At 49.2% G+C, this 72,089-nt stretch overlaps 1 protein-coding gene across 5 annotated transcripts; it reads right to left on the reverse strand.

Annotated features, from left to right (window-relative positions):
• Positions 1 to 3,644: 3,644 nt before the first annotated feature.
• srrm2 (serine/arginine repetitive matrix 2) lies at positions 3,645 to 47,394 on the reverse strand. 5 transcript variants are annotated; one of them, XM_067979791.1, is made up of 16 exons: positions 47,210 to 47,393; positions 36,701 to 36,964; positions 35,293 to 35,394; positions 30,663 to 30,824; positions 27,062 to 27,139; positions 25,607 to 25,669; positions 23,951 to 23,986; positions 21,507 to 21,557; positions 20,077 to 20,178; positions 18,604 to 18,802; positions 13,206 to 14,110; positions 12,108 to 12,881; positions 10,668 to 10,928; positions 6,671 to 6,784; positions 4,548 to 4,646; positions 3,645 to 4,135 (listed from the first exon to the last, which is right to left on the reverse strand). In XM_067979791.1, exons 2-16 carry the CDS (start codon positions 36,937 to 36,939, stop codon positions 4,126 to 4,128), a joined length of 3,195 nt encoding a protein of 1,064 aa, XP_067835892.1. In that variant the 5' UTR covers positions 36,940 to 36,964; positions 47,210 to 47,393; the 3' UTR covers positions 3,645 to 4,125. The 5 variants fall into 5 exon arrangements, with proteins under 5 accessions (XP_067835892.1, XP_067835891.1, XP_067835890.1 ...); XM_067979790.1 differs by having other exon boundaries at positions 13,044 to 14,110; XM_067979789.1 differs by having other exon boundaries at positions 12,108 to 14,107; positions 47,210 to 47,394.
• Positions 47,395 to 72,089: the final 24,695 nt, after the last annotated feature.

Raw genomic sequence — 72,089 nt, forward strand, 5'->3', positions numbered from 1 at the left:
TCTGGAATGCACTGCCCGAGGGGGTGGTGGAGGCAGATTCAATCATGGCCTCCAAAAGGGAACTGGATAGGTACTTGAAAGGAAAAAATTTGCAGGGCTACGGGGATAGGGCGGGGGGAGTGGGACTGGCTGGATTGCTCTTGGATAGAACCAGTGCGACTCGACGGGCCAAATGGCCTCCTTCAGTGCTGTAAACTTTCTCTGATTCCAACAATAAATCCAACAAGGTTACCATTTTAATTTTGAAGTTTCTGAAAACAGCTAACAAGGAGAGAGATAAACCAGTCCCACGGTTTACTGGCGTCAATACTGGACAGCGTGAGAATCGTCCTCATTCATAGCAACAGGAGGCCATTCAGCCCCTCGAGCGGGTTCCGCCCTTCAATCAGATCATGGCTGATCTGCACATAGCAACAGGCCATTCAGGCCCAAGAGCCTGTTCCACCATTTAACAAGATCATGACTGATCTGTGTCTTAACTCCATCGACCCACCTTGTTTCATAACCCTGAATACCCTCGCCCAACGTAAATCCATCCCATGACCACCCCCCCCAAAATGGCTCCAATCACCGCTGCTGTGTGCAGCGTGTCCATCTGCTCCGACCCCTTGACTGTCTCACAGCCAAGATGGCGGCATGGTGAAGGGCTGGACGAGGCCCAGGGAAGCGGTACATCGAACGACTTCGCAGAGGACCAGCCGTGGATCAAGGCTGTCCATTTCTACCCCCGACCCCTGTCTTGTAAGACCACACCGGGATTTACCTCAGGACCAGGAACGGTGTGAGTTAACACCAATGGACCCCAAACCCTTGAGTGGAGCTGCCAACTGCGTCCTTGGTTCTCGAGATGCCAACGGCCCCTCAGTTACCCCACCCGATGGGCCATTCCTCGGGTGCGAGCATTAAGGATATTCAACTGTCAAGGCATCGCCTCACAAGCGAACACCTCAGGTAATCTCACCCCCAGCTCTCAAGAACTGCAGCCAAAAAAAAGCCGACTGTAGATTGCCCAAAACCAGGACAGTCACCTCCCGCCCGCCACAGCAGTGACTTTTCAAATTTATTGATCCGAAAGGACATTCAGTCAACAAAAGCAACAAAGTGAGCTGAAGCATTGTTCCAACAACAGGGAACAGGCTCCTGAAAGTAACATCTTAAAAGGACAAAAGTAACTAACGATCGAACACACTGGGACTACAATAACTGCAGCGATGGGAACACTGCTTTGGAATATTCAGGTGGGTGCAGAACCGCACGACTTCATTCTCAGGTAACTCCTCCCTGCCGCTGCCCACGTCCCAGCAGGGAGTCTCCCGGAGGGCCAGCAGCCCAGGTTTAATTGGAGAGTCCAGCCTCACGCCAACAATTCAGCCCACTGCCCCTCGCCGCTGGGTTAAGGGAGAGTCCAAGGTGCCGTTCAGTTAGGAGCTCAACACTTGAATAATCCCCTTTGAGCATCTCTCTCTCTCTCCTGCTGGTACTGGTCCCGAGTTCAGCACAGGCCAGGTCAGGGGTGGAATTAGATACAGAGTAAAGCTCCCTCTACACTGTCCCGTCAAACACTCCCGGGGCAGGTACAGGGTTAGATACAGAGTAAAGCTCACTCGACACTGTCCCATCAAACACTCCCAGGGCAGGTACAGGGTTAGATACAGAGTAAAGCTCCCTCTACACTGTCCCATCAAATACTCCCAGGGCAGGTACAGGGTTAGATACAGAGTAAAGCTCCCTCTACACTGTCCCATCAAATACTCCCAGGGCAGGTACAGGGTTAGATACAGAGTAAAGCTCCCTCTACACTGTCCCATCAAACACTCCCAGGGCAGGTACAGGGTTAGATACAGAGTAAAGCTCCCTCCACACTGTCCCGTCAAACACTCCCAGGGCAGGTACAGGGTTAGATACAGAGTAAAGCTCCCTCTGCACTGTCCCATCAAACACTCCCAGGGCAGGTACAGGGTTAGATACAGAGTAAAGCTCCCTCTACACTGTCCCATCAAACACTCCCAGGGCAGGTACAGGGTTAGATACAGAGTAAAGCTCCCTCCACACTGTCCCATCAAACACTCCCAGGACAGGTACAGGGTTCGATACAGAGTAAAGCTCCCTCCACACTGTCCCGTCAAACACTCCCAGGGCAGGTACAGGGTTAGATGCAGAGTAAAGCTCCCTCTGCACTGTCACATGTCTCAGTCTCCTCTCTCAGGGACACCAGTCAGTGTACAGATATCTCCCTGAGAGAGAGGGACTGAGAGACACCAGTCAGTGTACAGATACCTCCCTGAGAGAGGGGACTGAGAGACACCAGTCAGTGTACAATTATCTCCCTGAGAGAGAGGGGACTGAGAGGCACCAGTCAGTGCACAGATATCTCCGAGAGAGAGGGACTGAGAGACACCAGTCAGTGTACAGATATCTCCCTGAGAGAGAGGGGACTGAGAGACACCAGTCAGTGTACAGATATCTCCCTGAGAGAGAGGGGACTGAGAGATACCAGTCAGTGCACAGATATCTCCCTGAGAGAGAGGGACTGAGAGACACCAGTCAGTGTACAGATATCTCCCTGAGAGAGAGGGGACTGAGAGTCACCAGTCAGTGTACAGATATCTCCCTGAGAGAGAGAGACTGAGAGACACCAGTCAGTGCACAGATATCTCTCTGAGAGAGAGAGACTGAGAGACACCAGTCAGTGTACAGATATCTCCCTGAGAGAGAGGGACTGATAGACACCAGTCAGTGTACAGATATCTCCCTGAGAGAGAGGGACTGATAGACACCAGTCAGTGTACAGATATCTCCCTGAGAGAGAGGGGACTGAGAGACACCAGTCAGTGTACAGATATCTCCCTGAGAGAGAGGAGACTGAGAGACACCAGTCAGTGTACAGATATCTCCCTGAGAGAGAGGGACTGAGAGACACCAGTCAGTGTAAAGATATCTCCCTGAGAGAGAGGGGACTGAGAGACACCAGTCAGTGTACAGATATCTCCCTGAGAGAGAGGGGACTGAGAGACACCAGTCAGTGTACAGATATCTCCCTGAGAGTGAGGGGACTGAGAGACACCAGTCAGTGTACAGATATCTCCCTGAGAGAGAGGGACTGAGAGACACCAGTCAGTGTACAGATATCTCCCTGAGAGAGAGGGACTGAGAGACACCAGTCAGTGTACAGATATCTCCCCGAGAGAGAGGGGATTGAGAGACACCAGTCAGTGTACAGATATCTCCCTGAGAGAGAGGGACTGAGAGACACCAGTCAGTGTACAGATATCTCCCTGAGAGAGAGAGGACTGAGAGACACCAGTCAGTGTACAGATATCTCCCTGAGAGAGAGGGGACTGAGAGACACCAGTCAGTGTACAGATATCTCCCTGAGAGAGAGGGGACTGAGAGACACCAGTCAGTGTACAGATATCTCCCTGAGAGAGAGGGGACTGAGAGACACCAGTCAGTGTACAGATATCTCCCTGAGAGAGAGGGGACTGAGAGACACCAGTCAGTGTACAGATATCTCTGGGACGCCCTGTGCGGGAGTAGAAAGGAGAGTGAGAGGGGAGTTCGAGTGGGGTCACATCCCGCACATTCGAATGTCTCAAACGATCAGCCCCCTTTAACACTGCAACAGACACTCGTTTCATAACTGATTCTTCAACCCTTAATTTTATTATTTGTCTGTGTGTGTGTGTGTGTGTGTGTGTGTGTGTGTGTAAGGAAGGGAGTGTTACAGAAGAAAGGAAACAAACTAACACGGGCATTGTTCGTTTTTAAAATATCCGCCAAAGGATACGCCCATCGCAAAATGGTTCGCGTTAAACGTGGGCAGGCTTGGGGGCTGGTGGGCCCCACTCCCTGCGCGTTGCTGCTTTAATTTTAAACCCTCCCCTCCCCCTTTAACAGAACATTGTTGTTGTGGTTGTTGTCGTATTACAGATTTCCCGGGTGGAGTCCGTCATTTTTAAAAAAAAAAGGAAACAGGAGAGAAATAAAAAAAAAAGGAACGAAAAAATACAGGATATTACTCTTCACAGTCTCAAAATACTGGTGCAGGAAGGAGTTTGCCTCAAGGAGGAAGTCGTCATCCGTTACCAGGGGAAACCAGATCTGGCTGCGGAAAGGTCACCGGGCCTATGGAGACCTGCAGGAGGGGGAAAGGAGGAGGAGTTAGTAGATAAAACGCACCAACCAGAGAGAGAAAGTGAGGGGCCGGGCGGGGGCGAGCGAGCTTGCGGGCAGGGGCCGGGCGGGGGCGAGCGAGCTTGCGGGCAGGGGCCGGGCGGGGGCGAGCGAGCTTGCGGGCAGGGGCCGGGCGGGGGCGAGCGAGCAGGGGCCGGGCGGGGGCGAGCGAGCAGGGGCCGGGCGGGGGCGAGCGAGCAGGGGCCGGGCGGGGGCGAGCGAGCGAGCGGGCAGGGGCCGGGCGGGGGCGAGCGAGCGGGCAGGGGCGAGCGAGCGAGCGGGCAGGGCGAGCGGGCAGGGGCGAGCGAGCTTGCGGGCAGGGGCCGGGCGGGGGCTCAATTCCGTCCTGTGCTTCGTCACGTTTCACTCCGTACCTTCGGAATCTCCTGCGCTCTCGGGGACTCGGTGAGTCGTGGCGTCTCTTCCTCACTGGTGATTCGCTGTCGGAGCGTCTCCTTCGGCGTTCCCAGTCTCTACACAATCAAGACAAGGTGGAAGGGGGAGATCAGGCAGCTTTCAGTGTTCAAACTCAAACAGATGCCCCACTCTCCCCATCAATATCCAAACAGTCCAATCCCACTCCCTTTTGTGACTGGGCGATTGGGAAGGGGTCGGGTCCATTGGGATTGTGTACGGTGGGAGTGAATGGGAAGGGGTCGGGTCCATTGGGATTGTGTACAGAGGGAGTGAATGGGAAGGGGTCGGGTCCATTGGGATTGTGTACAGTGGGAGTGAATGGGAAGGGGTCGGGTCCATTGGGATTGTGTGCAGTGGGAGTGAATGGGAAGGGGTCGGGTCCATTGGGATTGTGTACAGTGGGAGTGAATGGGAAGGGGTCGGGTCCATTGGGATTGTGTACAGTCGGAGTGAATGGGAAGGGGTCGGGTCCATTGGGATTGTGTACAGTGGGAGTGAATGGGAAGGGGTCGGGTCCATTGGGATTGTGTACAGTGGGAGTGAATGGGAAGGGGTCGGATCCATTGGGATTGTGTACAGTGGGAGTGAATGGGAAGGGGTCGGGTCCATTGGGATTGTGTACAGTGGGAGTGAATGGGAAGGGGTCGGGTCCATTGGGATTGTGTACAGTGGGAGTGAATGGGAAGGGGTCGGGTCCATTGGGATTGTGTACAGTGGGAGTGAATGGGAAGGGGTCGGGTCCATTGGGATTGTGGATGGTGGGAGTGAATGGGAAGGGGTCGGGTCCATTGGGATTGTGTGCAGTGGGAGTGAATGGGAAGGGGTCGGGTCCATTGGGATTGTGTACAGTGGGAGTGAATGGGAAGGGGTCGGGTCCATTGGGATTGTGTACAGTGGGAGTGAATGGGAAGGGGTCGGGTCCATTGGGATTGTGGATGGTGGGAGTGAATGGGAAGGGGTCGGGTCCATTGGGATTGTGTGCAGTGGGAGTGAATGGGAAGGGGTCGGGTCCATTGGGATTGTGTACGGTGGGAGTGAATGGGAAGGGGTCGGGTCCATTGGGATTGTGGATGGTGGGAGTGAATGGGAAGGGGTCGGGTCCATTGGGATTGTGTGCAGTGGGAGTGAATGGGAAGGGGTCGGGTCCATTGGGATTGTGTACAGTGGGAGTGAATGGGAAGGGGTCGGGTCCATTGGGATTGTGTACAGTGGGAGTGAATGGGAAGGGGTCGGGTCCATTGGGATTGTGTACAGTGGGAGTGAATGGGAAGGGGTCGGGTCCATTGGGATTGTGTACAGTGGGAGTGAACTGGAAGGGGTCGGGTCCATTGGGATTGTGTACAGTGGGAGTGAATGGGAAGGGGTCGGGTCCATTGGGATTGTGTGCAGTGGGAGTGAATGGGAAGGGGTCGGGTCCATTGGGATTGTGTACAGTGGGTGTGAATGGGAAGGGGTCGGGTCCATTGGGATTGTGTACAGTGGGAGTGAATGGGAAGGGGTCGGGTCCATTGGGATTGTGTACAGTGGGAGTGAATGGGAAGGGGTCGGGTCCATTGGGATTGTGTACAGTGAGAGTGAATGGGAAGGGGTCGGGTCCATTGGGATTGTGTACAGTGGGAGTGAATGGGAAGGGGTCGGGTCCATTGGGATTGTGTACAGTGGGAGTGAATGGGAAGGGGTCGGGTCCATTGGGATTGTGTACAGTGGGAGTGAATGGGAAGGGGTCGGGTCCATTGGGATTGTGTACAATGGGAGTGAATGGGAAGGGGTCGGGTCCATTGGGATTGTGTACAGTGGGAGTGAATGGGAAGGGGTCGGGTCCATTGGGATTGTGTACAGTGGGAGTGAATGGGAAGGGGTCGGGTCCATTGGGATTGTGTACAGTGGGAGTGAATGGGAAGGGGTCGGGTCCATTGGGATTGTGTACAGTGGGAGTGAACTGGAAGGGGTCGGGAATTGAAACACATCGTCGGCCCAGTAGCCACAGGGAGACCGGTCGGTCTGGCCCCCGTCTCTCTTCCCTGCACCACCCCCCCACCATTATGGCCGCGGGTGTGTCCTGGGAATGTCATCTTCTCACCGCCTGCCGTAAGATTCCCTGGACTGACGAGGTCTTCTCCGTTCCACTGGCGAGTAACTCAACGACCGAGAATCCCGCAAGGAATCTATCGGCTTCCGGGGACTCCTGGACCTGCTTTCAGGGACCAATGGGAGAGAGGAAGCAATGTGTGAGATGGAGCAGTATCGTCCTCGGGTAATCACGTAACTCACATCTCTCCATCCCCTCTCACACTCCTGTATCTGGGGAGGTCCCTCTAAACCCCCTCTCACACTCCTGTATCTGGGGAGGTCCCTCTAACCCCCTCTCACACTCCTGTATCTGGGGAGGTCCCTCTAAACCCCCTCTCACACTCCTGTATCTGGGGAGGTCCCTCAAAACCCCCTCTCACACTCCTGTATCTGGGGAGGTCCCTCGAACCCCTCTCTCTCACACTCCTGTATCTGGGGAGGTCCCTCTAACCCCCTCTCTCACACTCCTGTATCTGGGGAGGTCCCTCTAACCCCCCTCTCTCACACTCCTGTATCTGGGGAGGTCCCTCAAACCCCCTCTCTCACACTCCTGTAACTGGAGAGGTCCCTCTAAACCCCCTCTCACACTCCTGTATCTGGGGAGGTCCCTCTAACCCCCCTCTCTCACACTCCTGTATCTGGGGAGGTCCCTCTAACCCCCCTCTCTCACACTCCTGTATCTGGGGAGGTCCCTCTAAACCCCCTCTCACACTCCTGTATCTGGGGAGGTCCCTCTAACCCCTCTCTCACACTCCTGTATCTGGGGAGGTCTCTCTAACCCTCTCTCTCACACTCCTGTATCTGGGGAGGTCCCTGTAACCCCTCTCTCACACTCCTGTATCTGGGGAGGTCTCTCTAACCCCCCTCTCTCACACTCCTGTATCTGGGGAGGTCCCTCTAACCCCCTCTCACACTCCTGTATCTGGGGAGGTCCCTCTAACCCCTCTCTCACACTCCTGTATCTGGGGAGCTCCCTCTAACCCCCTCTCTCATACTCCTGTATCTGGGGAGGTCCCTCGAATCCCTCTCTCACACTCCTGTATCTGGGGAGGTCCCTCTAACCCCCCTCTCTCACACTCCTGTATCTGGGGAGGTCCCTCTAAACCCCCTCTCACACTCCTGTATCTGGGGAGGTCCCTCTAACCCCTCTCTCACACTCCTGTATCTGGGGAGGTCTCTCTAACCCCCCTCTCTCACACTCCTGTATCTGGGGAGGTCCCTCTAACCCCCTCTCACACTCCTGTATCTGGGGAGGTCCCTCTAACCCCTCTCTCACACTCCTGTATCTGGGGAGGTCCCTCTAACCCCCTCTCTCATACTCCTGTATCTGGGGAGGTCCCTCGAATCCCTCTCTCACACTCCTGTATCTGGGGAGGTCCCTCTAACCCCTCTCTCACACTCCTGTATCTGGGGAGGTCCCTCCAACCCCTCTCTCACACTCCTGTATCTGGGGAGGTCCCTCCAACCCCCCTCTCTCACACTCCTGCATCTGCGGAGGTCCCTCTAACCCCTCTCTCACACCCCTGTATCTGGGGAGGTCCCTCTAATCCCTCTTTCACTTTCCTGTATCTGTGGAGGTCCCTCTAACCCCTCTCTCACACTCCTGTATCTGGGGAGGTCCCTCTAACCCCCTCTCTCACACTCCTGTATCTGGGGAGGTCCCTCGAGCCCCCTCTCTCACACTCCTGTATCTGGGGAGGTCCCTCGAGCCCCCTCTCTCACACTCCTGTATCTGGGGAGGTCCCTCGAGCCCCCTCTCTCACACTCCTGTATCTGGGGAGGTCCCTCCAAACCCCTCTCTCACTCCTGTATCCCCCGCAGACCCCGGTCAGCGTCCGGCCCTCCCCCGCAGACCCCGGTCAGCGTCCGGCCCTCCCCCGCAGACCCCGGTCAGCGTCCGGCCCTCCCCCGCAGACCCCGGTCAGCGACCGGCCCTCCCCCGCAGACCCCGGTCAGCGTCCGGCCCTCCCCCGCAGACCCCGGTCAGCGTCCGGCCCTCCCCCGCAGACCCCGGTCAGCGTCCGGCCCTCCCCCGCAGACCCCGGTCAGCGTCCGGCCCTCCCCCGCAGACCCCGGTCAGCGTCCGGCCCTCCCCCGCAGACCCCGGTCAGCGTCCGGCCCTCCCCCGCAGACCCCGGTCAGCGTCCGGCCCTCCCCCGCAGACCCCGGTCAGCGTCCGGCCCTCCCCCGCAGACCCCGGTCAGCGTCCGGCCCTCCCCCGCAGACCCCGGTCAGCGTCCGGCCCTCCCCCGCAGACCCCGGTCAGCGTCCGGCCCTCCCCCGCAGACCCCGGTCAGCGTCCGGCCCTCCCCCGCAGACCCCGGTCAGCGTCCGGCCCTCCCCCGCAGACCCCGGTCAGCGTCCGGCCCTCCCCCGCAGACCCCGGTCAGCGTCCGGCCCTCCCCCGCAGACCCCGGTCAGCGTCCGGCCCTCCCCCGCAGACCCCGGTCAGCGTCCGGCCCTCCCCCGCAGACCCCGGTCAGCGTCCGGCCCTCCCCCGCAGACCCCGGTCAGCGTCCGGCCCTCCCCCGCAGACCCCGGTCAGCGTCCGGCCCTCCCCCGCAGACCCCGGTCAGCGTCCGGCCCTCCCCCGCAGACCCCGGTCAGCGTCCAGCTGTCCCCCGCAGACCCCGGTCAGCGTCCGGCCCTCCCCCGCAGACCCCGGTCAGCGTCCAGCCCTCCCCCGCAGACCCCGGTCAGCGTCCGGCTCTCCCCCGCAGACCCCGGTCAGCGTCCGGCCCTCCCCCGCAGACCCCGGTCAGCGTCCGGCCCTCCCCCGCAGACCCCGGTCAGCGTCCGGCCCTCCCCCGCAGACCCCGGTCAGCGTCCGGCCCTCCCCCGCAGACCCCGGTCAGCGTCCGGCCCTCCCCCGCAGACCCCGGTCAGCGTCCGGCTCTCCCCCGCAGACCCCGGTCAGCGTCCGGCTCTCCCCCGCAGACCCCGGTCAGCGTCCAGCTCTCCCCCGCAGACCCCGGTCAGCGTCCAGCTCTCCCCCGCAGACCCCGGTCAGCGTCCAGCTCTCCCCCGCAGACCCCGGTCAGCGTCCAGCTCTCCCCCGCAGACCCCGGTCAGCGTCCAGCTCTCCCCCGCAGACCCCGGTCAGCGTCCAGCTCTCCCCCGCAGACCCCGGTCAGCGTCCAGCTCTCCCCCGCAGACCCCGGTCAGCGTCCAGCTCTCCCCCGCAGACCCCGGTCAGCGTCCAGCTCTCCCCCGCAGACCCCGGTCAGCGTCCAGCTCTCCCCCGCAGACCCCGGTCAGCGTCCAGCTCTCCCCCCCAGACCCCGGTCAGCGTCCAGCTCTCTCCCACAGACCCCGGTCAGCGTCCAGCTCTCTCCCACCGACCCCGGTCAGCGTCCAGCTCTCTCCCACAGACCCCGGTCAGCGTCCAGCTCTCCCCCACAGACCCCGGTCAGCGTCCAGCTCTCCCACAGACCCCGGTCAGCGTCCAGCTCTCTCCCACAGACCCCGGTCAGCGTCCAGCTCTCCCCCACAGACCCCGGTCAGCGTCCAACTCTCCCCCACCGACCCTGGTCAGCGTCCAGCTCTCCCCCACCGACCCCGGTCAGCGTCCAGCTCTCCCCCACCGACCCCGGTCAGCGTCCAGCTCTCCCCCACCGACCCCGGTCAGCGTCCAGCTCTCTCCCAGAGACCCCGGTCAGCGTCCAGCTCTCCCCCACCGACCCCGGTCAGCGTCCAGCTCTCCCCCACAGACCCCGGTCAGCGTCCAGCTCTCCCCCACAGACCCCGGTCAGCGTCCAGCTCTCCCCCACAGACCCCGGTCAGCGTCCAGCCCTCTCCCACAGACCCCGGTCAGCGTCCAGCTCTCTCCCAGAGACCCCGGTCAGCGTCCAGCTCTCCCCCAGAGACCCCGGTCAGCGTCCAGCTCTCCCAGAGACCCCGGTCAGCGTCCAGCTCTCCCCCACAGACCCCGGTCAGCGTCCAGCTCTCTCCCAGACTCCCGTCGGGCACAGACAGCCCCCTTTCCTCACCCTGTCGACCTCACTCACCGCCTGTGAGCCGGAGGGGAGCGCCTCTTGTTATTGGACCTGGGCCGCTGTGCCGAGCGGGAGCGGGACCTGGAGGAGGAGGAGCTCGAGCTGTCGGAGGAGGTGCTGGAGGTCTGACGGCGACGGCCGCGGTTCCGGGGGGGGCTGCGGGCCCGGCTGGAGCTCTGGGGGGCTGGGGCCCCTCTCCTCGGGGGCGATCGGGAGCGAGGCTGGCCCCTGTCGGACGACGAGCTCTGCACCCTTCGTTTTGGAGTGGGGCTGCTGCAAACGCAAGAGAAGGACAGACTGGGTTAAATCATAGAATCATACAAGTTTACAACATGGAAACAGGCCGTTCGGCCCAACATGTCCATGTCGCCCAGTTTATACCACTAAGCTAATCCTAATTGCCTGCACTTGGCCCATATCCCTCTATACCCATCTTACCCATGTAACTGTCCAAATGCTTTTTAAAAGACAAAATTGTACCCGCCTCTACTACTGCCTCTGGCAGCTCGTTCCAGACACTCACCACCCTTTGAGTGAAAAAATTGCCCCTCTGGACCCTTTTGTATCTCTCCCCTCTCACCTTAAATCTATGCCCCCTCGTTATAGACTCCCCTACCTTTGGGAAAAGATTTTGACGATCTACCTTATCTATGCCCCTCATTATTTTATAGACTTCTATAAGATCACCCCTTAACCTCCTACTCTCCAGGGAAAGAAGTCCCAGTCTGTCTAACCTCTCCCTATAAGTCAAACCATCAAGTCCCGGTAGCATCCGAGTAAATCTTTTCTGCACTCTTTCTAGTTTAATAATATCCTTTCTATAATAGGGTGACCAGAACTGTACACAGTATTCCAAGTGTGGCCTTACTAATGTCTTGTACAACTTCAACAAGACATCCCAACTCCTGTATTCAATGTTCTGACCAATGAAACCAAGCATGCTGAATGCCTTCTTCACCACCCTATCCACCTGTGACTCCACTTTCAAGGAGCTATGAACCTGTACTCCTAGATCTCTTTGTTCTATAACTCTCCCCAACGCCCTACCATTAACGGAGTAGGTCCTGGCCCGATTCGATCTACCAAAATGCATCACCTCACATTTATCTAAATTAAACTCCATCTGCCATTCATCGGCCCACTGGCCCAATTTATCAAGATCCCGTTGCAATCCTAGATAACCTTCTTCACTCTCCACAATGCCACCAATCTTGGTGTCATCTGCAAACTTACTAACCATGCCTCCTAGATTCTCATCCAAATCATTAATATAAATAACAAATAACAGCGGACCCAGCACCGATCCCTGAGGCACATCGAACCTGTGTTAACCAAACGTCGGGGGTAAGGGAGCAGCAACACCCTGAACCCACCCTGACCCAGGGTGTAAAGGTGACTCCCTCCCTTCCCTCCCCTCCCCCTCCCCCTCACTGACCGCTGCATTGTCCTCACCGGTTCCTGCGGCCGTTCCGTTCCCTCGGGGGTGACTTGCTGCTCTCGGAGCCAGACGAGCTGGAGCTGGACGGGGAGCCCCCGCGTCCCTTCCGGTCCGGGGGAGCGGGGCCAGAGCTGCCCTTGCCCCTCTCCGCGCTCTGCTGCCCGGCCTTGGGCCTCGGGTCCTGGGGCGGCGAGGGCGAGCGGCCCTTCTCCTCTTCCTCTTCCTCCTCCTCCCCCGCCGCCTCCTTCTCCTCTTCCTCCGAGGGCTTCCCTCCAGGCGGGGGCTGGGAGGGGGACTTGGAGCGCGAGCCCCTGCCCTTCCCGTCGCCGGCCGGAGGGGGAGAAGGGGGAGAGCGCGACCCCCGGCTCCGGGAGGCGGGCGACCCCTGACCCCGGCCCTCAGGCGACTTGGCCACGAGGCCAGGAGGTGGGCTCCCTTCGGACGAGGTCCCCTCCTGCTGCCCTGGGGGCGGCCTCTCCTGTTGCGGCCCCCCTTCTCGGGCCGGCTCCTCAGGCGATGGGCTCCTGGGTCCAGGGGAGGTCTTGTCCCTCCTCGGCGAAGCCTGGTTGCCTTTGAGAAATGGCCGCTCCTGCCTCAGCGCTGGCCCGTCCTCTGCCTGCGACGACGCCCCCCTCCCTGGGGGAGAGGGGCTTCTCCTTGGAGGTGTCTTGCTCTGCCGGGGAGGAGACCACCCTCGCCGTGGCGATGACCTTCCTGTTGCTGGCAGCGACCGGTTACGATCTGGCGATGACCTCTCTGGGGATGATTTGTTCTGCCTTGGCGACGACCTCTCGCGCCTTGGCGACGACCTCTCGCGCCTTGGCGACACACTCCTCCTTGGAGATGGTTTATTCTGCCTTGGCGACGACCTCTCGCGCCTTGGCGACGACCTCTCGCGCCTTGGCGACACACTCCTCCTTGGAGATGGTTTATTCTGCCTTGGCGACGACCTCTCGCGCCTTGGCGACACACTCCTCCTTGGAGATGGTTTATTCAGTCTTGGCGACGACCTCTCGCGCCTTGGCGATGACCTCTCTCGCCTTGGCGACATGCTCCTCCTTGGAGATTGCTTATTCTGCCTTGACGATGACCTCTCGCGCCTTGGCGATGACCTCTCTCGCCTTGGCGACACGCTCCTCCTTGGAGATTGCTTATTCTGCCTTGACGATGACCTCTCGCGCCTTGGCGATGACCTCTCTCGCCTTGGCGACACGCTCCTCCTTGGAGATGGTTTATTCCGCCTTGGTGATGACCTCGCCCTCCTTGGCGACGACCTCCCTCGCCTTGGCGACGACCTCCCTCGCCTTGGCGACGCGCTCCTCCTGGGAGAGGCTTTTGTCTGTCTTGGCGACGACCTCCTCCGCCTTGGCGATGACCTCCTCCGCCTCGGCGGTGACCTCTCGTGCCTCGGCGACGACCCCGCCCGCCGTGGCGAGGCGCTCCTCCTTGGAGATGCTTTCTCCTGTCTTGGCGATGACCCTGCCCGCCTTGGCGACGACCTCTCACGCCTTGGGGTCATGCTCCTCCTTGGCGATGCTTTGCTCTGCCCAGGTGGTGACCTCCCCCGCCTGGGCGACGACCTCTCGCGCCTCGGCGATGACCTCTCGCGCCTCGGCGACCTGCTCCTCCGGGTCGACCCCTTGCTCTGCCCTGGCGACGACCTCCCTCGCTTGGGCCCTGAGGCTGTCCAGCCTCCCCCCTTCCTCGGCGACGACCCCTCTCGCCGGGGGCTCACGCTCCTCCGCGGAGACCTCCCCCTCCGGGCCAGGGGAGAGGAGCCTCGGCCCCTCTTGGGCGACTGCCTGGCCCGGTCGTGCCACCTCCCCCGGGACGGGGACGAGCCCTCGCGGCCCGGAGAGCCCCTGGCGGGAGAACGTCGGCCTCCCCTGCCCCGCTCCAGTGAGCAGGACTCCCGCCTGTCGTTCCAGCGGGAAACATTGTGCTCGCTCCTCCGGGCCGGGGAGAGGGGAGCCGACTGCTGCTGTGACCTCTGGACCGGCGATGCTTCCACCGACTTCTGGAAGACACAAGGGGACACAAATAAAGGGGCTTTCACAAACCAGGCCTGTGTTCTTTAAACCTCCCCACCATTTCTCCCGAAGGGCATGGCTCATTTCCGGCCAGTCATCGAGATAAAAAGAGACGACGCAGGGCAGCGCCAAGATTGAAAAGACGAGACAAATGCAGGCACCACACTTCAGGAAGGACGTCAAGGCCAGAATGGGACCAGGGATGAGGGACTCAAGTTATGTGGAGAGACTGGAGAAGCTGGGATTGTTCTCCTCAGAGCAGAGAAGGTTAAGGGGAGATTTAATACAGGTTCAAAATCATGAGAGGTTTTGATAGAGTAGAAACTGTTTCCAGTGGCAGGTGACCAGAGGACACAGATTTAAGATAATCGGCAAAAGAACCAGAGGGGGAGATGAGGAAAATGTTTTTACGCAGCGAGTTGTGATGATCTGGAATTCACTGCCTGAAAGGGCGGTGGAAGCAGATTCAATAATAACTTTCAAAAGGGAATTGGATTACATTACATCAAATTTACAGCACAGAAACAGGCCATTCGGCCCCACTGCTCCATGCTGGTGTTTATCCTCCACCCGAGCCTCCTCACTCCCGACTCCATCTCACCCTCTCCTTCTATTCCTCTCTCCCTCATGTGTTTATCCAGCTTCCCCTTAAATCCATCTACACTATTCACCTCAACTACTCCTTGTGGGAGCGAGTTCCACATTCTCACCGCTCTCTGGGTAAAGAAGTTTCTCCTGAATTCCCTATTGGATTTATTAGTGACTATCTTATATTTATGGCCCCGAGTTCTGGTCTCTCCCCACAAGTGGAAACATCTTCTCTCCGTCTACCCTATCGAACCCTTTCATAATCTTAAAGACCTCTATCAGGTCACCCCTCAGCCTTCTCTTTTCCAGAGAAAAGAGCCCCAGCCTGTTCAGTCTTTCCTGATAGGTAAAACCTCTCAGTTCTGGTATCATCCTAGTAAATCTTTTTTGCACCTTCTCCAGTGCCTCTATATCCTTTCTATAATATGGAGACCAGAACTGTGCACAGTGCTCCAAGTGTGGTCTAACCAAGGTATATGGAGAGCAGAACCGTGCACAGTGCTCCAAGTGTGGTCTAACCAAGGTATATGGAGAGCAGAACTGTGCACAGTGCTCCAAGTGTGGTCTAACCAAGGTATATGGAGACCAGAACTGTGCACAGTGCTCCAAGTGTGGTCTAACCAAGGTATATGGAGACCAGAACTGTGCACAGTGCTCCAAGTGTGGTCTAACCAAGGTATATGGAGACCAGAACTGTGCACAGTGCTCCAAGTGTGGTCTAACCAAGGTTAGACTTGAAAAGGAGCTATTTGCAGGGCTATGGGGAAATGAGCTGGGGCAGTGGGACAGCTCTTTCAAAGAGCCGACACGACGGGCTGAACGGCCTCCTTCTGTGCTCTGTGATTCGATAAGCTTGGGCCTTTGGTCCGCAGGACTGGGGTAATAGCAGAGAGACAACAACACTCTGGGTCGTGCAAACAAGGAAAAGGAACATAGAACGCTGAACTCCGAGCGCAGGGGCCACAAACCCCAATTAATTAGCCCCGACCCCCACCGTGAGGCTGGAGGATGGAAGATTCCGACCCTTCCCCCCCACACTGGCTACGGTGGTGTCGAGGTGACTGGACTAAAAATCCAGAGAACGTGGGTTCAAATCTCACCGTGGTGTCTGAACTCACTTCAAAAAGATCTGGAAATCAAGGGCGGGGGGACCAGTAAAAGTGGCCGTGAATCTGTCAGATTGTCGTAAAAACCCCAACTGGTTCACGAATGTCTTTTAGGGAAGGAAACCTGCCGTCCTTACCCGGTCTGGGCCGATATGTGACTCCAGTCCCCACACCCAACCTGGCTGACTCCTAACTGCCCTCTGAAGTGGCCCAGCAAGTCACTCGGTCGCATCAAGCAGAAGGCGGCCCATCACCACCTTCTCGGGGGGCAACGAGGGATGGGCAATAAATGCCAGCCTTGCCAGTGACACCCACATTCCATTTAATCTCCCCCCACAGCCCATGTAAACACTCCCCTATCATGGACTCCCCCCACCCATTTAATCTCCCCCCACAGCCCATCTACACTCTCCCCTATCATGGACTCCCCCCACCCATTTAATCTCCCCCCACAGCCCATCTACACTCTCCCCTATCATGGACTCTCCCCACCCATTTAATCTCCTCCCACATCCCATGGACACTCTCCCCTATCATGGACTCCCCCCACCCATTTAATCTCCTCCCACAGCCCATCTACACTCTCCCCTATCATGGACTCTCCCCACCCATTTAATCACCTCCCACAGCCCATGTACACTCTCCCCTATCGTGGACTCTCCCCACCCATTTAATCTCCTCCCACAGCCCATGTACACTCTCCCCTATCATGGACTCCCCCCACCCATTTAATCTCCCCCCACAGTCCATGTACACTCTCCCCTATCATGGACTCTCCCCACCCATTTAATCTCCTCCCACAGCCCATGTACACTCTCCCCTATCATGGACTCTCCCCACCCATTTAATCTCCTCCCACAGCCCATCGACACTCTCCCCTATCATGGACTCTACCCACCCATTTAATCTCCCCCCACAGCCCATGGACACTCTCCCCTATCATGGACTCTCCCCACCCATTTAATCTCCTCCCACAGCCCATGTACACTCTCCCCTATCGTGGACTCTCCCCACCCATTTAATCTCCTCCCACAGCCCATGTACACTCTCCCCTATCATGGACTCCCCCCACCCATTTAATCTCCCCCCACAGTCCATGTACACTCTCCCCTATCATGGACTCTCCCCACCCATTTAATCTCCTCCCACAGCCCATGTACACTCTCCCCTATCATGGACTCTCCCCACCCATTTAATCTCCTCCCACAGCCCATCGACACTCTCCCCTATCATGGACTCTACCCACCCATTTAATCTCCTCCCACAGCCCATGGACACTCTCCCCTATCATGGACTCTCCCCACCCATTTAATCTCCCCCCACAGCCCATGTACACTCTCCCCTATCATGGACTCTCCCCACCCATTTAATCTCCTCCCACAGCCCATCGACACTCTCCCCTATCATGGACTCCCCCCACCCATTTAATCTCCTCCCACAGCCCATGTACACTCTCCCCTATCATGGACTCTCCCCACCCATTTAATCTCCTCCCACAGCCCATGTACACTCTCCCCTATCATGGACTCTCCCCACCCATTTAATCTCCCCCCACAGCCCATGTACACTCTCCCCTATCATGGACTCTCCCCACCCATTTAATCTCCTCCCACAGCCCATGTACACTCTCCCCTATCATGGACTCTCCCCACCCATTTAATCTCCTCCCACAGCCCATCGACACTCTCCCCTATCATGGACTCTACCCACCCATTTAATCTCCTCCCACAGCCCATCGACACTCTCCCCTATCATGGACTCTACCCACCCATTTAATCTCCCCCCACAGCCCATGGACACTCTCCCCTATCATGGACTCTCCCCACCCATTTAATCTCCTCCCACAGCCCATCGACACTCTCCCCTATCATGGACTCTACCCACCCATTTAATCTCCTCCCACAGCCCATCGACACTCTCCCCTATCATGGACTCTACCCACCCATTTAATCTCCTCCCACAGCCCATCGACACTCTCCCCTATCATGGACTCTACCCACCCATTTAATCTCCCCCCACAGCCCATGGACACTCTCCCCTATCATGGACTCTCCCCACCCATTTAATCTCCCCCCACAGCCCATGGACACTCTCCCCTATCATGGACTCTACCCACCCATTTAATCTCCCCCCACAGCCCATGGACACTCTCCCCTATCATGGACTCTCCCCACCCATTTAATCTCCTCCCACAGCCCATGTACACTCTCCCCTATCATGGACTCTCCCCACCCATTTAATCTCCTCCCACAGCCCATGTACACTATCCCCTATCATGGACTCTCCGCACCCATTTAATCTCCTCCCACAGCCCATCGACACTCTCCCCTATCATGGACTCCCCCCACCCATTTAATCTCCTCCCACAGCCCATGGACACTCTCCCCTATCATGGACTCTCCGCACCCATTTAATCTCCTCCCACAGCCCGTGTACACTCTCCCCTATCATGGACTCTCCCCACCCATTTAATCTCCTCCCTCAGCCCATGTACACTCTCCCCTATCATGGACTCTCCCCACCCATTTAATCTCCTCCCACAGCCCATCGACACTCTCCCCTATCATGGACTCTCCCCACCCATTTAATCTCCTCCCACAGCCCATCTACACTCTCCCCTATCATGGACTCCCCGCACCCATTTAATCTCCTCCCACAGCCCATGTACACTCTCCCCTATCATGGACTCCCCCCACCCATTTAATCTCCTCCCACAGCCCATGTACACTCTCCCCTATCATGGACTCTCGATGGGCGTCCCACCCCTCCCCACCACCCATACCCACCTCACGTTTACCCCTGCCCACGCCGGGGCTGGGACTCCCGCTCTCACTGCGCTCCCTCCCGCCGGCTTTCTCCGGCGAGGGCTTGGGAGCCGCTTCTGCTGCCCGATCGTCTCCCTCGGACCTGGCCGCGGGACGGGGCGAAAGGCTGGCTCTGGCCGGCGCCTGAGGGGCTTTGGGAGGTGCCCGTGGGCTCCGGGACCTGCAGGAACAAGAGAAAAACACAACAGAACAAGCCCCAGGTCAGAACACGCAACATTTCCGCCTCGCCAGGCCCGACGGGAGCCACTTACAGGCTCCAAAAGGCACGAACTACCCGTCCCCGTGTTCCACGGCAACTGGCCTCCCGCCGGGCCCGAGCCTCGATGGTCAGCGTCGGCGGCCTGTTCTCCCAGGGACTGTCGCCTAGTCGATCGCCTTCCCACACTGTCCAACAGTGCTGCTCAGTAGATGATTTCCCCCCTCCCTCCCTCACCCCCCGGGGAGACTGTCCCACACCGGGCCCCGGGGGGCTGGGGAGATCAGATCATTCGGCACAGGCCCGGGATGGAGTTCAGGTCTTTCCTGATGGTTGTGTGGAGCTCAGTCCCAGTCTCATTTACCATTTGAGCCGTGGGTTGGGGAGGGAAGGGGGGTGGGGGGGGGAAGAGAAGAGAGCCTGTAGATCCAATTCGGAACATAGAAACAGGAGGAGGCCATTCAGCCCCTCGAACCTGTCCCGCCATTCAATGGCTGATCTGTGACCCAACTCCATGCAGCCCCACATCTCTTAATACCTTTGATTAACAGAAATCGATCAATCTCAGATCTAAAATTAACAATTGAGCTGGCATCGACTGCCATTTGTGGAAGAGAGTTCCAATCTTCTCCCACCCTTTGCGTGTCGAAGTTTTTCCGAGCTTCACTCCTGAAAGTCCTGCCTCTGATTTTCAGGCTCTGTCCCCCTCGTCCTCGACTCCCCAACCAGCGGAAATAGTTTCTCTCTCTCTCTACCCCATCAGTTCCCCTTAATATCTGGAAAACTTCGATCAAATCATCTCCTTAATCTTCTAAATTCCCAGGAATACAAGCCTCATGTGTGTAATCTCTCCTCGGAGATTAACCCTTGAAGTCCGGGTATCATTCTAGTAAACCTACGCTGCACTCCCTCCAAGGTCAATATGTCCTTCCGAAGGTGCGGTGCCCAGAACTGCTCACAGTACTCCAGGTGCGGTCTAACCAGGGTTTTGTATAGCTGCAGCATAACTTCTGCCCCCTTGTACTCTAGTCCTCCAGATAGAAAGCATTCCATTAGCCTATTTGATTGTTTCTGTACCTGTCAATACCCAACTACAAGTCAGTGCCTTCCGCAAGGTGGGCGGAGGCAAAGATTTTACCCGGTTGAACTTGCTCATGCCCACCTGATCAAACGTACGCAACCTAACATTTTTGGGCACAGCAGGGGGCTGAGCTCAACACAAGGGGCGAGGCACTTACCTGCTCCGCGATGGGGAGGAACTCCCGGAGGAAGAGGAGTTCTGGGAGGAGGACGAACTGCGCACTCTCCTATGCTTGCGAGGCGGAGACTGACTCGGGCTCCTGAGAGGCAAAGATCGGCAAATGAATACAGAGACTTCACTTCACTAAAACACTCCCGAAGAAAGTAACAACCAAGTCACCTCAGTCAAAGATGGTGGAGCGGTTGAATGCATCACCCGCTGAGGGATTGTAACTGTACATGGCAATCAGGCGTTGGGTAATGGAGACTGTAATGTTAGACTGAGATCCGGAGTTGGGTAATGGAGATTGTAATGTTAGACTGAGGTCCAGGGTTGGGTAATGGAGATTGTAATGTTAGACTGAAATCCTGGGTTGGGTAATGGAGATTGTAATGTTAGACTGAAATCCTGGGTTGGGTAATGGAGATTGTAATGTTAGACTGAGATCCAGGGTTGGGTAATGGAGATTGTAATGTTAGACTGAGATTCAGGGTTGGGTAACGGAGATTGTAATGTTAGACTGAGATCCTGGGTTGGGTAATGGAGATTGTAATGTTAGACTGAGATCCAGGGTTGGGTAATGGAGATTGTAATGTTAGACTGAGATCCAGGGTTGGGTAATGGAGATTGTAATGTTAGACTGAGATCCAGGGTTGGGTAATGGAGATTGTAATGTTAGACTGAGATCCAGGGTTGGGTAATGGAGATTGTAATGTTAGACTGAGATCCAGGGTTGGGTAATGGAGATTGTAATGATAGACTGAGATCCAGGGTTGGGTAATGGAGATTGTAATGATAGACTGAGATCCAGGGTTGGGTAATGGAGATTGTAATGTTAGACTGAGATCCAGGGTTGGGTAATGGAGATTGTAATGTTAGACTGAGATCCAGGGTTGGGTAATGGAGATTGTAATGTTAGACTGAGATCCAGGGTTGGGTAATGGAGATTGTAATGATAGACTGAGATCCAGGGTTGGGTAATGGAGATTGTAATGTTAGACTGAGATCCAGGGTTGGGTAATGGAGATTGTAATGTTAGACTGAGATCCAGGGTTGGGTAATGGAGATTGTAATGATAGACTGAGATCCCGAACACACACTCGATCGTCGAGCAGATCCCTCCCGTTCCCAGTTTGCCCTGTGGCCCGGTTTGCTCCATCAGACCGGGCTCACCCCCGGTGCCGTTTGAAGGGCAGAGGCAGTCCGGCGGAGTCTTACGTCAGCCGATCCGCCAGACAGGAACCGGCGGCAACAGTCTCCGGGTGGTGGCGGGGCAGCTGAACACGCGCCCGTTTCTGTGGACCACGGCCTCCTTCTCCCACCCGAGTGCGGGCCAGGGAACGGTACGGGAAACCCTCAGGGTCTGGAGAGGCCGAGAAGGAGTGCTCCGGAAAAGTTTCCGAGACAGGCGGACGGCCGGAGTCTCACCTCTTCCTCTTCTTGTCCTTCGACGCACGTTTACTCCTGGGGCTGGGGGATCTGTCGAGAAGATGTTCAGAAAGTCAGATCGCTGCCCCTTCTCAGCTCCCTCTGCTCAGCACGCACCCCGACAGTCTCTCAGCGTTCAGCTCCCTGCACTCCCTTGCCCCTCGCCTCAGCTCATCTGCTGCTGAAACCCTCACCCCGTGCCCTTTGTGACCTCCAGACTCGGACTATTCCAATGCTCCCCTGGGCCGGCCTCCCACCTTCCACCCTCCGTAACCATCAACTCATCTAAAGCTCCCCGTATCCTAACTCGCACCCAGTCCCGTTCACCCATCACCCCGCTGTGCTCACTGAGCAACACTGGCTCAAGTCCCTCCATGGCCTTCCCTCTCCTCTCCTCTCCTTTCCTCTCCCCTCCATCCACGTGACTTCCTCCAGCCCCCACAACCTTCCAAAATCTCAGCGCTCCTCCAATTCCAGCCTCTTGTGAACCCCCCCCAATTTTAATCGCTCCACCATTGGCGGTCGTCCCTTCAGCTACCGAGGCCCCAAGCTCTGGAATTCCCTCCCTAAACCTCTCTCTCCTCCTGTAAGATGTACCTTCAAACCCAACTCGTCGCCCCAGTTTTTGGTGACCTGTTGGAATATCTCATGATGTTGTTCGGTGTCAAATTTCGCATGATAATCGCTCCTGGGAAGCGCTTTGGGACGTTTTACTACACTGAAGGTGCCACCCTGTCGGAGGGGCAGCACCGTGCCGCCCGGCCGTCAGGGCCGAGGGAGCGCCACGCCGCCCGGCCGTCAGGGCCGAGGGAGCGCCGCGCCGTCAGAGGGGCAGTGCTGACGGGAGTGCTGCACTGTCTTTCAGATGAGACGTTAAACCGAGGGCCCCGTCTGCCCTCTCAGGTTGACGTAAAATCCCATAACGCTATTGGAAAAGCAACAGGGAGGATTTCTCCCCTGGTGTCCTGGGGCCAATATTTATCCCTCAACCAACATCACCAGAAAACAGATTAACTGGTTGTTACCTCACTGCTGTTTGTGGGATCTTGCTGTGCACACACAGGCTGCGACATTTCCTACATTACAACAGTGACGACATCTCAAAAGTACTTCATTGGCTGTAAAGCGCTTTTGGGGCGTCCTGAGGCGGTGAAAGATGCGATTTAATTGCAAGCTCCTTCCATCGTCACTGATGTGTGAGCCCCAGAAACTGGCTAGCATTAACTGCTTCTCCGCACTGCCTGCAGGTTGAGAGTGGTGAGGCTGCGAATTTTAGGCAGGGCCCCCTTCCAACTCTGACTCAGTGCATGCTCTGTCCACTTGGTGAGCACCATTAGGCAATCAACGGACAATAGTTCACATTTCTCAGCTGTATTAATGGGTTAAACACTCCCCGATGGACAGACTGTTTATTCCGGTCTGTATTAATGGGTTAAACACTCCCCGATGGACAGACTGTTTATTCCGCTCTGTATTAATGGGTTAAACACTCCCCGATGGACAGACTGTTTATTCCGGTCTGTATTAATGGGTTAAACACTCCCCGATGGACAGACTGTTTATTCCGCTCTGTATTAATGGGTTAAACACTCCCCGATGGAGAGACTGTTTATTCCGGTCTGTATTAATGGGTTAAACACTCCCTGATGGACAGACTGTTTATTCCGCTCTGTATTAATGGGTTAAACACTCCCCGATGGAGAGACTGTTTATTCCGCTCTGTATTAATGGGTTAAACACTCCCTGATGGAGAGACTGTTTATTCCGCTCTGTATTAATGGGTTAAACACTCCCCGATGGACAGACTGTTTATTCCGGTCTGTATTAATGGGTTAAACACTCCCCGATGGAGAGACTGTTTATTCTGGTCTGTATTAATGGGTTAAACACTCCCCGATGGAGAGACTGTTTATTCCGGTCTGTATTAATGGGTTAAACACTCCCCGATGGACAGACTGTTTATTCCGGTCTGTATTAATGGGTTAAACACTCCCCGATGGACAGACTGTTTATTCCGCTCTGTATTAATGGGTTAAACACTCCCCGATGGAGAGACTGTTTATTCTGGTCTGTATTAATGGGTTAAACACTCCCCGATGGACAGACTGTTTATTCCGGTCTGTATTAATGGGTTAAACACTCCCCGATGGACAGACTGTTTATTCCGGTCTGTATTAATGGGTTAAACACTCCCCGATGGACAGACTGTTTATTCCGCTCTGTATTAATGGGTTAAACACTCCCCGATGGACAGACTGTTTATTCCGCTCTGTATTAATGGGTTAAACACTCCCCGATGGACAGACTGTTTATTCCAGTCTGTATTAATGGGTTAAACACTCCCCGATGGACAGACTGTTTATTCCGCTCTGTATTAATGGGTTAAACACTCCCTGATGGACAGACTGTTTATTCCGCTCTGTATTAATGGGTTAAACACTCACCGATGTTTCTTCTTACTCTTCGACTTGGACTGTGACCTACAAATCCAAGAAGAAGATATTTAAACGTACGAAGTGAAGTCAGCCCAGCATTTATACCACCCCTCATCAGGTCTCTCACACCCCCCTCCAAACAGTCACTTTTGGTTTGGTCGGTCTCAAGATCGGGCGTTTGAGCCCAGAATCCAGGCTGACACACCCGGTGCCGGTACCGAGGGAGCGCCGCACTGTCGGAGGGTCGGTACCGAGGGAGCGCCGCACTGTCGGAGGGTCGGTACCGAGGGAGCGCCGCACTGTCGGAACCGAGGGAGCGCCGCACTGTCGGAGGGTCGGTACTGAGGGTGCGCCGCACTGTCGGAGGGGCGGCACCGAGGGAGCGCCGCACTGTCGGAGGGGCGGCACCGAGGGAGTGCCGCACTGTCGGAGGGTCAGTACCGAGGGAGCGCCGCACTGTCGGAGGGGCGGCACCGAGGGAGTGCCGCACTGTCGGAGGGTCAGTACCGAGGGAGCGCCGCACTGTCGGAGGGGCGGCACCGAGGGAGTGCCGCACTGTCGGAGGGTCAGTACCGAGGGAGCGCCGCACTGTCGGAGGGGCGGCACCGAGGGAGCGTCGCACTGTCGGAGGGGCGGCACCGAGGAAGCGCCGCACTGTCGGAGGGTCAGTACCGAGGGAGCGCCGCACTGTCGGAGGGTCAGTACCGAGGGAGCGTCGCACTGTCGGAGGGGCGGCACCGAGGAAGCGCCGCACTGTCGGAGGGGCGGCACCGAGGGAGTGCCGCACTGTCGGAGGGTCAGTACCGAGGGAGCGCCGCACTGTCGGAGGGGCGGCACCGAGGGAGTGCCGCACTGTCGGAGGGTCAGTACCGAGGGAGCGCCGCACTGTCGGAGGGGCGGCACCGAGGGAGCGCCGCCCTGTCGGAGGGGCGGCACCGAGGGAGCGCCGCACTGTCGGAGGGGCGGCACCGAGGGAGCGCCGCACTGTCGGAGGGGCGGCACCGAGGGAGCGCCGCACTGTCGGAGGGTCAGTACTGAGGGAGCGCCGCACTGTCGGAGGGTCGGTACCGAGGGAGCGTCGCACTGTCGGAGGGGCGGCACCGAGGGAGCGCCGCACTGTCGGAGGGGCGGCACCGAGGAAGCGCCGCACTGTCGGAGGGGCGGCACTGAGGGAGCGCCGCACTGTCGGAGGGTCGGTACTGAGGGAGCGCCGCACTGTCGGAGGGTCGGTACTGAGGGAGCGCCGCACTGTCGGAGGGTCGGCACCGAGGGAGCGCTGCACTGTCGGAGGGTCGGCACCGAGGGAGCGCTGCACTGTCGGAGGTGGCGTCTTTCAGGTGAGACATTAAACTGAGTGCCCCGTCTGCCCTCTCAGGTGGGTGCTGAACGAAGGGATGGCCTGAGCAGGTGAACGGTGTTTTCCTTCTTGCTCCGTTGACAAACCTGGCAGCTATTTGGGGTACGGGGGCCGTCGGGGGATGGGGAGGGGGCCGTCGGGGGATGGGGAGGGGGCCGTCGGGGAGGGGGGAAACGTCGGGGGATGGGGAGGGGGCCGTCGGGGAGGGGGGAAACGTCGGGGGATGGGGAGGGGGCCGTCGGGGAGGGGGGAAAACGTCGGGGGATGGGGAGGGGGCCGTCGGGGGATGGAGAATTAGTGTTCCGTACCTGCTCTTCTTCTTCGAACTCTTCTTCTTCTTCTCCTTCGAGCGTGCAGACGGACTCTCAGACCTAAACCCCACAAACAAACACCAACACATCACAAGCTGTCCCAGCCGGTGACCTGATCCCACCTTTCCACCGCCCGTGCTGCCTGTCTCTGACCGGAGGGCGGAGCAGGGAGGGATGGGCTGTCTGGATGCAGCCCCTTCGTGCCACCCAGGGAAGGCGGGGCAAAGGGACCCCCGAGGAGACGGGAGCCGCCGAAAAGAGGCTCAATTGAGGAAACCTGCTGCCAGCTGCAGTATTTCTGCGAGCCCCATCGCCGGAGAGGGGTGCGCTTAATTAAAGAGCCATTAGTGTCTCAGTTCTGCCCTGTGAACGCCCTCTGTAAACTCCGCCCCTGTACACGGGGACAGTGTTCTCAGGAGTACAGGGGTTAATATACACCTTATTCTGTACTGTACACAGGGACAGTGTTATCAGTACAGGGGTTAATATACACCTTATTCTGTACTGTACACGGGGACAGTGTTGTCAGGAGTACAGGGGTTAATATACACCTTATTCTGTACTGTACACGGGGACAGTGTTGTCAGGAGTACAGGGGTTAATATACACCTTATTCTGTACTGTACACGGGGACAGTGTTCTCAGGAGTACAGGGGTGAATATACACCTTATTCTGTACTGTACACGGGGACAGTGTTATCAGGAGTACAGGGGTTAATATACACCTTATTCTGTACTGTACACGGGGACAGTGTTCTCAGGAGTACAGGGGTTAATATACACCTTATTCTGTACTGTACACGGGGACAGTGTTCTCAGGAGTACAGGGGTTAATATACACCTTATTCTGTACTGTACACAGGGACAGTGTTCTCAGGAGTACAGGGGTTAATATACACCTTATTCTGTACTGTACACAGGGACAGTGTTCTCAGGAGTACAGGGGTGAATATACACCTTATTCTGTACTGTACACAGGGACAGTGTTCTCAGGAGTACAGGGGTGAATATACACCTTATTCTGTACTGTACACGGGGACAGTGTTCTCAGGAGTACAGGGGTTAATATACACCTTATTCTGTACTGTACACGGGGACAGTGTTCTCAGGAGTACAGGGGTTAATATACACCTTATTCTGTACTGTACACGGGGACAGTGTTCTCAGGAGTACAGGGGTTAATATACACCTTATTCTGTACTGTACACGGGGACAGTGTTCTCAGGAGTACAGGAGTTAATATACACCTTATTCTGTACTGTACACGGGGACAGTGTTCTCAGGAGTACAGGGGTTAATATACTGTACACGTTACCAGGAGAACACTGGCCGAGAATGGGAGGGAGATTAGCACAAAGATCTAACTGGGTGTTGGGGGAACTGCGACCCAATGGGTCCTTGAATACGATATTCGCTCCCTCGGTGCTCTCCGGCGTTTCAATCACGACTCACCGGCCTCGTGTCCTGCCCTTTTTCTTCTTCTTCTTCTTGTGTGAAGGTGATGGAGATCGGCCGGGCTCACGGACCAAGCTGGGGAGACAAAGGGAAGGGGTGAGGGTGAGGGTTAACGGCAGTGCCTGGCCTGCTGCTCCCCAATACCAGCGTTAAATAAGGCGTGCTCGCTCGCAAGGTGTCTGGCACCGCCCTCCCTACACCCCGTACCCAGGGGCACTGACACCGCCCTCCCTACACCCCGTACCCAGGGGCACTGACACCACCCTCCCTACACCCCGTACCCAGGGGCACTGACACCCCCCTCCCTACACCCCGTACCCAGGGGCACTGACACCCCCCTCCCTACACCCCGTACCCAGGGGCACTGACACCGCCCTCCCTACACCCCGTACCCAGGGGCACTGACACCCCCCTCCCTACACCCCGTACCCAGGGGCACTGACACCCCCCTCCCTACACCCCGTACCCAGGGGCACTGACACCCCCCTCCCTACACCCCGTACCCAGGGGCACTGACACCGCCCTCCCTACACCCCGTACCCAGGGGCACTGACACCGCCCTCCCTACACCCCGTACCCAGGGGCACTGACACCGCCCTCCCTACACCCCGTACCCAGGGGCACTGACTCCACCCTCCCTACACCCCGTACCCAGGGGCACTGACTCCACCCTCCCTACCCCCCGTACCCAGGGGCACTGACACCCCCCTCCCTACACCCCGTACCCAGGGGCACTGACACCCCCCTCCCTACACCCTGTACCCAGGGGCACTGACTCCACCCTCCCTACACCCCGTACCCAGGGGCACTGACACCCCCCTCCCTACACCCCGTACCCAGGGGCACTGACACCCCCCTCCCTACACCCCGTACCCAGGGGCACTGACTCCACCCTCCCTACACCCCGTACCCAGGGGCACTGACACCCCCCTCCCTACACCCCGTACCCAGGGGCACTGACACCACCCTCCCTACCCCCCGTACCCAGGGGCACTGACTCCACCCTCCCTACACCCCGTACCCAGGGGCACTGACACCCCCCTCCCTACACCCCGTACCCAGGGGCACTGACACCACCCTCCCTACCCCCCGTACCTAGGGGCACTGACTCCACCCTCCCTACCCCCCGTACCCAGGGGCACTGACACCCCCCTCCCTACACCCCGTACCCAGGGGCACTGACACCCCCCTCCCTACCCCCCGTACACAGGGGCACTGACTCCACCCTCCCTACACCCCGTACCCAGGGGCACTGACTCCACCCTCCCTACACCCCGTACCCAGGGGCACTGACACCCCCCTCCCTACACCCCGTACCCAGGGGCACTGACACCCCCCTCCCTACACCCCGTACCCAGGGGCACTGACACCACCCTCCCTACACCCCGTACCCAGGGGCACTGACACCCCCCTCCCTACACCCCGTACCCAGGGGCACTGACACCACCCTCCCTACACCCCGTACCCAGGGGCACTGACACCACCCTCCCTACCCCCCGTACCCAGGGGCACTGACACCACCCTCCCTACCCCCCGTACCCAGGGGCACTGACTCCACCCTCCCTACACCCCGTACCCAGGGGCACTGACACCACCCTCCCTACACCCCGTACCCAGGGGCACTGACACCACCCTCCCTACACCCCGTACCCAGGGGCACTGACTCCATCCTCCCTACACCCCGTACCCAGGGGCACTGACACCACCCTCCCTACACCCCGTACCCAGGGGCACTGACTCCACCCTCCCTACACCCCGTACCCAGGGGCACTGACTCCACCCTCCCTACCCCCCGTACCCAGGGGCACTGACACCCCCCTCCCTACCCCCCCGTACCCAGGGGCACTGACTCCACCCTCCCTACACCCCGTACCCAGGGGCACTGACACCCCCCTCCCTACACCCCGTACCCAGGGGCACTGACACCCCCCTCCCTACACCCCGTACCCAGGGGCACTGACACCACCCTCCCTACACCCCGTACCCAGGGGCACTGACACCCCCCTCCCTACACCCCGTACCCAGGGGCACTGACACCACCCTCCCTACACCCCGTACCCAGGGGCACTGACACCACCCTCCCTACACCCCGTACCCAGGGGCACTGACACCACCCTCCCTACACCCCGTACCCAGGGGCACTGACTCCACCCTCCCTACACCCCGTACCCAGGGGCACTGACACCACCCTCCCTACACCCCGTACCCAGGGGCACTGACACCCCCCTCCCTACACCCCGTACCCAGGGGCACTGACTCCACCCTCCCTACACCCCGTACCCAGGGGCACTGACACCACCCTCCCTACACCCCGTACCCAGGGGCACTGACACCCCCCTCCCTACACCCCGTACCCAGGGGCACTGACACCCCCCTCCCTACACCCCGTACCCAGGGGCACTGACACCACCCTCCCTACACCCCGTACCCAGGGGCACTGACACCCCCCTCCCTACACCCCGTACCCAGGGGCACTGACACCACCCTCCCTACACCCCGTACCCAGGGGCACTGACTCCACCCTCCCTACACCCCGTACCCAGGGGCACTGACACCACCCTCCCTACACCCCGTACCCAGGGGCACTGACACCACCCTCCCTGCACCCCGTACCCAGGGGCACTGACTCCACCCTCCCTACACCCCGTACCCAGGGGCACTTGCACCACCCTCCCTACACCCCGTACCCAGGGGCACTGACACCACCCTCCCTACCCCCCGTACCCAGGGGCACTGACTCCACCCTCCCTACACCCCGTACCCAGGGGCACTGACACCCCCCTCCCTACACCCCGTACCCAGGGGCACTGACACCCCCCTCCCTACACCCCGTACCCAGGGGCACTGACACCCCCCTCCCTACACCCCGTACCCAGGGGCACTGACACCACCCTCCCTACACCCCGTACCCAGGGGCACTGACACCCCCCTCCCTACACCCCGTACCCAGGGGCACTGACACCACCCTCCCTACACCCCGTACCCAGGGGCACTGACACCACCCTCCCTACACCCCGTACCCAGGGGCACTGACACCACCCTCCCTACACCCCGTACCCAGGGGCACTGACTCCACCCTCCCTACACCCCGTACCCAGGGGCACTGACACCACCCTCCCTACACCCCGTACCCAGGGGCACTGACACCCCCCTCCCTACACCCCGTACCCAGGGGCACTGACTCCACCCTCCCTACACCCCGTACCCAGGGGCACTGACACCACCCTCCCTACACCCCGTACCCAGGGGCACTGACACCCCCCTCCCTACACCCCGTACCCAGGGGCACTGACACCCCCCTCCCTACACCCCGTACCCAGGGGCACTGACACCACCCTCCCTACACCCCGTACCCAGGGGCACTGACACCCCCCTCCCTACACCCCGTACCCAGGGGCACTGACACCACCCTCCCTACCCCCCGTACCCAGGGGCACTGACTCCACCCTCCCTACCCCCCGTACCCAGGGGCACTGACACCACCCTCCCTACACCCCGTACCCAGGGGCACTGACACCACCCTCCCTACACCCCGTACCCAGGGGCACTGACTCCACCCTCCCTACACCCCGTACCCAGGGGCACTTGCACCACCTACCTGTACTGTTTCTGCGGCTCTGCTTTGCCCGCCGTCTCCTGCGCCCGTCGCTTGGGATCGAAGGAGCTTCCGTCCACGTAGCTGTCGCTGATCCCGAAGGCAGCTCGCAGCCTCTCGTTCTTCTTCTCGTTGGCTTCTGCCAGCTGGTGAGTCTCACTGACACTGAGGGGGGAAGGGAGGACGGAGCATTTGGGGCAGACCACAGAACGGCCAAAGTCAATGCGCATGTCCAGCATCACACACGCTATATTGACAGTCAGGTCACTGCCCCCACTTCCCGCGGGCGGGCACGCGCCCCTCCCGCATCACACTTTGAGGTAACAAGATTAAGGGGTGATCTAATCGAGGTGTTTAAAAATATAACGAGATTCGATAGTGTAGATTGAGGGAAAGTATTTCCTCTGGTGGGACAGTCCAACCCTGAACGGCCCCCTTGATCTGATGTCGGGAAGCATTTCTTCACACAAAGGGGAGTGGAAATCTCCAACTCTCTCCCCCAAAATGCTGTGGATCAATCGGAGCTTTCCAGACTGAGATCGACAGATTGTTGGGTCAGGGTATCGAGGGATTATGGAGCGACAGCAGGTAAATGGAATTGCGGTCCAGATCAGCCATGATCTGATCTGACTGAACGGCGGAACAGGCTCGAGGGGCTGAAGGGCCTCCTCCTGTTCCCATAAATCACACACAATTACCATTGTGCTTAGCTTTGTGTCCTCCTGCTGCATGTGGCACTGTTGCACCTCAAACTCCCACTTTCCAAACTACTTGCGACTGCCTTTAAAAGCAAGCATTTCCCATTTATTAGCTGATCTATAGAACTACACCTATCTATATTAAAAATCTGACATCTGCATGCAATTCCTCTCAGCTTCTGCCACTATCAATTCCTACGCCCGCACGTATAATGGAAGCTCCCTATGTAAACGCGTCACGCTGTAATTACACCCTCCCGCCAGTGATGGTGCTGTAGCGCCTCAAATCCAGTCCTCCCACCTCCTTGGCCCACAGAGAAACTCCTGGGCTCCAAGGAACACTCGTTCGCCATTTAACTGGAAATATTTGACTTTAAAATGGGGACTGATTCACTTTTCCTTTGCCCTTTAACCACAGTTGACCTGAAGGTGGCAGGGGAGGTCGGCTAAGGGACTGAAGCTAACGAGATTTCTACTCCTGGGATGTGTCTGATCGTGGGCCAGCTGAAACGGCCGGGATTCAGCGGGGATACAGCCAGTCGGAAATTCACAAGACATTTACCGTGGCAAACTCCTTAAGGTTAACGCCGACTGGTTTCACAAGATCGGAGAGTCAGTCGAGTGAATTTGGCCCACTAGCAGGGGCAGAGTGACACGTGGTGTTATTTTCTATGTTGCCAAGCAAAAATCTATCAATCTCAGTCTTGAAATTTTCAATTAGCTCCCTCGGCCTCAACAGCTTTTTGGGGGAAGAGAGTTCCAGATTCCCACTCCCCTTTGTGTGAAGAAGTGCCTCCTGACATCACCCCTGGACGACCTTGCTCTAATTTTAAGGTTATGCCCCCTTGTCCTGTGCTCTCCCACCGGAGGAAATAATTCCTCCCTGTCTACCCCCACCAAATCCTTCAATCATCGATTAGATCACCCCGTAAATCTTCCGTACTCAAGGGAATACAAGCCTACTCTGTGCAGCAAACCCAGCGTTCCCGCAACAAGGCGTTTCGTTGCCACAAACCCTGGGTCAGGCTGTCATGTATTGGGTAATGGAGGCACACTCCTGGGCATAAGGGATGCAGGGGCTGCTGATGCTTAACCCGCAAGATAATCTGAAATCTGCAACAACTCAGGGCAGCGATCTGCGGCTTTCATTTGCAGTGGGTGGGGGGGGGGGGGGGGGGGGGGGGGGGGGGGACACCGAGGCGATTTGAGAGTCCAAAGAGACTTCGGGGTCCGTGTACGCAGATCATTAAAATGTCATGGACAGGTACAGAAAATAATCATAAAGGCTAATGGAACGCTAGAGGACCAGAATACAAGGGGGCAGAAGTTATCCCACAGCTATACAAAGCCCTGGTTAGACCGCACCTGGAGTACTGTGTCCAGTTCTGGGCACCGCACCTTCGGAAGGATATATTGGCCTTGGAGGGAGTGCAGCGGAGGTTTACTAGAACGATACCCGGACTTCAAGGGTTAAGTTACGAGGAGAGATTACACAAACTAGGGTTGTATTCCCGGGAATTTAGACGATTAAGGGGTGATTTGATCGAAGTTTTCAAGATATTAAGGGGAACTGATGGGGTAGAGAGAGAGAAACTATTTCCGCTGGTTGGGGACTCTGGGACTGGGGGACATCGCCTAAAAATTAAGAGCCAGGATTTTCAGGAGTGAAGTTAGGAAACACTTCGACACGCAAAGGGTGGGAGAAGTTTGGAACTCTCTTCCGCAAATGGCAGTCGATGCCAACTCAATTGTTCATTAGATCGGAGATTGATAGGTTTTTGTTAACAAAAGGTATTAAGGGATGTGGGGCTAAGGCGGGTACATGGAGTTAGGTCACAGATCAGCCATGATCTCACTGAATGTAGGAACAGGCTTGAGGGGCTGAATGGCCTCACGTTCCTAAAACAAATTTAACCAGTGAACCAAACAGAAACGGCGACATTTAAAAACGTCGACCAGGCGGCAGATCAGCTGGCTGCATGTAAGAAGAGCATTCCTCAAGCTTTGTATATAACACTAACCGTGTTAGGGAAAAGCTTTAGATCGGCCTTTTCCGTGAACAAAGGCTTTCTGTCCTCTGTTAGTAAAGGCATCGACAGGGCTTTGGAAGTTACCGTGTGAAAAAGAGGCCTCTGGCATTATTCTCATCTCCTGCCTGTAAGATGGGTAAGGGATGTTTTCAAGTTTTATTCTGTGTTGGGTAAAGATAAGTATTCTTCATAGGGTGATTGATGGAATGGCCCATGTTTGCACAAGGCCGCGTCGAACCAGTGTGTTCAGAAATGTGTATGAAATGAGAACACCTTCACACTGATTAGAACGCTCTTGGAGTGAGGCTGGACGCACTCGACTAATGTCGAACACCTTCGTGAAGTGCCCCTCGAAGCTTTCCACGGTGAGAAACTTTGCAGCTTGTCTGCTTACTGTAACATCTTAAGAAAGCTATTATACTTTGGGACAAAGCCTTTCTAAGAACATAAGAAATAGGAGCAGGAGTAGGCCAATCGGCCCCTCGAGCCTGCTCCGCCATTCAATAAGATCATGGCTGATCTGATCCTAACCTCAAATCTAAATTCATGTCCAATTTCCTGCCCGCTCCCCGTAGCCCCTAATTCGCTTCACTTCTGGGAAACTGTCTATTTCTGTTTTAAATCTATTTAATGATGTAGCTTTCACAGCTTCCTGGGGCAGCAAATTCCACAGACCGACTACCCTCTGAGTGAAGAAGTTTCCCCTCATCTCAGTTTTGAAAGAGCAGCCCCTTATTCTAAGATTATGCTCCTAGTTCTAGTTTCACCCATCCTTGGGAACATCCTTACCGCATCCACCCGATCAAGCCCCTTCACAATCTTATATGTTTCAATAAGATCGCCTCTCATTCTTCTGAACTCCAATGAGTAGAGTCCCAATCTACTCAACCTCTCCTCATATGTCCACCCCCTCATCCCCGGGATTAACCGAGTGAACCTTCTTTGTACTGCCTCGAGAGCAAGTATGTCTTTTCTTAAGTACGGAGACCAAAACTGTATGCAGTATTCCAGGTGCGGTCTCACCAATACCTTATATAACTGCAGCAATACCTCCCTGTTTATATATTCTATCCCCCGAGCAATAAAAGCCAACATTACGTTGGCCTTCTTGATCACCTGCTGCACCTGCATACTAACTTTTTGATTTTCTTGCACTAGGACCCCCAGATCCCTTTGTACTGCAGTACTTTCCAGTTTCTCGCCTTTAAGATAAGAACTTGCTCTCTGATTTTTCCTGCCAAAGTGCATAACCTCACATTTTCCAATATTGTATTGCATCTGCCAAATCTCCACCCACTCACCCAGCCTGTCTATATCCCCCTGTAGGTTTTTTATGTCCTCCTCACTCTCCACTTTCCCTCCCATCTTTGTATCATCTGCAAACTTTGATACGTTACACTCGGTCCCCTCCTCCAAATCGTTAATATAGATTGTAAAGAGTTGGGGACCCAGCACCGACCCCTGCGGAACACCACTGGCTACTGGTTGCCAGTCCAAATCAGTTTCTGACTGAACTAAACCCGCAAAATTGGTATCTCACCCAGACGAGGATAAAGGACGCCGGGAGGCCGGGGACCAACGCAAGCTGTAGGCTCGGGAGGGAACGACACACGTTAGAGAGAAGGGGTGAGGCGGAGGGGAAGGAGAAACGCTGATCGGCAGGTGAGAAGGCGTGTTGTGAAATCACATCATTCCCAATCTTGAGGGAGGAGACGGTTATTGATAGTTTGACCTGGGCACGAGCACGAGTGTGCTCCACCTGCAAGTGTTAACGTTTTTGGAGTCGCAAGGGCCACAGAGGCTCTGCCCGCTAGATAAGAGTCCATGCCCGTACGTTGTTGGAGGGGGGCAGCAGAAAGAGATGGCTGCACCATCCAGGAGTAACGCCAGGCCCAAGCTACTCACGCTGTCCGCTGTTTCGGGTCCTCTTTAGCCTGACTTCCATCTTTCTCCACCAGCATCTGTCTGAACGTGGCTACTTTCTGCTGAATTTCCTCCTCCGAGTACCTGCAACCAGAATCGAAGGAGATGATCAGCACTCGCACCACATCCTGAGGGCTGATCCTCCACACAGATACACCGCAGTCATCCACAATACTGGGACTAAATACTCAACTACTTCACTCACTGTACACAATCCCAATGGACCCGACCCCTTCCCATTCACTCCCACTGTACACAATCCCAATGGACCCGACCCCTTCCCATTCACTCCCACTGTACACAATCCCAATGGACCCGACCCCTTCCCATTCACTCCCACTGTACACAATTCCAATGGACCCGACCCCTTCCCATTCACTCCCACTGTACACAATCCCAATGGACCCGACCCCTTCCCATTCACTCCCACTGCACACAATCCCAATGGACCCGACCCCTTCCCATTCACTCTCACTGTTACACAATCCCAATGGACCCGACCCCTTCCCATTCACTCCCACTGTACACAATCCCAATGGACCCGACCCATTCCCATTCACTCCCACTGTACACAATCCCAATGGACCCGACCCCTTCCCATTCACTCCCACTGTACACAATCCCAATGGACCCGACCCCTTCCCATTCACTCCCACTGTACACAATCCCAATGGACCCAACTCCTTCCCATTCACTCCCACTGTACACAATCCCAATGGACCCGACCCCTTCCCATTCACTCCCACTGTACACAATCCCAATGGACCCGACCCCTTCCCATTCACTCCCACTGTTACACAATCCCAATGGACCCGACCCCTTCCCATTCACTCCCACTGTACACAATCCCAATGGACCCGACCCCTTCCCATTCACTCCCACTGCACACAATCCCAATGGACCCGACCCCTTCCCGTTCACTCCCACTGTACACAATCCCAATGGACCCGACCCCTTCCCGTTCACTCCCACTGTACACAATCCCAATGGACCCGACCCCTTCCCATTCACTCCCACTGCACACAATCCCAATGGACCCGACCCCTTCCCGTTCACTCCCACTGTACACAATCCCAATGGACCCGACCCCTTCCCGTTCACTCCCACTGTACACAATCCCAATGGACCCGACCCCTTCCCATTCACTCCCACTGCACACAATCCCAATGGACCCGACCCCTTCCCATTCACTCCCACTGGACACAATCCCAATGGACCTGACCCCTTCCCATTCACTCCCACTGTACACAATCCCAATGGACCCGACCCCTTCCCATTCACTCCCACTGTACACAATCCCAATGGACCCGACCCCTTCCCATTCACTCCCACTGTACACAATCCCAATGGACCCGACCCCTTCCCTCCCACTGTACACAATCCCACCTACCCCTGCTCCTCCATCATGTCTTCCAGCTCGATACACTTCAGCTCCACCCTGCGCTTGCGCTCGTGGTCGAGGATCTCCTGGTTGGGCTTCTTCACCAGGCTCGACTCCAGCTTTTTCAGCTCCTCCTCCGACTTGTAGTCCACCCGGTCCTTCTTGTGGCGGACGGAGGACAGGTTACGCTGGACGTAGCCGTTGGTACCGCTCCCCCGGGGGGTGGGCAGGCCGATCCCGTTGTACATGGCGGGAGCGGGATCCTCCTGCTCGCTGTGGGGTTCAAAGGGCAAAAACAGTCAGCACACCAGAGAAACGACCAGGGTGACCGCCAGTTAACGGGACCTCCTCCAGCCCCGACAACCCTCCCAGATCCCTGCGCTCCTCCGATTCCGGCCTCTTGTCCATCCCCTGATTCCCATCGCTCCGCCATTGGCGGCCGTGCCTTCAGCTGCCTGGGCCCTAAGCTCTGGAATTCCCTCCCTAAACCTCTCCGCCCCTCTCTCTCCTACTCTAAGACGCTCCTTAAAACCTACCTCTTTGGCTTTTGGTCACCTGTCCTAATATCTCCTTATGTGGCTCGGGGTCAAATTGTGTCTGATAACTCTCCTATGATGGAGGGGTGTTGAACCGTTCAGGTGCGTGTTAGAGATCCCAAGGACGCCACTGGAAGAGCAGGGGGAGTTCTCCCCGGTGCCCTGGGGCCAATATTCCTCCCGCAACCAACATCACTGAAAAAAACAGATAATCCGATACTTGATCTCACTTGCTGTTTGCGGGATCTTGCTGCGCACAGACTGGCTGCCCAAAATTGCTCCCTCAACTGGCCAGCCCGTTTAACAGTTGCGGGATCTTCCTGCCTGAAAGGTGACGGCCAGGTTTCCCGATTCAAGACTTCGGAAGTGATTCGGTGTCTGGGAAAGTCTTTGGGATCGTTCGGAGAAGGAAAGTCTTCCCAGCTACGGAGTTTGGAAAAATAGGAGAGAGTGGGGAGTCGATGGAGACTGGGCAGACTCCAGGGCGAAGGATTCTCTTCCCCCCCCGCTCCCCCTGGTGCTGCTGCTAAGGCCCCTCTCCCGCCTCCCAGCGCAGCTACGCAGATCTCAAACCCAATCTTCTACCCCCCTGGGTAAGTTCTCAGCTTCAGCTGTGCAGAGCCCCGGTCAGACCCCATCCGGAGAGACTGCGTTCACTTCTGGGCATCGCACCGCAGGAGGGATATACTGGCCTTGGAGGGGGTGAGGTGCAGATTCACCAGAATGAAGCCGGGGGCATGGAGCGTTAAATTATGAGGACAGGTTGCACAGGCTCTGCTGGTATTCCCTGTTGAGGGGTGATTTAATCGAGATGTTTGAAATGATGGGGTTTCGAAAGGGTCGATAGAGAGAAACTATTTCCTCTGGTGGTGGGGGGGGGGCGGGGGGGGGGGGGGAACGGCCAGAACAAGGGAGGGGGGCATAACCTTAAAATTAGAGCTAGGCCGTTCAGGGGTGATGTCAGGAAGCATTTCTTCACACAAAGGGGAGTGGGAATCTTGCTATGTCCAGATCAGCCACCATTTGACTGAATGGCGGAACGGGCTCGAGGGGATGAACGGCCTCCTCCTGTTGCTATGTACAGATCAGCCATGATCTGATTGAATGGCGGGACAGGCTCGAGGGGATGAACGGCCTCCTCCTGTTACTATGTACAGATCAGCCATGATCTGATTGAATGGCGGGACAGGCTCGAGGGGATGAATGGCCTCCTCCTGTTGCTATGTACAGATCAGCCATGATCTGATTGAATGGCGGGACAGGCTCGAGGGGATGAACGGCCTCCTCCTGTTGCTATGTACAGATCAGCCATGATCTGATTGAATGGCGGGACAGGCTCGAGGGGATGAACGGCCTCCTCCTGTTGCTATGTACAGATCAGCCATGATCTGACTGAATGGCAGGACAGGCTCGAGGGGCTGAATGGCCTCCTCCTGTCCCGATGGAAGGAATTAAAAATGACCAGCCCTGCTCAAAGTACGTTTCAAAGAGGCGCAAAACTTTCACAGGATAACAAGTTGTGTCGGGAAACCCTCAGGATACCAAGGAACAAAAACGGAACGTGACCCATCGTCCAACCCTGATGTTACAACGAATTCTCCAACTCACAAGGAGCAATGCCAAGAGACTGCCTGCCTTTCATTCTCCCATCTCCCGGCAACTGTCTCCATTGTAAACGAGGTCCCCGTTTATAACAGGAACCGCCTACGTAAACTCGTCACGCTGTAATTACACCCTCCCGCCAGTGACGGTGCTGTAGCTCCACTACTGGCAAGAGGGTGCAGTAACTGAGAATTTCCAATGCAAATGTGGACTTTGGAATTGATGATGGAAATATAGAGAGAAAGAGTTTAAAATGGGGGCTGAATGAGCACACACCTTGCTTCCCCTTGTGTGTAACAGCCCAAGACATTAACCGTTAGTGTAACACGTGGAGCGCACACCACCAGTCACTCTCGCCTGATCACTCTTTGATGATCACGCCTGGAGAGTTTTAAAAACGCACACTTTCTGCGACGGTGGCACTTTTTATTTGGACGACCGTAACGGTCTCTTTCGAAGTCCAGACAGAGTGCGCCTCGGGAGTGATACATCACAAATGAAGCTTTTCAAACCGACCCATATCCCCCATCCTCGTCTCAACTCCAGACCCAGGAACGAATTTACACACTGCTGTTGTGCCGTATGTTGTGTCACCATGAGGACTTCACCGAAGGAGCCTCACCCTCAACGGCCAAGATTCTGTAGTATTCATTACCACAGACAGCACGGGTTAGATCCAGAGTAAAGCTCCCTCGACACTGTCCCATCAAACACTCCCAGGGCAGGTACAGGGTTAGATACAGAGTAAAGCTCCCTCTACACTGTCCCGTCAAACACTCCCAGGGCAGGTACAGGGTTAGATACAGAGTAAAGCTCCCTCGACACTGTCCCATCAAACACTCCCAGGGCAGGTACAGGGTTAGATACAGAGTAAAGCTCCCTCCACACTGTCCCATCAAACACTCCCAGGGCAGGTCCAGGGTTAGATACAGAGTAAAGCTCCCTCGACACTGTCCCATCAAACACTCCCAGGGCAGGTACAGGGTTAGATACAGAGTAAAGCTCCCTCCACACTGTCCCATCAAACACTCCCAGGGCAGGTACAGGGTTAGATACAGAGTAAAGCTCCCTCGACACTGTCCCGTCAAACACTCCCAGGGCAGGTACAGGGTCAGATACAGAGTAAAGCTCCCTCTACACTGTCCCATCAAACACTCCCAGGGCAGGTACAGGGTTAGATACAGAGTAAAGCTCCCTCGACACTGTCCCGTCAAACACTCCCAGGGCAGGTACAGGGTTAGATACAGAGTAAAGCTCCCTCTACACTGTCCCATCAAACACTCCCAGGGCAGGTCCAGGGTTAGATACAGAGTAAAGCTCCCTCTACACTGTCCCATCAAACACTCCCAGGGCAGGTCCAGGGTTAGATACAGAGTAAAGCTCCCTCTACATTGCCCCATCAAACACTCCCAGGGCAGGTACAGGGTTAGATACAGAGTAAAGCTCCCTCTACACTGTCCCATCAAACACTCCCTGGGCAGGTACAGGGTTAGATACAGAGTAAAGCTCCCTCTACACTGTCCCATCAAACACTCCCAGGGCAGGTACAGGGTCAGATACAGAGTAAAGCTCCCTCTACACTGTCCCATCAAACACTCCCAGGGCAGGTCCAGGGTTAGATACAGAGTAAAGCTCCCTCTACACTGTCCCATCAAACACTCCCAGGGCAGGTCCAGGGTTAGATACAGAGTAAAGCTCCCTCTACACTGTCCCGTCAAACACTCCCAGGGCAGGTACAGGGTTAGATACAGAGTAAAGCTCGCTCTACACTGTCCCATCAAACACTCCCAGGGCAGGTCCAGGGTTAGATACAGAGTAAAGCTCCCTCTACACTGTCCCATCAAACACTCCCAGGGCAGGTCCAGGGTTAGATACAGAGTAAAGCTCCCTCTACACTGTCCCATCAAACACTCCCAGGGCAGGTACAGGGTTAGATACAGAGTAAAGCTCCCTCTGCACTGTCCCGTCAAACACTCCCAGGGCAGGTACAGGGTTAGATACAGAGTAAAGCTCCCTCTACACTGTCCCATCAAACACTCCCAGGGCAGGTACAGGGTTAGATACAGAGTAAAGCTCCCTCTACACTGTCCCATCAAACACTCCCAGGGCAGGTACAGGGTTAGATACAGAGTAAAGCTCCCTCTACACTGTCCCATCAAACACTCCCAGGGCAGGTACAGGGTTGGACACAGAGTAAAGCTCCCTCCACACTGTCCCATCAAACACTCCCAGGGCAGGTACAGGGTTAGATACAGAGTAAAGCTCCCTCCACACTGTCCCATCAAACACTCCCAGGGCAGGTACAGGGTTAGATACAGAGTAAAGCTCCCTCTGCACTGTCCCGTCAAACACTCCCAGGGGCAGGTACAGGGTTAGATACAGAGTAAAGCTCCCTCTACACTGTCCCATCAAACACTCCCAGGGCAGGTACAGGGTTAGATACAGAGTAAAGCTCCCTCTGCACTGTCCCGTCAAACACTCCCAGGGCAGGTACAGGGTTAGATACAGAGTAAAGCTCCCTCGACACTGTCCCGTCAAACACTCCCAGGGCAGGTACAGGGTTAGATACAGAGTAAAGCTCCCTCTACACCGTCCCATCAAACACTCCCAGGGCAGGTACAGAGTTAGATACAGAGTAAAGCTCCCTCTACACTGTCCCATCAAACACTCCCAGAAGCCAGGAATGGAACCTGGAATCATCTTGTTCTGCGCATCTCAGTCAATTACAGGGTGAAGTTCAAGAGTTGCTGAGGAGATTATAAAGGGAAGGATAGTTCAAAAATGTATTTAGTTACTAAGTTTAAAACAAATGCTGAACACTGACTGCAATTTTCATTTTTGAAGGGGTGACTTCAAAATTTTATCCTGAAGGTGTTTGATTTCGTAAACTGTTGCGGAAAAGGTGGGTGCGTCAAGGAATTTAATTGTTCCAAAAAAAAACATTAAACCTGATTATTAAATGTTATAATTAAGGGAAACTCAATTTATAAATCATGAAGGGTCCAGACAGAGTAGATAGAGAGAAACTGTTCCCATTGGCGGAAGGGTCAAGAACCAGAGGACACAGATTTAAGGTGATTGGCAAAAGAGCCAAAGGTGAGATGAGGAGAAACTTTTTTACCCAGCGAGTGGTGAGGATCTGGAATGCACTGCCCGAGGGGGTGGTGGAGGCAGATTCAATCATGGCCTTCAAAAGGGAACTGGATAGGTCCTTGAAAGGAAAAAATTTGCAGGGCTACAGGGAAAGGGCGGGGGAGTGGGACTGGCTGGATTGCTCTTGGATAGAACCAGTGCGGACCCGATGGGCCGAATGGCCTCCTTCCGTGCTGTAAACTTTCTACGATTGAAGCTATCTGTAACATATGAAAGATCTCAGAATAACACAGCACAGGAGGAGGCCATTCAGCCCATCGTGCCTGTGCCAGCTCTATCCAAGAGCAATCCAAGGCGGCCTTCGAGACACACGACAACGCAAAATCGTCGAGCAGAAGTTGATAGCCAAGTTCCGCACCCATGAGGACAGCCTCAACCGGGATCTTGGGTTCATGTCACACTGTACGTAACCCCACCAGCAAAAGGGAAAAAAAGTTATCTGTTTTTAATACTCTCTCTCTGCCATTTGGGTCTCTTTCTCTCTGTCTGTGTAATTGACACAATGTATATCCAGTGTACTGGGACGTGCTGTTCTCCGTGACTGGCCTGTTTGAACACCAACGACACCTTTTGATTGGTGTGATGGTGTCCCAGCCTAATATAAGATATGCGATTTGAGAACCTTTCACTCATTCACCTGACGAAGGGGATAATCTCCGAAAGCTTGTGATTTTAAAATAAAATTGTTGGACTATAACCTGGTGTTGTAAGATTCCTTACATCTATTTACAAAGCCAGATGCCTTTTTAACAACCTTCGGAGATGTGTGTACAGAAGCCCCCAGGTCTGCCTGTTCCTGCACCCCCTTTAAAAGGTCAGAATGTACGGGTTTAAAATGGAGACTCTAGTCCAATTATTGCCCGTTTCACCAGCCCTGCGGGAGATTAACTCGTGTCTCAGTTACCATCTTTAAAATTGCCATTTTTTTTAGTGTAATAAATTTCTTGAACTGAAATGTAATTTTTAATAAATTAAATCCTCTCATTGTTACAGTCAAAGTTTTGGTATTCAAATTAAATCTTCAAAATGGTCACTGTTTCAAATCACAAGTGTCTTCCAAACGTGCTTTACAACTTTGAAATCCTTCAAACGTCTTTCGGTTGAGACGTTAAACCGAGGCTCCGTCTACCCCCTCATGTGGACGTAAAAGATCCCATGGCCACTATTTCTAAGAACATCAGAGGAGTTCTCCCCGGAGTCTTGGCGCCGATATTTCTCCCTCAACCAACATCACTAAAAAAAAATTATCTGGTCGCTATCGCGTGGCTGTTTGTGGGAGCTTGCTGTGTGCAAATTGGCTGTAAAGTTCTGAAGTCATGAAAGGCACTATATAAATGCAAGTCTTTCTTTCTATTATAAAAATGGATGAATTTCTTAAAATTCTCATGTATTAAAATGCATAATTCCCGGTCACACTTTTGTGACATGTCCCACCGTAAATTGCTACGTTGACGTTTCCTGTTGAATTTTCCTATGTCAACCGTCACAATGTAACTACAGGCTCTAGCCTCCAGGAGGCACCGTGGAGCATGTTCCTAAAGTCTCATGCATCTCAGTCACCATCTTATATAGTTTTAAAAAAAACTTACACTCACCAATTAACTGTGAGCAGTTCCACGGGGAATTAATTAATTAACTAAATAAATTCCTAAAGTAGTCAGTCACGGGTTTTTTTTAAATACAATGAATTGCTTCATATCTCAATTATGTAAAACGTTTAATTTCTTTACAGAATTAATTCTTTGATGACAATCATCTTTTAGAATAGCACAATGAATTAAATCCCTTTTAATTGTTATGTTAATTAATTTCTTCCAGTTCATTAAAATAGTCGACCTCCCTGGTTACGTGCTCAGACAGAATTCAGTCATCTTAAAGCAATAGAATCACACAGCACAGGAGGCGGCTATTTGGCCCATCGTGCCTGTTCTTTGAAAGAGCTCTCCAGTCAATCCCACTCCCCTGCTCTTTCCCCGTACCCCTGCAAACTTTTCCCCTTCAAGTATTTATCCAATTCCCTTTTGAAAGTTATTATTGAATCTGCTTCCACCGCCCTTTCAGGCAGTGAATTCCAGATCATCACAACTCACTGCATAAAAAAAGTCTCCTCGTCTCAGGTTCTTTACCCGATTATCTTAAATCTGGGTCCTCTGGTTCCCGACCCTCCTGCCACTGGAAAGTTTCTCCTTATTTACTCTATCAAAACCCTTCATGATTTTGAATGCCTCGATCAAATCTCCCCATAACCTTCTCTGCTCTGAGGAGAACAATCCCAGCTTCTCCTGTCTCTCCACATAACTGAAGTCCCTCGTCCCTGGTCCCATTCTGGTAAATCTCCTCCGCACCCTCTCCAGAGCCTTGATATCCTCCCTAAAGTGTGGTGCCCCGAATTGGACACAATACTTCAGCTGAGGCCTAACCAGTGTTTTATAAAGGTTTAGCATAACTCCCTTGTTTTGTACTCTATGCCTCTATTTATAAAGTCCAGGATCCCGTCTGCTTTAACAGCCTTCTCAACTTGTCCTGCCACCTTCAAAGATTGGTGTACGTACACCCCCAGGTCTCTCTGTTCCTGCACCCCCTTTAAAATTGTACCATTTAGTTTATATTGCCTCTCTTCATTCTTCCTACTAAAATGAATCACTTCACACTTCTCTGCATTAAATTTCGTCTGCCATGTGTCTTCCCATTTCACTAGTCTGTTTATATCCTCCTGAAGCCTGTTACTATCCTCCACATTGTGTACTATATTTCCGAGTTTCGTGCCATCTGCAAATTTTGAAATTATACCCACTATACTCAAGTTCAGGTCATTAATATATATCAAAAAGAGCAGCGGTCCTCATACTGACCCCTGGGGAACACCACTGTACACCTCCCTCCTGTCTGAAAAACAACCGTTCACCACTACTCCCTGCTTTCTGTCCCTTCGCCAATTTTATATCCATACTGTCACTGTCCCTTTAATTCCATGGGCTTCAAAGATTGCTAACAAGTCTCCTGATTCTTCCTGACAAAATGCATGCCTCTATTTCCATTATAAATTCTTACGTCCATATTTACAATGGAAACTGCCTATGTAAACTTGTTACACCCTCCTGCCTGTGGCAGCACTGCAGCCCCTCAACTGGTGGCCGTTACAGCGTGACTGTTTACATAGGCTCCCCCACTGTAAAGGTGGATGTGGGAATCTGTCACACAAGATGACAGGAATTGCACGGCAGAGGTCAAGATTTTTAATATTTTTTTTAAAACATTAGTTTTAAACAATTATAGCATTGCAGTTAAAGGATTTTAAAAGAAAATAAATATTAAGTGAAATACAAATTAAGAATTCATGGAATTATAATGAATTTTATTCTACGCATTCGTCAAAAATCAGTCAAGAAATTGAATGCTCAAAAATTTGAAGAGATTTATCTTAAAAACCCATTTCTGACTCTGATAATTTCAGTATTTAGAAAAAAGTGTTTTTTAAAACTCCTCGATTTACTATTAAAGGGTTTTAAAAAAATTTGATGGCATTTAAAGCCAATGGAAGCTGCAAATAAATTACAATTTCAAGGAAGTTAATGAAAAAATATATTTCAGAGAGTTGTGATTTTAAGTTACAATAGTTATGGTTTTAATTTAAAAGTCAGGGTTTAAAATTGAAAGTTATGGTTGAAAATGAAAATAGTTACGGTTTTAGGTAGTTATGGTTTAAATTTTAAATAGTTATGGTTTAAAATGGTTATGGTGTCAATTTAAACCAATTATGGGTTAAAATAGATACGGTGTCAATTTAAAAGTTATGGTTTAAAATGAAAATAGTTATGGTTTACGGTGTCAATTTAAAACAGTTATAGTTTAAATATGAAATAGTTATGGTTTTAGTTATGGTTTAAATTTGAAATAGTTATGGTTTTAGTTATGGTTTAAATTTGAAATAGTTATGGTTTTAGTTATGGTTTAAATTTGAAAGCTATGGTCTAAAATAGTTATGGTTTAAATTTGAAAGTTATGGTTTAAAATAGAAATACTTATGGTTTAAAATAGTTATGGTTTAAATTTGAAATAATTATGGATGATAGTTATGGTGTCAATTTAAAATAGTTGTGGTTTAAATTTGAAATAATTATGGATAAGATAGTTATGGTGTCAATTTAAAATAGTTATGGTTTAAATTTGAAATAATTATGGTTTTAATTATGGTTTAAATTTGAAATAATTATGGTTTTAGTTATGGTTTAAATTTGAAAGTTATGGTTTAAATTTGAAATAGTTATGGTTTTAATTATGGTTTAAATTTGAAATAGTTATGGTTTAAATTTGAAATAGTTATGGTTTAAGATCGTTATGGTGTCAATTTAAAATAGTTATGGATTAAATTTGAAATAGTTATGGTTTAAGATAGTTATGGTGTCAATTTAAAATAGTTATGGTTTAAATTTGAAATAATTATGGTTTAAGACAGTTATGGTGTCAATTTAAAACAGTTATAGTTTAAATTTGAAATAGTTATGATTTTAATTTGAAATAGTTATGGTTTGAAATAGTTATGGTTTAAATTTGAAATAGTTATGGTTTAAATTTGAAATAATTATGGTTTAAGATAGTTGTGGTGTCAATTTAAAATAGTTATAGTTTAAATTTGAAATAGTTATGATTTTAGTTATGGTTTAAATTTGAAATAATTATGGTTTAAGATAGTTATGGTGTCAATTTAAAATAGTTATGGTTTAAATTTGAAATAATTATGGTTTAAGATAGTTGTGGTGTCAATTTAAAATAGTTATGGTTTTAATTATGGTTTAAATTTGAAATAGTTATGGTTTTAATTATGGTTTAAATTTGAAATAGTTATGGTTTTAATTATGGTTTAAATTTGAAATAGTTATGGTTTGAAATAGTTATGGTTTGAATTATGGTTTATATTTGAAGTAGTTATGGTTTAAATTTGAAATAATTATGGTTTAAGATAGTTATGGTGTCAATTTAAAATAGTTATGGTTTAAATTTGAAATAGTTGTGGTTTAAAATGAAAAAAAGCCATGGTTTAAAACAGTTATGGTTTAAATTTGAATCAGTTACGGTTTTAACTTAAAACGACCATCCTGGAGCGGAAACCCCGCCCGCCCCGCTCCCTCCCTCCCTCCCCGCGGAGCGCCCGGTACGAGAGGCCGAGGCTCTACCCGCGGCCTAGCCGCTCCTCCCGCCGGCGGCCCGAGTTGCCTCGGAGACTGACCTGGTCGCCGCTGCCCGGGCGGGGAGGGGGGGGGGAATGGGAGAAGGGTGGGGAGATGGTGGTGGGGAGGGGGATCAGGCGATCGGTCGCGGGGAGTCGGTGCGGCTCCTTCTCTCTCTCTCTTCACTGCGACACCAACATGGAGACGGAATCCGAGCGAAGACGCAGCTCCCGGCGGGGAGAGGGGGAGAGAGGGAGGGCCGCGCCCAGCCTGCCGGGAGTTGTAGTTCCCCGCGCCGGCCAGCCCCGGCCGCGCCGACCCGCGCCCTCGGCTCGGCGGACTACAACTCCCAGGGGGCGCCGCGCCAGAGGCGAGGGGGGGGGAGGGGGAGCGGGAGAGCCCGGGCCGCTCCTCGCCTGGCGCGCAGGCGCGGGCCGGGAGGCTGACGGGAAATGTAGTTCGCCGCCTCCAGCCCCGCCGCCGCCGCCGCCGCGCAACGCACAACGCGCAAGTGCGGCGAGGCTGACGGGAAATGGAGTTCCCGCCCGCCGGCTGGTGCCATTGGAATGAATGGGGAGCCCGCACCCCCGCGGACTACAACTCCCACAGGGCGCCGCGGGAGACATTGTCCCATTCACTCACCACCTCCCCTTGACCAGGGCTGAATGGGGGGGGTGGGTCTTAAAGGGGAATATACTTTATTTTGAGGGGGGGGTGGGGTGTGGAGAGGAGGGGGAAAAGGAACAAGGGTCCCTGTTCGTTGGCCTGGAGGAAACCCAAACACCCCCACACTGGACCGCACCCCCTTATCGTAGCAGGGTATAGTGCGGGAGGAGGCCATTCAGCCCATCGTGCCTGTGCCGGCTCGTTGCAAGAGCTGTCCAATGAGTCCCACTTTCCCCCCCCACCGCCAAAGCCCTGCAAGTTTTTTTCCCCGAACCATGCCTCCGTCGGTCTCACGCTCTCGCCTCCGAGTCAGCAGGTCGTGGGTTCGAGCCCCGCACACACTCCAGAGACTCGAGCCCCCCCGTAATCCAGGCCGGTCGCCCCGGCGCTGAGGGAGCGCCGCGCCGTCGGAGGGTCGGCGCTGAGGGAGCGCCGCGCCGTCGGAGGGTCGGCGCTGAGGGAGCGCCGCGCCGTCCTGTCAGTCCTGAGGGAGAGCTGCACTGTCAGAGGTGCCGTCTTTCGGATGAGACATTAAACCAAGGGCCCCGGCTGCCCTCTCAGGTGGAAGAAAAATCCCACAGCCACTATGAGCAGGGGGAGTTCTCCCCGGCGTCCCGGGGCCAATATTTATCCCTCAACAAACATCACTAAAAAAATAGATTATCTGGGTCATTTATCTCATTGCCGTTTGTGGGATCTTGCTGTGCGCAGATTGGCTGCGCGCTTCCCTACATTACAACAGTCACGACACTTCAAAAGTACTTCATTGGTTCTGACGCGCTTTGGGACGTCCTGGGGTTATGAAAGGCGCTATAAAAATGCAAGTTCTTTCTTCCTTGATTGTATATTCATAGTTAAACTTGGGAAGCAGAGATATCTCTCTGCAGTGCAGGTTGAGGAACTGGGAGGGACTAGACACAGCGTGACATGTTTACATAGGAATTTATGATGGGACTAAGTTAGCACAAAGTATGACAACAGGTTTTGTGAGCAGGCAGATCGGATTTTAAAATATGTTTTAGGTAAAAGAATATATAGAAAATAGAAACCAGTCTTCGAATCATAGAATCATCCAGCACAAAAGGAGGCCATTTGGCCCATCGTGCCTGTACCGGCTCTTTGAAAGAACTCTCCAATTGGTCCCACTCTCCCCCTGCTCTTTCCCCGTAGCCCTGCAATTTTTTTCCCTTCAAGTGTTTATCCATTTCCCCCTTTGAAAGTTATTATTGAATCTGCTTCCACCGCCCTTTCAGGCAGTGAATGCCAGATCATCACAACTCACTGCGTTTAAAGGCATTTCTCCTCATCTCCCCCTCTGGTTCTTTTGCCAATTACCTTAAATCTGGGTCCTCTGGTTACCGACCCTCCTGCCAGAAGTTTCTCCTTATTTACTCTATCAAAACCCCACATGATTGTAAACTCCTCTTTCAAATCTCCCCTTAACCTTCTCCTTAGGATTGTTCTCCTTCGAGCAGAGACGGTTAAGGGAAGATTTGATAGATCTGTTCAAAATAATGAAAGGTTTTGATAGAGTAAATAGGAAGTTTCCAGTGGCAGGAGGGTCGGTAACCAGAGGACACAGATTTAAGGCAACTGGCAAAAGAATTAGAGGGGAGATGAGCAAAAAATGTTTCCACGCAGCGAATGAACACAAGAACGTAAGAGATAGGAGCAGAAGTAGGCCATTTGGCCCTTCGAGCCTGCTCCGCCATTCAGTGAGATCATGGCTGATCTGATTGTTTTTTATTATTTGTTCATGGGATGCGGCGAGGCCGGCATTTATTGCCCATCCCTAATTGCCCTTGAGAAAGTGGTGGTGAGCTGCCTTCTTGAACCGCTGCAGTCCGTGTGGTGAAGGTTCTCCCACAGTGCTGTTAGGAAGGGAGTTCCAGGATTTTGACCCAGCGACGATGAAGGAACGGCCGATATATTTCCAAGTCGGGATGGTGTGTGACTCGGAGGGGAACGTGCAGGTGGTGTTGTTCCCATGTGCCTGCTGCCCTTGTCCTTCTAAGTGGCAGAGGTCGTGGGTTTGGGAGGTGCTGTCGAAGAAGCCTTGGCGAGTTGCTGCAGTGCATCCTGTGGATGGTACACACTGCAGCCACGGTGCGCTGGTGGTGAAGGGAGTGAATGTTTAGGGTGGTGGATGGGGTGCCAATCAAGCGGGCTGCTTTGTCCTGGATGGCGTCGAGCTTCTTGAGTGTTGTTGGAGCTGCACTCATCCAGGCAAGTGGAGAGTATTCCATCACACTCCTGACTTGTGCCTTGTAGATGGTGGAAAGGCTTTGGGGAGTCAGGAGGTGAGTCACTCGCCGCAGAATACCCAGCCTCTGACCTGCTCTTGTAGCTACATGTGGCTGGTCCAGTTAAGTTTCTGGTCAATGGTGACCCCCAGGATGTTGATTCTGGCCTCAACTCCGCTTTCCCGCCCTTTCCCCATATCCTTCGACTCCCTTGCTGATCAAAAATGTGTCTGACTCAGCCTTGAATATATTCAATGACTCAGCCTCCACAGCTCTTTGGGGTGGAGAATTCCAAAGATTCACGACCCTCCGAGAGAAGAAATTTCTCCTCATCTCCGTCTTAAATGGGCGACCCCTTATTCTGAGACTATGTCCCCCGAGTTCTAGATTCCCCGATGAGGGGAAACATCCTCTCAGCATCTACCCTGTCTAGCCCCCTCAGAATCTTATATGTTCCAATAACTGGGTGACACAAGATCCAACACAGCATCTGCCGGCCAGCTTCACACTCCGGGTGCCCGGGGAGGCGATGCCAAGAACTCTCAGTGCCCATCTGTAAATAAAGAACGGACTCCCATTTCTACAGCACCTTTCACCGCCTCAGGACGTCCCAAAGCGTCTCACAGCTCAGTGAAGTACTACCCGAGGCCGTTGCATCGAGTCTGCAGCACAGAAATAGGCCATTCGGCCCAACTGCTCCATACTGGGGTTTATGCTCCACACGAGCCTCCTCCCTCCCCTCCCACCTCACCCTCTCCTTCCATTCCTTTCTCCCTCATGTGTTTATCCAGCCTCCCCTTAAATCCATCTACACTATTCGCCTCAACTACTCCTTGTGGGAGCGAGTTCCACATTCTCACCACTCTCTGGGTAAAGAAGTTTCTCCTGAATTCCCCAATTGGATTTATTAGTGACTATCTTATATTTATGGCCCCCTAGTTCTGGTCTCTCCCCCCACAAGTGGAAACATCTTCTCTGCGTCTATCCGATCGAACCCTTTCATAATCTTAAAGACCTCGATCAGGTCACCCCTCAGTCTTCTCTTTTCTGGAGAAAAGAGCCCCAGCCTGTTCAGTCTTTCCTGATATTTATAACCTCTCAGCTCTTGGACTTCGATTGCCTTCCTATCCACTAGCCTAACCCTCAATCACCAGCGCACCGTGGCTGCACTGTGTCCTATCCAGAGCAGCTCGCCAAGGCTTCTTCGACAGCACCTCCCAAATCTGCCACCTCCACCATTTGGAAGGAGAAGGGCAGCAGGTCCATGGGAACCACACCACCTCCAAGTTCAGAACGTTGGTCTTCATCCAGCCGACAAATCCCCTGGACCTGATGGCCGACATCCGAGGGTTCGAAAAGAGCTGGCTGCAGAGATAGTGGACGCATTGGTTGTGATCTTCCTGAATTCCCTCGTTTCTGGAACGGTCCCCGTGGATTGGAAGGTGGCAAATGTAACCCCGCCATTCAAGAAAGGAGGGAGAGAGAAAACAGGGAACTACAGGCCAGTTAGCCTGACATCAGTCATCGGGAAAATGCTGGAATCCATTATTAAGGAAGTGGTAACAGGGCACTAAGAAAATCATAATATGATTAGGCAGAGTCAACATGGTTTTATGAAAGGGAAATCGTGTTTGACAAATTTATTAGAGTTTTTTGAGGATGTAACCAGCAGGGTAGATAAAGGAGAACCAGTGGATGTAGTATATTTGGATTTACAAAAGGCATTCGATAAGGTGCCACACAAAAGGTTGTTACACCAGATAAGGGCTCATGGGATTGGGGGTAATATATTAACATGGATAGAGGATTGGTTAACGGACAGAAAACAGAGAGTAGGGATAAACGGGTCATTCTCAGGTTGGCAGGCTGTAACTAGTGGGGTGTCGCAGGGATCAGTGCTCGGGCCTCAGCTATTTACAATCTATATTAATGACTTAGATGAAGGGACCGAGTGTAATGTATCCAAGTTTGCTGATGATACAAAGCTAGGTGGGAAAGTAAGCTGTGAGGAGGACACAGAGAGTCTGCAAAGGGATATCGACAGGTTAAGTGAGTGGGTGAGAAGGTGTCAGATGGAGTGAAATGTGAAGTTATTCACTTTGGTAGGAAGAATAGAAAAACAGAATATTTTTTAAATGATGAGAAACTATTAAATGTTGGTGTTCAGAGAGATTTGGGTGTCCTTGTATAAGAAACACAAAAAGTTAACATGGAGGTACAGCAAGAAATTAGGAAGGGAAATGGTATGTTGGCCTTTATTACAAGGGAGTTGGAGTACAAGAGTAAGGAAGTCTTGCTACAATTGTACAGGGTTTTGGTCTCCTTATCTAAGGAAGGATATACTTGCCTTAGAGGGGATGCAACGAAGGTTCACCAGATTGATTCCTGGGATGAGAGGGTTGTCCTATGAGGAGAGATTGAGTAGAATGGGCTGAGACTCTCTGGAGTTCAGAAGAATGAGAGGTGATCTCATTGAAACATATAAGATCCTGAACGAGCTTCACTGGGTAGATGCTGAGAGATTGTATCCCCTGGCTGGAGAGTCGAGAACTAGGGGGAATAGTCTCAGGATAAGGGGTCGGCCATTCAAGACTGAGATGAGGAGGAATTTCTTCACTCAGAGGGTGGTGAATCTTTGGAATTCTCTACCCCAGAGGGCTGTGGATGTTCAGTCACTGAGTATATTCAAGGCTGAGATCGATAGATTTTTGGATTCGAGGGGAATCAAGGGATATGGGGATCGGGGGGGAAAGTGGAGTTGAGGTCGAAGATCGGCCATGATTTGATTGAATGGTGGAGCAGGCTCGAGGGGCCAAATGGTCTACTCCTGCTCCAGTTTCTTATGTTATCTGAAGACAATTGGAATACCAAGGTGTGGAAGTTATGTTACAGCTGGACAGAGCTCTGGTCAGGCAACTTCTGGAGATCTGCATTCAGTTCTGGGCACGGTTCAGGAATGTTATATTGGCCTTGGAGTGGGGGAAGCACAGGTTAATCAGAATGATAAGGACAGGTTGCACAAACATGGCAGGTATTCATTTGAGTAGAAAAGATTCAGGAGTGATCTGATCATGAACCATATAAACCCATTCTAAAACAGTCCATGTCCATATGAACCCATTCTATAACAGTCCATGTCCATATAAACCCATTGTATAACAGTCGATGTCCATATAAACCCATTGTATAACAGTCCATGTCCATATAAACCCATTGTATAACAGTCCATGTCCATATAAACACATTGTATAACAGTCCATGTCCATATAAACCCATTGTATAACAGTCCATGTCCATATAAACCCATTGTATAACAGTCCATGTCCATATAAACCCATTGTATAACAGTCCATGTCCATATAAACCCATTGTATAACAGTCCATGTCCATATAAACCCATTGTATAACAGTCCATGTCCATATAAACCCATTGTATAATAGTCCATGTCCATATAAACCCATTGAATAACAGTCCATGTCCATATAAACCCATTGTATAACAGTCCATGTCCATATAAACCCATTGTATAACAGTCCATGTCCATATAAACCCATTGTATAACAGCCCATGTCCATATAAACCCATTGTATAACAGTCCATGTCCATATAAACCCATTGTATAACATTCCATTAAATATAAACCCATTGTATAACATTCCATTTCCATATAAACCCATTATATAACATTCCATGTCCATATAAACCCACTGTATAACAGTCCATGTCCATATAAACCCATCATATAACATTCCATGTCCAGATCAACCCATTGTACAACAGTCCATGTCCATATAAACCCATTGTATAACAGTCCATGTCCATATAAACCCATTGTATAACAATCCATGTCCATATAAACCCACTGTATAACAGTCCATGTCCATATAAACCCATCATATAACATTCCATGTCCAGATCAACCCATTGTACAACAGTCCATGTCCATATAAACCCATTGTATAACAGTCCATGTCCATATAAACCCATTGTATAACAGTCCATGTCCATATAAACCCATTGTATAACAGTCCATGTCCATATAAACCCATTGTATAACAATCCATGTCCATATAAACCCACTGTATAACATTCCATGTCCATACAAATCCATTATATAACATTCCATTTCCATATAAACCCATTGTATAACAGTCCATGTCCATATAAACCCATTGTATAACAGTCCATGTCCATATAAACCCATTGTATAACAGTATATGTCCATATAAACCCACTGTATAACAGTCCATGTCCATATAAACCCATTATATTACATTCCATTTCCATATAAACCCATTATATAACATTCCATGTCCATATAAACCCACTGTATAACAGTCCATGTCCATATAAACCCATCATATAACATTCCATGTCCAGATCAACCCATTGTACAACAGTCCATCCCCATATAAACCCATTGTATAACAGTCCATGTCCATATAAACCCATTGTATAACAATCCATGTCCATATAAACCCACTGTATAACATTCCATGTCCATACAAATCCATTATATAACATTCCATTTCCATATAAACCCATTGTATAACAGTCCATGTCCATATAAACACATTGTATAACAGTCCATGTCCATATAAACCCATTGTATAACAGTCCATGTCCATATAAACCCATTGTATAACAGTCCATGTCCATATAAACCCATTGTATAACAGTCCATGTCCATATAAACCCATTGTATAACAGTCCATGTCCATATAAACGCATTGTATAACAGTCCATGTCCATATAAACCCATTGTATAACAGTCCATGTCCATATAAACACATTGTATAACAGTCCATGTCCATATAAACCCATTGTATAACAGTCCATGTCCATATAAACCCATTGTATAACAGTCCATGTCCATATAAACCCATTGTATAACAGTCCATGTCCATATAAACCCATTGTATAACAGTCCATGTCCATATAAACCCATTGTATAACAGTCCATGTCCATATAAACCCATTGTATAACAGTCCATGTCCATATAAACCCATTGTCTCACAGTCCATCCCCATATAAACCCATTGTATAACAGTCCATGTCCATATAAACACATTGTATAACAGTCCATGTCCATATAAACCCATTGTATAACAGTCCATGTCCATATAAACCCATTGTATAACATTCCATGTCCATATAAACCCATTGTATAACAGTCCATGTCCATAGAAACCCATTGTATAACAGTCCATCCCCATATAAACCCATTGCATAACAGTCCATGTCCATATAAACCCATTGTATAACAGTCCATGTCCATATAAACCCATTGTATAACAGTCCATCCCCATATAAACCCATTGTATAACAGTCCATGTCCATATAAACCCATTGTATAACAGTCCATGTCCATAGAAACCCATTGTATAACAGTCCATCCCCATATAAACCCATTGTATAACAGTCCATCTCCATATAAACCCATTGTATAACATTCCATGTCCAGATAAACCCATTGTACAACAGTCCATGTCCATATAAACCCATTGTATAACAATCCATCCCCATATAAACCCATTGTACAACAGTTCATGTCCATATAAACCCATTGTACAACAGTCCATGTCCATATAAACACATTGTATAACAGTCCATGTCCATATAAACCCATTGTATAACAGTCCATGTCCATATAAACCCATTGTATAACATTCCATGTCCATATAAACCCATTGTATAACATTCCATGTCCATATAAACCCATTGTATAACATTCCATGTCCATATAAACCCATTGTATAACATTCCATGTCCATATAAACCCATTGTATAACAGTCCATGTCCATAGAAACCCATTGTATAACAGTCCATGTCCATATAAACCCATTGTCTCACAGTCCATCCCCATGTAAACCCATTGTATAACAGTCCATGTCCATATAAACCCATTGTATAACATTCCATGTCCATATAAACCCATTGTATAACAGTCCATGTCCATAGAAACCCATTGTATAACAGTCCATCCCCATATAAACCCATTGCATAACAGTCCATGTCCATATAAACCCATTGTATAACAGTCCATGTCCATATAAACCCATTGTATAACAGTCCATGTCCAGATAAACCCATTGTACAACAATCCATCCCCATATAAACCCATTGTACAACAGTTCATGTCCATATAAACCCATTGTATAACAGTCCATGTCCATATAAACCCATTGTATAACAGTCCATGTCCATATAAACCCATTGTATAACAGTCCATGTCCATATAAACCCATTGTATAACAGTCCATGTCCATATAAACCCATTGTATAACAGTCCATGTCCATATAAACCCATTGTATAACAGTCCATGTCCATATAAACCCATTGTATAACAGTCCATGTCCATATAAACCCATTGTATAACATTCCATGTCCATATAAACCCATTGTATAACATTCCATGTCCATATAAACCCATTGTATAACATTCCATGTCCATATAAACCCATTGTATAACATTCCATGTCCATATAAACCCATTGTATAACAGTCCATCCCAACATAAACCCATTGTATAACAGTCCATGTCCATATAAACCCATTGTATAACAATCCATCCCCATATAAACCCATTGTACAACAGTTCATGTCCATATAAACCCATTGTATAACAGTCCATGTCCATATAAACCCATTGTATAAAATTCCATGTCCATATAAACCCATTGTATAACATTCCATGTCCAGAAAACCCATTGTATAACATTCCATGTCCATACAAACCCATTGTATAACAGTCCATGTCCATATAAACCCATTGTATAAAATTCCATGTCCATATAAACCCATTGTATAACAGTCCATCCCCATATAAACCCATTATATAACATTCCATGTCCATATAAACCCATTATATAACATTCCATGTCCATATAAACCCATTGTATAACAGTCCATGTCCATATAAACCCATTGTATAACAGTCCATGTCCATATAAACCCATTGTATAAAATTCCATGTCCATATAAACCCATTGTATAACATTCCATGTCCATATAAGCCCATTGTATAACAGTCCATGTCCATATAAACCCATTGTATAACGGTCCATGTCCATATAAACCCATTGTATAACAGTTCATGTCCATATAAACCCATTGCATAACAGTCCATGTCCATATAAACCCATTGTATAACAGTTCATGTCCATATAAACCCATTGCATAACAGTCCATGTCCATATAAACCCATTGCATAACAGTCCATGTCCATATAAACCTATTGTATAACAGTCCATGTCCATATAAACGGATTGTATAACAGTCCATGTCCATACAAACCCATTGTATGAAATTCCATGTCCATATAAACCCATTGTATGAAATTCCATGTCCATATAAACCCATTGGATAACAGTCCATGTACATAAAACCCATTGTACAACAGTCCATGTCCATAAAACCCATTGTATAACAGTCCATCCCCATATAAACCCATTGTATAACAGTCCATGTCCATATAAACCCACTGTATAACAGTCGATGTCCATATAAACCCATTGTATAACAGTCCAACCCCATATAAACCCATTGTATAACAGTCCAACCCCATATAAACCCATTGTATAACAGTCCATCCCCATATAAACCCATTGTATAACAGTCCATGTCCATATAAACCCATTGTATGAAATTCCATGTCCATATAAACCCATTGTATGAAATTCCATGTCCATATAAACCCATTGGATAACAGTCCATGTACATAAAACCCATTGTACAACAGTCCATGTACATAAAACCCATTGTACAACAGTCCATGTCCATATAAACCCATTGTATAACAGTCCATGTCCATATAAACCCATTGTCTAACAGTCCATGTCCATATGAACCCATTGTATAACAGTATATGTCCATATAAACCCATTGTATAACAGTCCATCCCCATATAAACCCATTGTAGAATAGTCCATCCCCATATAAACCCATTGTATAACAGTCCATGTCCATATAAACCCATTGTATAACAGTCCATGTCCATATAAACCCATTGTATAACAGTCCATGTCCAGAAAAACCCATTGTATAACAGTCCATGTCCATATAAACCCATTGAAAACAGTCCATGTCCATATAAACCCATTGTATAACAGTCCATCCCGGTATAAACCCATTGTAGAACAGTCCATGTCCATATAAACCCATTGTATAACAGTTAATGTCCATATAAACCCATTGTATAACAGTCCATTTCCATATAAACCCATTGTATAACAGTCCATGTCCATATAAACCCATTGTATAACAGTCCATGTCCATATAAACCCATTGAAAACAGTCCATGTCCATATAAACCCATTGTATAACAGTCCATGTCCATATAAACCCACTGTATAATAGTCCATGTCCATATAAACCCATTGTATAACAGTTAATGTCCATATAAACCCATTGTATAACAGTCCATTTCCATATAAACCCATTGTATAACAGTCCATGTCCATATAAACCCATTGTCTCTCAGTCCATGTCCATATAAACCCATTGTATAACAGTTAATGTCCATATAAACCCATTGTAAAACAGTCCATGTCCATATAAACACATTGTATAACAGTCCATGTCCATATAAACCCATTGTATAACAGTCCATGTCCATATAAACCCATTGTATAACAGTCCATGTCCATATAAACCCATTGTATAACAGTCCATGTCCATATAAACCCATTGTATAACAGTCCATGTCCATATAAACCCATTGTATAACAGTCCATGTCCATATAAACCCATTGTATAACAGTCCATGTCCATATAAACCCATTGTCTCACAGTCCATTTCCATATAAACCCATTGTATAACAGTCCATGTCCATATAAACCCATTGTCTCTCAGTCCATGTCCATATAAACCCATTGTATAACAGTTAATGTCCATATAAACCCATTGTAAAACAGTCCATGTCCATATAAACCCATTGTATAACAGTCCATCCCCATATAAACCCATTGTATAACAGTCCATGTCCATATAACCCCATTGTATAACAGTCCATCCCCATATAAACCCACTGTATAACAGTCCATCCCCAAAAAACCCACTATATAACAGTCCATCCCCATATAAACCCACCGTATAACAGTCCATCCCCAAAAAACCCACTGTATAACAGTCCATGTCCATACAAGCCCATTGTATAACAGTCCATGAGAATTTCAACCCATTGTATAACAGTGCATGTCCATCTAAACCCATTGTATAACAGTCCATGTCCATATAAACCCATTGTATAACAATCCATGTCCATATAAACCCACTGTATAACATTCCATGTCCATACAAATCCATTATATAACATTCCATTTCCATATAAACCCATTGTATAACAGTCCATGTCCATATAAACACATTGTATAACAGTCCATGTCCATATAAACCCATTGTATAACAGTCCATGTCCATATAAACCCATTGTATAACAGTCCATGTCCATATAAACCCATTGTATAACAGTCCATGTCCATATAAACCCATTGTATAACAGTCCATGTCCATATAAACCCATTGTATAACAGTCCATGTCCATATAAACCCATTGTATAACAGTCCATGTCCATATAAACACATTGTATAACAGTCCATGTCCATATAAACCCATTGTATAACAGTCCATGTCCATATAAACCCATTGTATAACAGTCCATGTCCATATAAACCCATTGTATAACAGTCCATGTCCATATAAACCCATTGTATAACAGTCCATGTCCATATAAACCCATTGTATAACAGTCCATGTCCATATAAACCCATTGTATAACAGTCCATGTCCATATAAACCCATTGTCTCACAGTCCATCCCCATATAAACCCATTGTATAACAGTCCATGTCCATATAAACACATTGTATAACAGTCCATGTCCATATAAACCCATTGTATAACAGTCCACGTCCATATAAACCCATTGTATAACATTCCATGTCCATATAAACCCATTGTATAACAGTCCATGTCCATAGAAACCCATTGTATAACAGTCCATCCCCATATAAACCCATTGTATAACAGTCCATCCCCATATAAACCCATTGCATAACAGTCCATGTCCATATAAACCCATTGTATAACAGTCCATGTCCATATAAACCCATTGTATAACAGTCCATGTCCATATAAACCCATTGTATAACAGTCCATGTCCATATAAACCCATTGTATAACATTCCATGTCCAGATAAACCCATTGTACAACAGTCCATGTCCATATAAACCCATTGTATAACAATCCATCCCCATATAAACCCATTGTACAACAGTTCATGTCCATATAAACCCATTGTACAACAGTCCATGTCCATATAAACACATTGTATAACAGTCCATGTCCATATAAACCCATTGTATAACAGTCCATGTCCATATAAACCCATTGTATAACATTCCATGTCCATATAAACCCATTGTATAACATTCCATGTCCATATAAACCCATTGTATAACATTCCATGTCCATATAAACCCATTGTATAACATTCCATGTCCATATAAACCCATTGTATAACAGTCCATGTCCATAGAAACCCATTGTATAACAGTCCATGTCCATATAAACCCATTGTCTCACAGTCCATCCCCATGTAAACCCATTGTATAACAGTCCATGTCCATATAAACCCATTGTATAACATTCCATGTCCATATAAACCCATTGTATAACAGTCCATGTCCATAGAAACCCATTGTATAACAGTCCATCCCCATATAAACCCATTGCATAACAGTCCATGTCCATATAAACCCATTGTATAACAGTCCATGTCCATATAAACCCATTGTATAACAGTCCATGTCCAGATAAACCCATTGTACAACAATCCATCCCCATATAAACCCATTGTACAACAGTTCATGTCCATATAAACCCATTGTATAACAGTCCATGTCCATATAAACCCATTGTATAACAGTCCATGTCCATATAAACCCATTGTATAACAGTCCATGTCCATATAAACCCATTGTATAACAGTCCATGTCCATATAAACCCATTGTATAACAGTCCATGTCCATATAAACCCATTGTATAACAGTCCATGTCCATATAAACCCATTGTATAACAGTCCATGTCCATATAAACCCATTGTATAACATTCCATGTCCATATAAACCCATTGTATAACATTCCATGTCCATATAAACCCATTGTATAACATTCCATGTCCATATAAACCCATTGTATAACATTCCATGTCCATATAAACCCATTGTATAACAGTCCATCCCAACATAAACCCATTGTATAACAGTCCATGTCCATATAAACCCATTGTATAACAATCCATCCCCATATAAACCCATTGTACAACAGTTCATGTCCATATAAACCCATTGTATAACAGTCCATGTCCATATAAACCCATTGTATAAAATTCCATGTCCATATAAACCCATTGTATAACATTCCATGTCCAGAAAACCCATTGTATAACATTCCATGTCCATACAAACCCATTGTATAACAGTCCATGTCCATATAAACCCATTGTATAAAATTCCATGTCCATATAAACCCATTGTATAACAGTCCATCCCCATATAAACCCATTATATAACATTCCATGTCCATATAAACCCATTATATAACATTCCATGTCCATATAAACCCATTGTATAACAGTCCATGTCCATATAAACCCATTGTATAACAGTCCATGTCCATATAAACCCATTGTATAAAATTCCATGTCCATATAAACCCATTGTATAACATTCCATGTCCATATAAGCCCATTGTATAACAGTCCATGTCCATATAAACCCATTGTATAACGGTCCATGTCCATATAAACCCATTGTATAACAGTTCATGTCCATATAAACCCATTGCATAACAGTCCATGTCCATATAAACCCATTGTATAACAGTTCATGTCCATATAAACCCATTGCATAACAGTCCATGTCCATATAAACCCATTGCATAACAGTCCATGTCCATATAAACCTATTGTATAACAGTCCATGTCCATATAAACGGATTGTATAACAGTCCATGTCCATACAAACCCATTGTATGAAATTCCATGTCCATATAAACCCATTGTATGAAATTCCATGTCCATATAAACCCATTGGATAACAGTCCATGTACATAAAACCCATTGTACAACAGTCCATGTCCATAAAACCCATTGTATAACAGTCCATCCCCATATAAACCCATTGTATAACAGTCCATGTCCATATAAACCCACTGTATAACAGTCGATGTCCATATAAACCCATTGTATAACAGTCCAACCCCATATAAACCCATTGTATAACAGTCCACCCCATATAAACCCATTGTATAACAGTCCATCCCCATATAAACCCATTGTATAACAGTCCATGTCCATATAAACCCATTGTATGAAATTCCATGTCCATATAAACCCATTGTATGAAATTCCATGTCCATATAAACCCATTGGATAACAGTCCATGTACATAAAACCCATTGTACAACAGTCCATGTACATAAAACCCATTGTACAACAGTCCATGTCCATATAAACCCATTGTATAACAGTCCATGTCCATATAAACCCATTGTCTAACAGTCCATGTCCATATGAACCCATTGTATAACAGTATATGTCCATATAAACCCATTGTATAACAGTCCATCCCCATATAAACCCATTGTAGAATAGTCCATCCCCATATAAACCCATTGTATAACAGTCCATGTCCATATAAACCCATTGTATAACAGTCCATGTCCATATAAACCCATTGTATAACAGTCCATGTCCAGAAAAACCCATTGTATAACAGTCCATGTCCATATAAACCCATTGAAAACAGTCCATGTCCATATAAACCCATTGTATAACAGTCCATCCCGGTATAAACCCATTGCAGAACAGTCCATGTCCATATAAACCCATTGTATAACAGTTAATGTCCATATAAACCCATTGTATAACAGTCCATTTCCATATAAACCCATTGTATAACAGTCCATGTCCATATAAACCCATTGTATAACAGTCCATGTCCATATAAACCCATTGAAAACAGTCCATGTCCATATAAACCCATTGTATAACAGTCCATGTCCATATAAACCCACTGTATAATAGTCCATGTCCATATAAACCCATTGTATAACAGTTAATGTCCATATAAACCCATTGTATAACAGTCCATTTCCATATAAACCCATTGTATAACAGTCCATGTCCATATAAACCCATTGTCTCTCAGTCCATGTCCATATAAACCCATTGTATAACAGTTAATGTCCATATAAACCCATTGTAAAACAGTCCATGTCCATATAAACCCATTGTATAACAGTCCATCCCCATATAAACCCATTGTATAACAGTCCATGTCCATATAACCCCATTGTATAACAGTCCATCCCCATATAAACCCACTGTATAACAGTCCATCCCCAAAAAACCCACTGTATAACAGTCCATCCCCATATAAACCCACCGTATAACAGTCCATCCCCAAAAAACCCACTGTATAACAGTCCATGTCCATACAAGCCCATTGTATAACAGTCCATGAGAATTTCAACCCATTGTATAACAGTGCATGTCCATCTAAACCCATTGTATAACAGTCCATGTCCATATAAACCCATTGTATAACAGTCCATGTCCATACAAGCCCATTGTATAACAGTCCATGTCCATATAAACACATTGTATAACAGTCCAACCCCATATAAACCCATTGTATAACAGTCCATGTCAAAATAAACCCAATATATAACAGTCCATGTCAAAATAAACCCAATATATAACAGTTCATGTCCATATAAACCCACTGTATAACTGTCCATGTCCATATAAACCCAATGTATAACAGTCCATGTCCATATAAACCCATTGTATAACAGTCCATGTCCATATAAACCCATTGTATAACAGTCCATGTCCATATAAACCCATTGTATAACAGTCCATGTCCATATAAACCCATTGTATAACAGTCCATGTCCATATAAACCCATTGTATAACAGTCCATGTCCATATAAACCCATTGTATAACAGTCCATGTCCATATAAACCCATTGTATAACAGTCCATGTCCATATAAGCCCATTGTATAACAGTCCATCCCCATATAAACCCATTGTATAACAGTCCATGTCAAAATAAACCCAATATATAACAGTTCATGTCCATATAAACCCACTGTATAACTGTCCATGTCCATATAAACCCAATGTATAACAGTCCATGTCCATATAAACCCATTGTATAACAGTCCATGTCCATATAAACCCATTGTATAACAGTCCATCCCCATATAAACCCATTGTATTACAGTCCATGTCCATATAAACCCATTGAATAACAGTCCATCCCCATATAAACCCATTGTATAACAGTCCATGTCCATATAAACACACTGTATAACAGTCCATGTCCATATAAACCCATTGTAAAACAGTCCATGTCCATATAAACCCATTGTATAACAGTCCATGTCCATATAAACCCATTGTATAACAGTCCATGTCCATATAAACACACTGTATAACAGTCCATGTCCATATAAACCCATTGTAAAACAGTCCATCCCCATATAAACCCATTGTATAACAGTCCATGTCCATATAAACCCATTGTATAACAGTCCATGTCCAGAAAACCCATTGTCTCACAGTGCATGTCCATATAACCCCATTGTATAACAGTCCATCCCCATATAAACCCACTGTATAACAGTCCATCCCCAAAAAACCCACTGTATAACAGTCCATGTCCATACAAGCCCATTGTATAACAGTCCATGAGAATATAAACCCATTGTATAACAGTGCATGTCCATCTAAACCCATTGCATAACAGTCCATGTCCATATAAACCCATTGTATTACAGTCCATGTCCATATAAACCCATTGTATCACAGTCCATGTCCATATAAGTCCATTGTATAACAGTCCAACCCCATATAAACCCATTGTATTACAGTCCATGTCCATATAAACCCATTGTATAACAGTCCATGTCCATATAAGTCCAATGTATAACAGTCCAACCCCATATAAACCCATTGTACAACAGTCCATGTCCATATAAACCCATTGTATAACAGTCCATGTCCATATAAGTCCAATGTATAACAGTCCAACCCCATATAAACCCATTGTACAACAGTCCATGTCAAAATAAACCCAATATATAACAGTTCATGTCCATATAAACCCACTGTATAACTGTCCATGTCCATATAAACCCAATGTATAACAGTCCATGTCCATATAAACCCATTGTATAACAGTCCATGTCCATATAAACCCATTGTATAACAGTCCATGTCCATATAAACCCAATGTATAACAGTCCATGTCCATATAAACCCACTGTATAATAGTCCATGTCCATATAAACCCATTGTATAACAGTCCATGTCCAGAAAACCCATTGTCTCACAGTGCATGTCCATATAACCCCATTGTATAACAGTCCATCCCCATATAAACCCATTGTATAACAGTCCATCCCCATATAAACCCACTATATAACAGTCCATGTCCATATAAACCCATTGTATAACAGTCCATGTCCATATAAACCCACTGTATAACAGTCCATGTCCATATAAACCCATTGTATAACAGTCCATCCCCATTTTAAGCCATTGTATAACAGTCCATGTCCATATAAACCCATTGTCTCACAGTGCATGTCCATATAAACCCATTGTATAACAGTCCATGTCCATATAAACCCATTGTATAACAGTCCATGTCCATGGAAACACATTGTATAACAGTCCATGTCCATATAAACCCATTGTATAACAGTCCATCCCCATATAAACACATTGTATAACAGTCCATGTCCATATAAACCCATTGGAAAACAGTCGATGTCCATATAAGTCCATTGTATAACAGTCCAACCCCATATAAACCCATTGTGTAACAGTCCATGTCCATGTAAACACATTGTATAACAGTCCATGTCCATATAAACCCATTGTATAACAGTCCATCCCCATATAAACACATTGTATAACAGTCCATGTCCATATAAACCCATTGTGTAACAGTCCATGTCCATGTAAACACATTGTATAACAGTCCATGTCCATATAAACCCATTGTATAACAGTCCATCCCCATATAAACACATTGTATAACAGTCCATGTCCATATAAACCCATTGTATAACAGTCTATGTCCATATAAACACATTGTATAACAGTCCATGTCCATATAAACCCATTGTATAACAGTCCATCCCCATATAAACCCATTGTATAACAGTCCATGTCCATATAAACCCATTGTATAACAATCCATCCCCATATAAACCCATTGTATAACAGTCCATCCCCATATAAACACATTGTATAACAGTCCATGTCCATATAAACACATTGTATAACAGTCCATGTCCAAATAAACACATTGTGTAACAGTCCATGTCCATATAAACCCATTGTATAACAGTCCATCCCCATATAAACCCATTGTAGAACAGTCCATGTCCATATAAACCCAGTGCAAAACAGTCCATGTCCATATCAACCCACTGTAAAACCGTCCATGTCCATATAAACCCATTGTATAACAGTCCATGTCCATATAAACCCATTGTGTAACAATCCATCCCCATATAAACCCATTGTATAACAGTCCATGTCCATATAAACCCACTGTAAAACCGTCCATGTCCATATAAACCCATTGTGTAACAATCCATCCCCATATAAACCCATTGTATAACAGTCCATCCCCATATAAACCAACTGTATAACAGTCCATCCCCATATAAACCAACTGTATAACAGTCCATGTCCATACAAACCCATTGTATAACAGTCCATGTCCATATGAACACATTGTATAACAGTCCATGTCCATATGAACACATTGTATAACAGTCCATGTCCATATAAACACATTGTATAACAGTCCAACCCCATATAAACCCATTGTATAACAGTCCATGTCAAAATAAACCCAATATGTAACAGTCCATGTCAAAATAAACCCAATATATAACAGTTCATGTCCATATAAACCCACTGTATAATCGTCCATGTCCATATAAACCCATTGTATAACAGTCCATCCCCATATAAACCCATTGTATAACAGTCCATCCCCATATAAACCCATTGTATAACAGTCCATGTCCAAATAAACCCATTGTATAACAGTCCATCCCCATATAAACCCATTGTATAACAGTCCATGTCCATGTAACCCTACTGTATAACAGTCCATGTCCATATAAACCCATTGTGTAACAGTCCATGTCCATATAACCCCACTGTATAACAGTCCATGTCCATATAAACCCATTGTGTAACAGTCCATGTCCATATTACCCCATTGTATAACAGTCCATCCCCATATAAACCCATTGTATAATAGTCCATCCCCATTTTAAGCCATTGTGTAACAGTCCATGTCCATATAAACGCATTGTAAAACCGTCCATGTCCATATAAACCCATTGTGTAACAATCCATCCCCATATAAACCCACTGTATAACAGTCCATCCCCATATAAACCAACTGTATAACAGTCCATGTCCATATAAACCCATTGTATAACAGTCCATGTCCATATAAACCCATTGTATTACAGTGCATGTCCATATAAACCCATTGTATTACAGTCCATGTCCATATAAACACATTGTATTACAGTCCATGTCCATATAAATCCACTGTATAACAGTCCATCCCCATATAAACCCATTGTTTCACAGTCCATGTCCATATAAACCCATTGTATTACAGTCCATGTCCATATAAACCCACTGTATAACAGTCCATCCCCATATAAACCCATTGTATAACAGTCCATGTCCATATAAACCCATTGTATAACAGTCCATGTCCATATAAACACATTGTATAACAGTCCATCCCCATATAAACCCATTGTATAACAGTCCATGTCCATATAAACCCATTGTATAACAGTCCATGTCCATATAAACCCATTGTATAACAGTCCATCCCCATATAAACCCATTGTCTAACAGTCCATGTCCATATAAACCCACTGTATAACAGTCCATGTCCATATAAACCCACTGTATAACAGTCCATGTCCATATAAACCCATTGTAAAACAGTCCATATCCATATAAACCCATTGTATAACAGTCCATGTCCATATAAACCCATTGTATAACAGTCCATGCCCATATAAACCCACTGTATAACAGTCCATGTCCATATAAACCCATTGTATAACAGTCCATGTCCATATAAACCCATTGTATTACAGTCCATGTGCATATAAACCCATTGTCTCACAGTCCATCCCCATATAAACCCATTGTATAACAGTCCATGTCCATATAAACCCATTGTATAACAGTCCATCCCCATATAAACCCATTGTATAACAGTCCATGTCCATATAAACCCATTGTATAACAGTCCATGTCCATATAAACCCATTGTATAACAGTCCATCCCCATATAAACCCATTGTCTAACAGTCCATGTCCATATAAACCCACTGTATAACAGTCCATGTCCATATAAACCCACTGTATAACAGTCCATGTCAATATAAACCCATTGTAAAACAGTCCATATCCATATAAACCCATTGTATAACAGTCCATGTCCATATAAACCCATTGTATAACAGTCCATGCCCATATAAACCCACTGTATAACAGTCCATGTCCATATAAACCCATTGTATAACAGTCCATGTCCATATAAACCCATTGTATTACAGTCCATGTCCATATAAACCCATTGTCTCACAGTCCATCCCCATATAAACCCACTGTATAACAGTCCATGTCCATATAAACCCATTGTATAACAGTCGATGTCCATATAAACCCATTGTATAACAGTCCAACCCCATATAAACCCATTGTATAACAGTCCATCCCCATATAAACCCATTGTATAACAGTCCATGTCCATATTAACCCACTGTATAACAATCCATCCCCATATAAACCCATTGTATAACAGTCCATGTCCATATAAACCCATTGTATAACAGTCCATGTCCATATAAACCCATTGTATAACAGTACATGTCCATATAAACCCATTGTATAACAGTCCATGTCCATATAAACCCATTGTATAACAGTCCATGTCCATATAAACCCATTGTATAACAGTCCATGTCCATATGAACCCATTGTATAAGAGTATATGTCCATATAAACCCATTGTATAACAGTCCATCCCCATATAAACCCATTATAGAATAGTCCATCCCCATATAAACCCATTGTATAACAGTCCATGTCCATATAAACCCATTGTATAACAGTCCATGTCCATATAAACCCATTGTATAACAGTCCATCCCCATATAAACCCATTGTAGAACAGTCCATGTCCATATAAACCCATTGTATAACAGTCCATGTCCAGAAAAACCCATTGTATAACAGTCCATGTCCAGAAAAACCCATTGTATAACAGTCCATGTCCAGAAAAACCCATTGTATAACAGTCCATGTCCAGAAAAACCCATTGTATAACAGTCCATGTCCATATAAACCCATTGTATAACAGTCCATCCCCATATAAACACATTGTATAACAGTCTATGTCCATATAAACCCATTGTATAACAGTCCATGTCCATATAAACCCATTGTATAACAGTCCATGTCCATATAAACCCACTGTATAATAGTCCATGTCCATATAAACCCATTGTATAACAGTTAATGTCCATATAAACCCATTGTATAACAGTCCATGTCCATATAAACCCACTGTATAACAGTCCATGTCCATATAAACCCACTGTATAATAGTCCATGTCCATATAAACCCATTGTATAACAGTTAATGTCCATATAAACACATTGTATAACAGTCCATTTCCATATAAACCCATTGTATAACAGTCCATGTCCATATAAACCCATTGTCTCACAGTCCATGTCCATATAAACCCATTGTATAACAGTTAATGTCCATATAAACCCATTGTAAAACAGTCCATGTCCATATAAACCCATTGTATAACAGTCCATGTCCATATAACCCCATTGTATAACAGTCCATCCCCAAAAAACCCACTGTATAACAGTCCATGTCCATACAAGCCCATTGTATAACAGTCCATGAGAATATAAACCCATTGTATAACAGTGCATGTCCATCTAAACCCATTGCATAACAGTCCATGTCCATATAAACCCATTGTATAACAGTCCATGTCCACATAAACCCATTGTATTACAGTCCATGTCCATATAACCCATTGTATAACAGTCCATGTCCATATAAGTCCATTGTATAACAGTCCAACCCCATATAAACCCATTGTATAACAGTCCATGTCCATATAAACCCACTGTATAACAGTCCATGTCCATATAAACCCACTGTATAACAGTCCATGTCCATATAAACCCATTGTATAACAGTCCATGTCCATATAAACCCATTGTATAACAGTCCATGTCCATATAAACCCATTGTATAACAGTCCATCCCCATATAAACCCATTGAATAACAGTCCATCCCCATATAAACCCATTGTATAACAGTCCATCCCCATATAAACCCATTGAATAACAGTCCAACCCCATATAAACCCATTGTATAACAGTCCATGTCCATATAAACCCACTGTATAACAGTCCATGTCCATATAAACCCACTGTATAACAGTCCATGTCCATATAAACCCATTGTATAACAGTCCATGTCCATATAAACCCATTGTATAACAGTCCATGTCCATATAAACCCATTGTATAACAGTCCATCCCCATATAAACCCATTGAATAACAGTCCATCCCCATATAAACCCACTGTATAACAGTCCATGTCCATATAAACCCACTGTATAATAGTCCATGTCCATATAAACCCATTGTATAACAGTTAATGTCCATATAAACACATTGTATAACAGTCCATTTCCATATAAACCCATTGTATAACAGTCCATGTCCATATAAACCCATTGTCTCACAGTCCATGTCCATATAAACCCATTGTATAACAGTTAATGTCCATATAAACCCATTGTAAAACAGTCCATGTCCATATAAACCCATTGTATAACAGTCCATGTCCATATAACCCATTGTATAACAGTCCATGTCCATATAAGTCCATTGTATAACAGTCCAACCCCATATAAACCCATTGTATAACAGTCCATGTCCATATAAACCCATTGTATAACAGTCCATGTCCACATAAACCCATTGTATTACAGTCCATGTCCATATAACCCATTGTATAACAGTCCATGTCCATATAAGTCCATTGTATAACAGTCCAACCCCATATAAACCCATTGTATAACAGTCCATGTCCATATAAACCCATTGTATAACAGTCCATGTCCATATAAACCCATTGTATAACAGTCCATCCCCATATAAACACATTGTATAACAATCCATCCCCATATTAACCCATTGTATGACAGTCCATGTCCATATAAACACATTGTATTACAGTCCAACCCCATATAAACCCATTGTATAACAGTCCATGTCAAAATAAACCCAATATATAACAGTCCATGTCAAAATAAACCCAATATATAACAGTTCATGTCCATATAAACCCACTGTATAACTGTCCATGTCCATATAAACCCAATGTATAACAGTCCATGTCCATATAAACCCATTGTATAACAGTCCATGTCCATATAAACCCAATGTATAACAGTCCATGTCCATATAAACCCACTGTATAATAGTCCATGTCCATATAAACCCATTGTATAACAGTCCATGTCCAGAAAACCCATTGTCTCACAGTGCATGTCCATATAACCCCATTGTATAACAGTCCATCCCCATATAAACCCATTGTATAACAGTCCATCCCCATATAAACCCATTGTATAACAGTCCATGTCCATATAAACCCATTGTATAACAGTCCATGTCCATATAAACCCACTGTATAACAGTCCATGTCCATATAAACCCATTGTCTAACAGTCCATCCCCATATAAACACATTGTATAACAGTCCATGTCCATATAAACCCATTGTATAACAGTCGATGTCCATATAAGTCCATTGTATAACAGTCCAACCCCATATAAAC

This window comes from Heptranchias perlo, unplaced genomic scaffold (assembly GCF_035084215.1).
Source record: "Heptranchias perlo isolate sHepPer1 unplaced genomic scaffold, sHepPer1.hap1 HAP1_SCAFFOLD_507, whole genome shotgun sequence".
Classification (NCBI taxonomy): domain Eukaryota; kingdom Metazoa; phylum Chordata; class Chondrichthyes; order Hexanchiformes; family Hexanchidae; genus Heptranchias; species Heptranchias perlo.

Bases quoted from the DNA above. Each gene is read 5' to 3' on its own strand.
- srrm2 (XM_067979786.1), bottom strand. From the start codon at position 36,939: ATGTACAACGGGATCGGCCTGCCCACCCCCCGGGGGAGCGGTACCAAC. The intron at 20,179-21,506 runs GTGAGACTCCGG...TTTGCCTCTCAG, and splicing joins AAGGACAAGAAGAGGAAGAG to GAGCCCGAGTCAGTCTCCGC. The intron at 10,929-12,107 runs GTGAGGACAATG...TTGCGTTTGCAG, and splicing joins CGGAACGGCCGCAGGAACCG to CAGCCCCACTCCAAAACGAA.